General features: G+C 40.8%; 1 protein-coding gene and 1 long non-coding RNA gene across 16 annotated transcripts; one reads left to right on the top strand and one right to left on the bottom strand.

Annotated features, from left to right (window-relative positions):
- Nucleotides 1-36,740: 36,740 nt before the first annotated feature.
- On the bottom strand, nucleotides 36,741-42,502 carry LOC121970338 (geranylgeranyl pyrophosphate synthase, chloroplastic-like). Of its 15 annotated transcripts, none has more exons than XM_042520988.1 (3): nucleotides 42,006-42,502; nucleotides 39,800-39,815; nucleotides 36,741-37,130 (listed from the first exon to the last, which is right to left on the bottom strand). In XM_042520988.1, the coding sequence occupies exons 1-3, from the start codon at nucleotides 42,464-42,466 to the stop codon at nucleotides 36,741-36,743; spliced, it is 867 nt and encodes a 288-aa protein (XP_042376922.1). In that variant the 5' UTR covers nucleotides 42,467-42,502. The 15 variants fall into 15 exon arrangements, with proteins under 15 accessions (XP_042376922.1, XP_042376919.1, XP_042376923.1 ...); XM_042520985.1 differs by lacking the exon at nucleotides 39,800-39,815 and adding an exon at nucleotides 37,453-37,472 and having other exon boundaries at nucleotides 36,741-37,127; nucleotides 41,995-42,502; XM_042520989.1 differs by lacking the exon at nucleotides 39,800-39,815 and adding an exon at nucleotides 37,739-37,746 and having other exon boundaries at nucleotides 36,741-37,127; nucleotides 41,995-42,502.
- LOC121970340 lies at nucleotides 38,503-38,968 on the top strand. Its single transcript, XR_006108904.1, has 3 exons — nucleotides 38,503-38,576; nucleotides 38,646-38,749; nucleotides 38,837-38,968. It is a non-coding gene; the product is annotated as an uncharacterized LOC121970340 (long non-coding RNA).
- Nucleotides 42,503-72,089: the final 29,587 nt, after the last annotated feature.

Below are 72,089 nucleotides of genomic sequence, written 5' to 3' on the forward strand. Positions count from 1 at the left end.
AGTAGTACCACTCAACCTTATTATCATGTTGGACTAAGTTCACCTGCAGGGTTTAACATGACAATCCTTATGAGCTCCTCTTGAGGACATTATCAACCTAGTATCTCTAGGACACATTTTCCTTCTATAATCAACAACACACACTATAAGTGATACCATTTCCCAACTTATCGGGCTTATTGATTTATCGAACTTAATCTCACCCATTGATAAATTAAAGAAATAAATATCAAATATATGTGCTTGTTATTATATTAGGATTAAGAGCACACACTTCCATAATAACCGAGGTCTTTCTTTCTTTATAAAGTCAGTATAAAAGAAACGACCTCAAATGGTCCTACTCAATACACTCTGAGTGTACTAGTGTAATTATATAGTAAAGATAAACTGATACCTAATTACACTACGACCTTCTAATGGTTTGTTCCTTTCCATTTTGGTCGTGAGCTACTGTTTATAATTTATAAGGTACTGATAATATCATCTTCTATATGTGACACCACATACTATATTATCTACAATATAAATTAAGTGAACAACTACAACTAAAAGTAGACAATTTGACCAAATGTGATTCTTTATTCATAATGAAAGTTTACAAAGCTTAGGCTTTCAGTATATACTCCAACAAATCAAACATCTCAACTTGTCGGAATCACACATCTGGTCTTCAATTAATCAAGAATTGAATATCCTAACTGAGTTTAGTCAACTCTGCACACTCGATATATAACAAGGTTATACTACGACAACACCTAACTTAACTCACTTGTCATTCATCAAAACTCAAGTTAAATCTTTAGTGTAAATTGCACCAACAATCTCTTCCTTTTTAATGTAATGGCAACCTGAGTTAGAGTTAGGAAAAGATATGTAAAATGATATGCAATAATAATTGATCCAAGAGAAAATTAATTAGGAAATATTAATTACTGTTTTATTCTCTTGATCATTTTAGGATTAACTTTTTCTTACTTAACCTCTTAACCTTCTCCCTTTGGCATTCATTAAAAAATATACAAGTAACTATACCAAAGTATTGAAACACACAAGTATAAACTTGTCAAAATAAGCCTAAAAACTTATAGGTTTATTGTAAGGAGGAGGTTAGAGTGTAAAGAATATCCACTTAAATAGTGTTCAAATTTGATAACAGATTAAAGCTAACATTTGCAAAACTAAAGTCTAAAAATGTGTAAAGTGTACACCAAGAAATTTTGCAAAGTATTTTTTTTCAAAATATTTGGAGAGTGAGTTACAAATTACTTTTCAAAACAACTTTTAAAATAATTATAAAAAAAATTTTGTTAAAAGAAAGTTCTAAGAATTCGATGTATGTTCAAAAGATCCTTTAACTAAAAATTTTTAACGAGTTTAAAGTATTTTAAACAAGAGTTTTGGAGTTGTTTGCAAAATAATTGAAATAAGAGGTTTTATCTTAGAAATATTTTCAAAATATTTTAAGTTATTATGAGTAAAAGAAAATTTTTAAGTAAAAGAAATACTTGTCAAACACATTTTTGAAAATAAAAGTTTCAAAATAGTTTCAAAAGGTTTTCCCAAGCAAAATAATAATAGAAATATTGGCTTTACAACATAGTTTTAGAAAGGGATAAATAATTATGAATGTATGTTGCAAACTTTGAAAAGAAATTTGAAGGGAATTGTGAAATCATTTTGAAAGTATTTGGAAAAGAAAATAAATAATTTAGAAAATTATTTTAATTATCCTTCCCCTGAATTTGATATATTTTAAAAAAATATTTATCTAAGAATTTGACCACAAATATTTAACCGTTAGTTACTAACTAACTAGCAGACAATAGCAGTGTTCACTAAGTTAGTCAAGTTAAGTAAGTATATCCAGTTAGTATTTGACTAAGATAGATTACTTAACTTGATTACTATAATTTTGATATTTTTCGCCCAGACTTATATTGATATATTGATATAAACATCTGAAGTCCAGGCAATAGGCCTGTGTATCTCACATCATTTTAGGTTTGTGAATACACAATCAAGGCAGACTTATTGTATTTGTGAGATGCTCAATTCCTAGATCTATAGGAACATACTTTCTATGGATTTGATATAGTCTAAGGCCAAAATCAATTTTGAAATACTAAGTAAATGAGAATTTTAGAAAATATAAGTAAAGAAATTTCCCTAGAATTTGTAAATCATTTAAAAAATTATTTTGAAAATAGCAATCCTAGTCTATCGTGCACATTCCCAGTTATCTTCGTAGATTACTGAATTTAGATTCTGGTAGCAGTTTAATGAAAATATCAGCCAAGTTTGACTTGGACTCAGCAAGTAATCGACCATTAACGCTCAACGAGTAATGGTTATTAATCGACCATTAACGCTGTTGTTGATTTGAGTTCTTTTATAAGGAGGCTGCGATCACAGACAGAGGACACACAACAACACAAATAGAAGCTCTCCACCTTCATTCCCCTCCTCCTCTCTCGTGCAACTCCTGCTCACCTTCATTCCCCTCTTCCTTTGTTGTGCAACTCCTGCTCGGCAGAGTGTCCATGATAGCAATCGGGTGCCACTTAGTTCGCCGTGACCACCAGTGCTGGGCGGGGATCACGGTCAACCATTGTATCCTGAGAAACAGACGACCAAGTAAGCCTCGAAGCACAGTAGGAGGTGAGCGAATCTATTTCAAGGAAACTGTGTCAATCGCAGGCCTCGGTCAGCTTGCCCAGTCTCTTTGTCCGCTCGATCAACCACTCGCTCGGCCTGTCTGCTTCGCCCGACCGACCTCTCGCTCGACCTGTCTACTTCACTCGCTCTGCATGTCTGCTAGCCAGACCAGTCTCTCGCTCGGCTTGTCTTCTCGCCTGACCGACCTCTCACCCAGTTTACTCTCTATCTGGCCGAATTTGCTCGGCCTTTCTCCCCGGTCGGCCAATCCACTGATTGCCTGCCCAGCCATTAACTCCATTTGGACTTTGGTGCTCGGACTCAAAGTTCGGTCTGCACTCAACAATTATCATAAACTAGCCCTTGTTGGCAACTTGAGATTATCCGCTCAGGTCATCTCGATTGTAAGTTGAATTTAATTCAATGTAGTTTAAATTCAGCTAATAACCCATAAATCTCCGATAACAGATTGTTTGTTCCAACAATCTTGAAATAGATTCGGTGCTATTGAGATGACCACAGAACATAATGTTGAGGTGCAATAGACTTAACACCTGAAGGCTCCCTCCACCTCGATTGGAATTGTGTCAATCAATCATGGGGACAAACTAGAGAATTTCAGTGCACAGTGTTGGATCGAGAAGCGCTAGAGGGGGGGTGAATAACGCTCGTGACTTTCACTCGTTTCGTATTCGTAAAACTCGAGTAATGATGCAGCGGAAATAAAATAATCACACAGAGAGACACAATGAGTTATTTAGTTCGGAGCCTGTGGCGACTCCTACTCTAAGGCCCGCGATCGTTGATCGCTTTCGGTGGACAATAACTATAGTATCGTAAATTCAGTACAATTTGAGATTACAACTAAGAGTACTTAGAAATAATGATATCAACAACAAAGAATAGTAGAATCGCAGTTCCTGGTTTTCGGGGCGTAGCTACAGCACTTCAGGGTCGTCTCTTGAGCAGCCAACAGTCAAAGGATAGCTTTTTAATTGATGATTCAACCTGCTGCTCGAAGCCTCCTTTTAAAGCCTGTTGGAGGCGCCTCCAAGACCATCCAAGGCGCCTCCAGGCCTCCGAGTCACCCGCGTGGATCACTACTGAACTCGTCGCACCTTATCAGCTTGAAGGCGCCTTCAAGCCACTCTAAGGCGCCTCTAAGCCTTGGTCCAAGGTGCCTCCAGCTCCATCCAAGGCGCCTCCAGCACTGCTTCATGGCCAGCTCACATTCTGCACCTGAGGCGCCTCCAAGCTCCATGGAGGTGCCTCGGACACTGTTCATCTGAGGCTTAAGGTGCTCTTTTGTACCTACAAAGTATGTTAGTCCCAAAAATACCCTGCAAAACAAAGTTAGCACAAAACAATAATATGAATAGAATATTTTGACAGTCTCCGGACTGTCCAGTTCTGACTTCGGATTTCCTACCGGAAACCCTAGGTCAAATCGACGCCTACTGTTCCCTCTTCCGGGGAACGCGTCCTCACTTACTCCCCTCAGGAGAGATTACCTGATGTCAGTATGGTCCTCCAGACCGACTGGACTTTTCGCTTAGGGTTACCACCCCATAGGACCTAAGGTTATCCCCCCCCCCTTAGGATTTTCCTCCACCTAGGGTTACCACCCCCTAGGACCTAAGATTGCCGCCCCTTAGGGTTTTTCTCCACCTAGGGTTACCACCCCTTAGGACCTAAGGTTACCCCCCCCCCTTAGGCTTTTTCCTTCACCTAGGTTTACCACCCCTTACGACCTAGGGTTACCACCCCCTAGGATTTTCACCTTGTCTAACCGCAGCTAGGACTTTTGCCTAAGTATCACTTAGGACTTTCCTGCAAGCTCCATGAACCTTGTTAGATAACACCACAGCTTAACTTTGAATCCTTTGCCATAATCAAAACTCAGGTTTGATCATCTGATGCTCACTGCACCAACACACTGAACTTCAAGAGGTGGCAGCAGAAGATGCTCTTCTACTTGACCACACTCAACCTAGCTTGGTTCTTCACCGAGGACCCTCCCAAACGTGCTAAGGATGCTGATATGCAAATCATCAATGCAGTCGAGACATGGACTCATTCTGAGTTCCTTTACCAAAACTACATCCTCAACTGCCTTGTCGACTCGCTATACGCTGTGTATAACATGAAGAGAACGACTAAGGAGCTGTGGGAGTCCCTGGATAAAAAGTATAAGATGGAGGATGCAGGGATCAAGAAGTTCATAGTGGGATGATTTCTGGACTACAAGATGGTTGACTCCAAGACGGTTATTAGCCAAGTCCAGGAGGTTCAGGTGATCTTGCATAAGATCCACTCAGAAGGGATGGTTCTGAGTGCAATCCAGGGCCTGGATTGCACTAAATCATGTTGACTCTTGTGCGGGCACGACTTGCGCATACCGAATGTCAGACCGGTCGGGGAAAAATTTACCCAAGTGGAACAACCAACATTTCAAGTGATAATGAGTGAAATGGTGGGTGTTTCACTGCTCGGTGAGTAATGGTTATTAATCTATCATTAACGCTGCCTTTGATCTGAGCTCCTTTATAAGGAGGCTGCGATCACAAGCAGAGGACACACAGCAACACAAACAAAAGCTCTTCATCTTCATTCCTCTCCTCCTCTATTGTGTAACTCCTGCTCACCTTCATTCCCCTCCTCCTCTGTTGTGCAACTCCTGCTCGGCAGAGTGCCTGTGATAGCAATCGAGTGTCACTCAGTTCACCGTGACCACCAATGTTGGGTGGGGATCACGGTCAACCATTGTATCCTGGGAAATATACGACCCAAGTAAGCCTTAAAGCACAGCCGGAGGTGGGAGAATCTATTTCAAGGAAACTGTGTCAATCGCAGGACTCGGTCAGCTTGCCCAGTCCCTTCGTTCGCCCGATCGACCTCTTGCTCGGCCTGTCTGCTTCACTCGCTCGGCCTGTCTACGTCGCTTAACCGGCCTCTCGCTCGGCCTGTCTGCTTTGCCTGACCGGCCTCTCGCTCGGCCTGTCTACTTCACTTGCTCTGCCTGTCTGCTAGCCAGATCGGCCTCTCGCTCGTCCTGTCTTCTCGCCTGACCGACCTCTCACCCAGTCTACTCTCTGTCTGGCCAAATTTGCTCGACCTTACTCCCTAGTCGGCCAATCCACTGATTGCCCACCCAACCATTAAGTCTGTTTGGACTTTGTTGCTCGGACTCAAAGTTCAATCTGCACTCAGTAATTAGCATAAACTAGCCCCTGCTGGCAGCTTGAGATTATTCGCTCAGGTCATCTCGATTGTAAGTTGAATTTAATTCAATGTAGTTTAAATTCAGCTAATAACCCATAAATCTCCGGTAATAGATTGTTTGTTCTAACAATCTTGAAATAGATTCGGTTCTATTGAGATGACCACAGAACATAATGTTGAGGTGCAACAAACTCAACACCTGAAGGCTCCCTCTGCCTCGATTAGAATTGTGTCAATCAATTATGGGGAAAAACTAGAGAATTTTAGTGCACTGAACTTCAAGAGGTGGCAGCAGAAGATGCTCTTCTATTTGATCACACTCAACCTGGCTCGTTCTTGATCGAGGACCCTCCCAAGCGTGCTAAGGATGCTGATGCATAAACCAAAACCCTGTCGGCCGGTCTGTTTCGCCCGACCTGCCTGTCCCGACCTGTCTGCTAGATCGGTCTACTTCATCTGACCTGCCTATCTGCTCGGCTGGTCTGTTTTGCCTGACCTGCCTGCCCAGACTTGTCTGCTCGGCCGGTCTGTCTTTCGCTAGACCCGTCTGTCCGCTCGACATCAGATCGCCCGGCCTGCCTCTCATCAGGCATGTCTACCCTCTCGGTCAGCCTGTCTGCCTGCTCGATCAGCCTTTCTGTCCGGTCAGTCTTTCTGATCTGCTGCGCCCGCTCGTGCTACTCAACCGATCAGCACGATCTGTAACACTGTGCAGACTGCCTTCATCACTTGGCAGAAACCACCCCCTGTTGGTAGCCTGAGATTATCAGCTCAGGTCATCTTAACTATTAGTTAAATTTAATTCGAGTATTTAAATTCGACTAATATCCTATATATCTCCGATAACATATTATTTGTGTCCAACAATAGGCCTTAAAAAAAATGGGGTTATAAAATGAATCGAATGTTTATGGTATTTGGTTTGGTAAAATGTATTTATATTCGTTTAATATATATCAAATTAATTAAATGAATAATGTTGTCATTTAACTAAACGAATAAACTATATATATATATATATATATATATATATATATATATATATATATATATATATATATATATATATGTTTAATTAAATATCAATAAAATTTTGATTGACGGGGATAGGATGAGCATCGACTGTAATGGACCTCGCATTATAGTACATGCAACTGGATAAGATGTTGCATAGAAACTTTCCGCTTGGGAATTGGTATCACACAGGGGCAGGGAGTTTGATTTCCACATCGTCAATAAACAAAGAATTAAAACACACACTCGGTTCATGCAACATCTAAACAGTTTCCTGGTGAGGGCTGGGGGTTGCCTGGGCTTGTGTATACATGTAATAAGATAAACTCAGGTAGTTCAGAGATGGTCGATCCGATCTTTTGATTGTACCCTTTATTTAGAAAAAAATTTAAACTATGAATATTTGGATGATAAACATCCACTGTACCATAATCCAAGGACGTATATAGCATTCGCAATGCACATAAAGAGGGAAAAGATCAGTCGACAGATTATTCAAAAATAATCTACCCGATAGGATAATCAAAACTAACATATCCGACAGAGTAATTAGAATTAGAGTAAAAAGGGACAAAATTTAACTTGACCTATGGTACTGGTGAAGTTTTGGATGATAGTAAATTAGGGAAGCTTAGTCTATGCATGCCTAGGAAAATATGACTTTGACCTGGTGCATTTGGCTAAGTGGAACTAATTGAAACTACCCCTTACGGATCCCAACCAGTTAGACCAAGGTTTTGTATTACGTTCAGTGGATAGGACTATTTGAAAAATCTCGAAGGCATGGTTACTCTAATGATGTCCAAGTGACTCACCATAGCCCAGAAGTTTATCCAAAGAATGCTTATTTGTTTAGCCCAAAACTAAATCTGAATCTAACACAAAGTTAAATCAAACCCTAAAATCTAACTTAACTTCATCTCATAAAAATTATAGGTTTCCCTGATTGAAAACATAGATTGGGTGAGATGACTAAAAACTTCAAATCGAATCGAACCAAATCGAATTAAATCAAAATTGAAATAAAATTATATTAAAATTAAAATTAAAATACAATTAAAATTAAAATATAATTTTAAAAATAAAATAAAATAAAATAAAATATAATTAAAATTAAAATTAAATTAATTTAATTTAAATTTAAATTTAAATTTAAATTTAAATTAATTAAAAATATCTTTAACTTTAAAAATCTATTTAACTTAAAAATTTATTTTAAAAATCTTTTAAACTTAAAAATTTATCTTAAAATCTTTTTAACTTAAAATTTATTTAACTTAAAATTTTGTTTTAAAAATCTTTTTAACTTAAAAATTCATTTTAAAAATATTTTTAAACTTAAAAACTTAATAATTTTTTTAAAAAAAAAGTCAAAAACCAAGGGAGGGCGCCCCTGGTATCGCCTTCCGGGGCGCCCGCCCCGACACCCATTCCGGGTTCTTGGAGTGATTCCGGGGGCCCGGACTGCCTATATAAGGGGCGGCAAGAGCGCCCCCTCCCCTTGCACCTCACCCTTCCACTTCTTGCAAAGGTTCTTTCCGAGCCTTAATGCGAGAAGGATTGAAAATTAAAATTTTCCTTTCTTCTTCGGTTATTACACCACTGCTCGTCAACTGAGGTCGTCATTTCTAGTATTCTTATTCACGATACCTTAGTAATTTTTTTCCCCTTCTCAAGTTTCTAAAATGCTTCATTTTTATATTTTATGCTTAGCTTAGTTTTTTTTATATATAATTTAGGAAACATTCTAGATCTGGTGTTGGACCCTCTATTGCTAATACCTGATGGATCGAAAGCGCTAGAGGGGGGGGTGAATAGCGCTCGTGCGCTCGTGGCTATTTCATTTTTCGAAATCGTAAAAACTTGTTCAGAAATAACGCAGCGGAAAGTAAATAAAGTGGACACGAAGGATTTACTTCGTTCGGAGCCTGTGACGACTCCTACTCGAAGGCCCGCGATCCTTGATCGCTTCCGGTGGGCAACAACTATAAATCGTAAAAGCTATTACAAGCTAAGTATAATTTAAGCAGTAAAGAATATTGTACCGACAATAAAAAGACTAAAACTGAAGCTCTGGGTTGTCGTTGCAGCACTTCTGAGTCGAGACGTTAGCAGCTTGTCGCACGGAGAATGCTTAGAAGATTGTTGTTTTGAAAGCTGCACCTCAACTCTCCTTTTATATGAGGTTCCGGGCGCCTAGGACCTTTCCGGGCGCCTGGAGTGTGAAATGGCCAGCCAACCCGGTTGCTCCACGGCGCGAAGTCGCGCAGGGGATAAAAGTTGGTCCCGGGCGCCCGGACCTGTTCCGGGCGCTCGGACCTCCGGGCGCCCGGATCCATCCCGGGCACCCAGACCTGTTCCGGGCGCTCGGACCTCCGGGCGCCCGGATCCATCCCGGGCACCCGGACCTCCTTTTTCCAGGAGCTGCTTCTCCTGCAAAACAAGGTTAGTCTGAGCAATTGCATTCCCTGCAAGACAATGTTAGAATCTGATAATTCATAAGTGAAAAAGAGCTGGTCTTCGGACTGTCCGAGTTTGACTTCGGATTTCCAACCGGAAACCCTAGGTCGACCCGACGCCTATTGTTCCCTCTACGGGGAACGCGTCCTCACTTACTCCACTCAGGAGATTTACCTGATGCCAGTCCGGTCCTCCAAACCGACTGGACTTTTCGCCTAGGGTTACCACCCCCTAGGACTTAGGGTTACCGCCCCCTAGGGTTTTTCTCCACCTAGGGTTACCACCCCCTAGGACCTAAGGTTGCCGCCCCTTAGGGTTTTCCTCCACCTAGGGTTACCGCCCCCTAGGACCTAAGGTTACCACCCCTTAGGGTTTTCCCTCACCTAGGGTTACCGCCCCCTAGGACCTAAGGTTACCACCCCTTAGGGTTTTCCCTCACCTAGGGTTACCGCCCCCTAGGACCTAAGGTTACCACCCCTTAGGGTTTTTCACCTGCCTAACCGCAGCTAGGACTTTCCTGAAACACTCATTCAAACATGTTAGATCACACACTAACTTAACTTTGAATCCTTTGCCATTATCAAAACTAAGGTTCGATCGTCGGATGCTTCCTGCACTAACAATACCGACCTTAGGTTCCCTACTGATGAACTTAGGATTAGGTTTGAGTCTACCATTTATATGCCTATCCAGACTATGTGTTTAGATAGACAGTTTTTCATGCGCTCCTGCATTCCAGCCGTAGAGGTCGTTGACTACTATAGATTGCAGAACCTTGTTTACTGTACCAGTTCAATAAACATTGGTTTATGTGCTAAATTTTACAACAACTTAGTCAGGATAAATGATCTTACATATACTACTAGGATAGTTGGTACTGATATCACGCTATCCCCTACTATCATCTGGACCTTTTTAGGCCTACGACCATCTACGTGAGTTTTTCAGTGCTACCCTCCAAGGGATCTACCATTTGGTGATCCTTACTCGCACATTACTCTTGATACGATTTACTTGTATTTTTTGGGGGGAGAGTGAGTACCCACTGTTACTATGTTTAGGTCAGTATCCCTTCAAGTTCACGACTATGTACTCTATAAGGTTTTAGTCTCCTATATTTTGTCATTGACCACTCGCGACATCGCGATGATACGTCCATTTCATTCTTTTCTCCTATATGCCCTTTTCCATAGATTAGATATAGACATTAGCTTACATATCTTTCAAACTATTATCTACTCAGTTGGAGTCATTACCAGCACACGAGTTCACATGCCGTACTGTCACATTTTGACGGCATATATTGCCTCCCTAAATATTGACGTCGCCAGAGGTGATATCTAAGTCCTGACTGAGTTTGACGTCGTAGGATCTAGGAACTTTTCTCTAGGAGGTATCCAGATAGATGATGAGGGTATCCTATCTTAGCGGGGGGGGGGGGGGGCACAACACTAGCCTGATCCAGATGCCCAGGAGGAGGAGGCAGAGCAGGATGAGTTTATGGTCGCACTATTCGGCGAGGCCGCTCCAGCCCCGACACCACCTCTAGCCCGAGCACCACGTCCCGCTCCTCGCACTCTAGGTGACCGAGTCGCCAGACTTGAGCTATTTATGACGAGTTTACGTCAGGAGGTCTCTGATTTTCATCGAGGTATGCGGCAGGAGGTCACCGACCTACGACGGGAGATGCGGCAGGAGGTCTCCGACTTGCGATGGGACGTGAGACAGGAGATCTCCGACCTTTGACATGACCTATCCAGCTTCCGAGAGGATGATTGGGCCCGTCATACTGAGCTGATAGAGTTGTTACATTTCTTGGGGACTAGACCACCCTCCTCATCATTCCAATAGACTAGATCGTTACTATATGTACTTTATCGTGACTATTGTATTTTGACTTAGATATTGACTTATCCTGTTCTAATTTACTTCGACTTAGTTATATCTCGACTCCGATATTGACTTATCTTGTTCTGATTAATAGACTAGGATTCTTAAAATTGTTTTCAAAAAATGGTTGTTTTTAAATTCTAGGATAAAACTTTCAAAACTTCCCATTTTTAGAATTTCAAAAATTAATTTTAGCCTTAAACTAAATCAATTCCTTAGAAAGCATGTTCCTATAGGGTTAGTACTTGAGCATCTCATCAAACACACTAGGACTACTTTGTTTGTGATTGTTAAAGATGGAAATGTTGGAGGATCGGTGGCCGGCTTGAAGGGGGGTTGGATAGCTAGGCCACCCCCAAATCGATTTCTTCTCTACACAAGGGTTAGTTCACAGCGGAATATACTAAAACTAAGGCAATGAAACAAACAAGAATGCAAACGCTAACAAACTCGATGTAACGTGGTTCGGAGATGATGCTCCTACTCCACGGCGTGTCCTTGAGGTGGACGATCCCTTGATCCTTCGGTGGATCAGTCCCCGGCAATCTCCGGCTAAAGCTTCTCCTTCTCGGTGGAGCAAACCTCTCACAAGGGCACTCTTCCTCTTTACAAGATGGAGCTAGAATTAGGAGGAAGAGAATTGACTTGGGAGCTTTGGGCACAGAATAGGAGTTAAACTACAAGCATCAGTAACCTCCTTAATGCCCCAAAGCTTCCTTAAATAAGAAGAGAGTTGATCAACAATCAACTCAACTCGACACCAGTCGACTGTTGGACCCAGCCAACGGCTCTCTGCGAAAGCCAAATCCCGCCAACGACTATGTACCAATCGATTGGTCTCAAGACCACCGACCGATCCCCGAGTTACAAGCTACGTAATGCTTCTGCATTCCGTGAAGTTGATCACCGATCGTCCCATTACCACCGATCGTCCCAGACATTCACTCCTCCTCATCCTAGTCGCCTTTGAAGTACTCTTCCTCGGCCTTCATCCCTCAGATGCACCCGAGCCCACGGCTCCTCTCCGTGCCATCCTTCACGCTGCCTTGAAGTCCACTTCCCTCGGCTCCACTCCATTGCTCCTCGTCCGGCGGTCCCTCGGATGTCTTCCACACCATCCTTCACCGACTCAAGGATCCGAGCCCTTGGATGAGTTTCTCATACTTGGCCGTACCAAGTTCTCATGTGTTCCACCAAGTCCTGCAAGACTCAAATACATATCAAATACATATGAAAGCCTAACTTAAACTCTTTGACACACACATCAAAACCTATGTCGATTGCACCAACAATCTCCCCCTTTTTGATGTGTGGCAATATGTTTAAGTTAGGCCTAAATAACAACTTTGAAAATTTGAAGCAATATGTAAACATGAAACATAAAACCCAAGCTCCCCCTTAACACATGCTCTCAACCTTAATTTTCAAAGATTTGCACACAAGTAAACCAAATAGGTTACTAACTTAACCTTCCCTTTTTCTCCCCCTTTGACACCATCAAATATATTGTACCAGACACGTGCACATACTATGATATCAATTCCAACCAATTTTGGACCAAAAACTTGATTTCAGAAACCCTCAGAGTGCTGGAAGGCTGGTACCAGTCGACTGGTACCTATCACAGTCGACTGGTACATGCTGAACTCAAATTTCAGCCTTCTGAGGCCAACTTCAGGAATGCATAAAAAAATTCCAGAAAATTCGAAAAATCATGAAATTTTGAGCACATACTTCTTATAATGTTCTTTAACTAGGAAAAATATGATTTCATGAAAAGTCAAAGTATTTTTGAAATTTTTCCCCAATCTCAAAAAGTCTCAAAAACATGCAAGTTTGTATCAAATTAAGGCTCAGTTTTGCAATCACATGATTTAATATAGCTATATCACAGTAAATAAAACATAGAACTGTTTTCAAAACATTTAAAAATATCCAACTATGATCTATGGGCAAGATGTCCATTAATTAAACATTTTCTTTCCCCATAGTTGGCCTATGATCACTAAAAATTTGATACAAATCATAACTCATCAAAATGCCATAAGCATAAGTGAATTATCAGTATCATTCTAATATCTCACATTTATGGTTGAAAAATCATGCAAATCATTGTGAGATAAAGGTAACCTTTACTTAGTCCTCTTGATCATGAATCTCTATCAAGGCTAAGTCCTCCCCCTTAAGGTCTCAAGTCAACCATTTTTCAAAAATTTGAGTTATGATTTCATTGGTTGACTAAACCCAAAATCCCCTAACCCTTAAGGATTGATTTTGGCACCCAATAGAAATTCTTTCTAATTGGGTTAACCAAATATTCCTTGGGGATCCATTTTCTATCTATGATCTTGGTTTTTGATTGCCCCTAGCAAGTAAACAATGATAGGTCTTTTCATTATTTGGTTCATTGTATCCTATCCCATTTTTCTTAAAACTTGCCCTTTGGCTCCCAATGATCATATTTAGGATTTTTGAGCCAATTTCAAATTTCCTAAGGGCGTTGGTAAGGTATTCTACCTTTTCCTTTAATTTCCTATTTTCCTCTTCTAAACATGAGTCATTTGAAAAATTTGAAGAAGAAGCATGCAAATCACTATCCTTAGAACACATGGATTCTAGTTTTTCATTAAGCATGCAAATTTCATTTCTTAAAGATTTGTTTTTCCTTTTTGCCTTAAACAAATCATCATTTGTACTTGAAATAATTTCAATTAAAATATGAGGAGGAAGATTATGTACCTCACTTACCGAGAAGTCCGAATCCGATGATTGACCTCCCCCTTCACTTGAGCTCCCCTCTTCATCTTCACTTGCGCTCCTTCCTTCTTCTTGTTCGGATGAGGTGGAGGCTACATCATCAATTCCCATGAGAGCAAAATTGACTATGTGATGCTCTTCTTCCTCCGATGATGATGAAGGATCATCCCATGTTGCTTTTAGGTTTTGAGTCTTCTTCCCCTTTTCTTTTGTCTTCTCCTTCTTCTTCTTCCCTTCCTTCTTTTTCAAGAGAGGACAATCATCTCTTATGTGTCCTTCTCCTTGGCAATTGTAGCAAATTATCTTCTTTGTCCTACTTTTGCTTCTTGAGCTTTTCCTAGTATGAGATTTGTTAGATGAAAATTTTCTAAAAGCTCTACTCATTTTCCTTACCATATACGCCTCTTGATCACTATCCATTGAGGCGCTTGATTCTTCGGAGTCAGAGGATGGTGGGGATGAACACTTCTTCTTCTTACCCTTTCCCTTGTTTGCCACAAGGGCTACCCCTCTTGATCTATTTGCTTCTCCCTCTAATCCTTCAACCCTTGTTTCGTGAAGCTCCATGGTTGAGAAGAATTCATCTAGAGAGCTCTTCTCTAGATCCTTTGAAATGTAGAATGAATCTACAATGGAGCTCCACGTCGAGGATCTTGGGAAAGCATTGATAGCTTTCATTATGATGTCCCAGTTGGAGAGTTTCTCACCTACACTTGTTAGTCCACTTACGATTTCTTTAAATTTAGCATGAAGTGTAGATACCTTATCTCCCTTCTCAAGCTTTACATTGTTGAGTTGAGTTCGGAGGAGGTCTCTTCTTGCCAATTTAGCCTCCGATGTGCCTTCATGAAGCTCCACTAGCTTCTCCCACAACTCCTTGGCGCTTGAGTAGGTTCCAACTCTTGTTACTTCTTGTTGGGGAAGAACATGTAGTAGATGATGGATGGCTTTTGAATTCGCTAAATGTTCTTCCCTTTGCTTCTTGCTCCACCTTGTTTTCTCAAGTATCTTGTTGTCTTGATCCCTAGGTACTTCGAAACCATTTTCCATGATTAGCATAATATCAAAATCGGTTTCGAAGAATACCTCCATTTTCTTCTTCCACCAAGAGAAGTCTCCTTCGAATTTGGGTGGATGAATGTTTGAGCCGGCCATTTGATGATGTTATTCTTCTTGGCGATTAGTCCGTTGAAGAGCTTCCTCGCTCTGATACCAATTGTTGGAGGATCGGTGACCGGCTTGAAGGGGGGTTGGATAGCTAGGCCACCCCCAAATCGATTTCTTCTCTACACAAGGGTTAGTTCACAGCGGAATATACTAAAACTAAGGCAATGAAACAAACAAGAATGCAAACGCTAACAAACTCGATGTAACGTGGTTCGGAGATGATGCTCCTACTCCACGGCGTGTCCTTGAGGTGGACGATCCCTTGATCCTTCGGTGGATCAGTCCCCGGCAATCTCCAGCTAAAGCTTCTCCTTCTCGGTGGAGCAAACCTCTCACAAGGGCACTCTTCCTCTTTATAAGATGGAGCTAGAATTAGGAGGAAGAGAATTGACTTGGGAGCTTTGGGCACAGAATAGGAGTTAAACTACAAGCATCAGTAACCTCCTTAATGCCCCAAAGCTTCCCTTAAATAAGAGGAGAGAGTTGATCAACAATCAACTCAAACCTCGACACCAGTCGACTGGTTCAAGCACTAGTCGACTGGTGTGCCGTTGGACCCAGCCAACGGCTCTCTGCAGAAAGCCAAATCCTGCCAACGACTATGTACCAATCGATTGGTCTCAAGACCAGTCGACTGATCCCCGTAGCCAACAAGCACAGAATGCTTCTGTGCATTCTGTGAAGTTGGATCAGTCGACTGGTCCCAGTACATTCACTCCTCTCATCCTTTCCGGAGTCGCCTTTGAAGTCCTCTTCCTCGGCCTTCGTCCCTCAGATGCACCCGAGCCCACGGCTCCTCTCCGTGCCATCCTTCACGCTGCCTTGAAGTCCACTTCCCTCGGCTCCACTCCATTGCTCCTCGTCCGGCGGTCCCTCGGATGTCTTCCACACCATCCTTCACCGACTCAAGGATCCGAGCCCTTGGATGAGTTTCTCATACTTGGCCGTACCAAGTTCTCATGTGTTCCACCAAGTCCTGCAAGACTCAAACACATATCAAATACATATGAAAGTCTAACTTAAACTCTTTGACACACACATCAAAACCTAGGTCGATTGCACCAACAGGAAAGAGGTGAGATGCATAGGTAGATTGTCTAGACTTAAGATGCTTATTTCAGTACATCGATATAAGTCTGGCTGTTAAATACAAAAAAAATATCAATCAGGTTAAGTGATTCAACTTAGTCAAACACTAATTGGTTACAAATAACTTAACCTGACTAATCAAGTGAACGCTGCTATCCTATGATAGTTAGTAAGTAACTAATTGGTTAGATAGTTTTTTATATCAGGTTCAGGAGGAGAATTAATTATTTTTCATACTTATTTTGAAAAATATTTCCTTGAAAGTATTTTAAAACCTTTTAAACTAACTAAGTTTTTTTTAAAAAAAAAATTGGATCTTACTTAGTTTTGAAAATTGGTTTTGAAAATCGGAAACTTAGTTTTAAAAATTAGATCTTACTTGGTTTTTGAAAGTTGGATTTGAAAATTAGATTTTACAAACTTAGTTGGGTTTGATTTTGTAAACTTGGCTTTGATAAATTTATTTTTGTAAAGTCAGTATACTTGAAAGTTAGTCATTATGTTTGAAAAGTGCTTTAAATTTACAAGTTTGAAAATAAGGTTAATTTTGCAAAGTTTATATTTAAAAATTACTCTAAAGTTTACAAAATTATCTTTCTAAATTATCTTTCTAAACTTAGCTATTTTGAAAAAGAATTTTTAAAGCAAAATTTTCAAAATTTTTCTATGTTAGACTCCCCAAGTCAATCTAACCTTAATTCAAATTTTCTATTGCACTGTACTTCTTTAATCACTTATTTTTATATATGTTCTACCTTGTTTTTGATGAATGTTAAAGGGAGGGTTAAGTGGTTTAAGTTAGTTAAACAACAAAATACCACAAATAGAACAAGACTAACTTTAAAAAAAAATCTTATAATTGCTTGTTTTACTTACATATTTTTTTCACTAACTTAACCTAGGTTGTCATTGCATCAAAAAGGGGGAGATTGTTGGTGCGGTTAGTACTAATGGTCTAACTCAAGTTTTGATGCATGATAAAGTAGGTTAAGTTAGTTTCATTGTGATCTAACACTGTGACCAAGTGTGCAGAAGAAGCCTATCTAGGTCCACGGGCCGACCGAATAGCTGGCACGAAGTCCAGACAGGTCGACGGGCTAACCAGATGTCTGGCACGAAGTCCAATTAGGTTGACGGGCTGACCTGATAGCTGGCACGAAGTCCAGACGGGTCAAAAGGATGACCGGACGTCTGGTAGGTAAGTTGAGGTTGTTAGGACCTTCGGATAGCGGCTAGAGAGGGGGGTGTGAATAGCCGACCCCAAATTCTCGTTTCTTTCTACAAATCAAGTTAGCGCAGCGGAAAAATAACAACAGAGACGTAAATGGAGAAATCAAACCTCAAGCACGATGATGTAACGAGGTTCGGAGATGATACTCCTACTCCTCGGCGTGTCCGTAAGGTGGACGAATCCTCTCAATCCGTCGGTGGATGAGACCCCGGAAAACCGACTAATAAACACTCCTTCTGGGTGGAGAAACCTCGCCACAATCTCTTGCAACAGCAAGATAGGAGTACAAGAAAGAAAGCAAGAAACAAAAAGCAATACGAATGTAAAAACACTTTGCCTTCTCGTCGACGGGAGTCCGTTGATGAAGCAACAACTTCACGGATGCCCAACAGCAGCTGAACCAGTCGAAGGAAGCTCACTCAAAGCTTCAAGAAGTATGAGCTCAGCAAAGCTCAGTAAGACCAGAAGGAACCAGGAAGAAGGACAAGCATTGTAGAAGCCCTCGACCTCTTTATAACTTGCACCTGCTCACCTGGCGACAGAGTTCTGCGAAGAAGACGGAGATAGCCGTTGTGACTCAACGGCTATGCCTGGACCGATCACCTGATCGGTCCAGGAGAGCCCTGATCGGTCCACAGACCGATCAGGCTAAGCCAGGACCGATCAGACCATATCCTGATCGGTCCAGGAGGGATCTGATCGGTCCCTGGACCGATCAGTCCTTTCTCTCCTTTTCCTCTGTGTTGCATGCTTCATGATCGGTCTCCAGACCAATCAGATAACTCACAGTACCACACTGATTGGTTACTGATCGGTCTGCAGACCGATCAGCCGTATCATTGGATCGGTCATCAGACCGATCCAGGTTTAGAGCTCCCAGCCCTAATCCCTACCTGGTCCTGAGAACGAGCTACCGAGCCCTCTCTGACCTAGTCCGGAGAACGAGCTACCGAGCCCTCTCCGACTTCGTCCGGTCCAGAGAACGAGCTACCGAGCCCTCTCTGACCTAGTCCGGAGAACGAGCTACCGAGCCCTCTCTGACTTCGTCCGGTCCAGAGAACGAGCTACCGAGCCCTCTCTGACCTAGTCCGGAGAAAGATCTACCGAGCCCTCTCCGACTTCGTCCGGTCCAGAGAACGAGCTACCGAGCCCTCTCTGAGTTCGTCTGGTCCAGAGAACGAGCTCCCAAGCCCTCTCTGACCTAGTCCGGAGAACGAGCTGCCGAGCCCTCTCCGACTTCCCATGCCAAGCTTCCATACTTGGACTTCTCCCTTGCCAAGCTCCCTGCTTGGACTTTTCCGTGCCAAGTCTCCATACTTGGACTTTTCCCGTGCCAAGTCTCCATACTTGGACTTTTCCGTGCCAAGTCTCCATACTTGGACTTTTCCGTGCCAAGTCTCCATACTTGGACTTTTCCCGTGCCAAGCTCCCTGCTTGGACTTTTCACCAGATGTCTGGTCAACATTGACCTATCTGGATTTCCCTTGCCTGGCTTCACTCACCAGGACTTTCCAACTGCCTGGCTTCACTCACCAGGACTTTCCCTTGCCTGGCTTCACTCACCAGGACTTTCACCTGGCTTCACTCACCAGGACTTTCCCTTGCCTGGCTTCACTCACCAGGACTTTCACCTGACTTCACTCACCAGGACTTTCCCTTGCCTGGATTCACTCACCAGGACTTTCCCTTGCCTTGCTTCACTCACCAGGACTTTCACCTGGCTTCACTCACCAGGACTTTCCCTTGCCTGGCTTCACTCACCAGGACTTTCACCTGGCTTCACTCACCAGGATTTCCCGAATCAGGTCGACTCACCTCGGGTCAACCAGGTCAACCTTGACCAAAGATTACACCCTCAATCTCCCAAGTTTGTATCAGAATACAACTTTTCTACTCTCGTCAAACATCAGAATAGAACTTTTCTATTCTCGTCAAACATCAAAATACAACTCGAGTCAGGTCAACTCGAGTCAGGTCAACCAGGTCAACCTTGACCTAAGGTTGCACCAACAATCTCCCCCTTTTTAATGTTTGACAAAACCATAAACAAGTTAGGTTAACCCGATAACCTAACTTAGGTTTCCCAATATTCTTCCTTGAACATTCTCCCCAAACTCTAATGTTCTTCCTTGAACATTCTTTGGACATTCTCCCATTCTCCCCCTTTTTGACACACATCAAAAAGAGTGAATCAAGGTCAAGAGTTTATTCCTAATGAAAGTCCCATACCTTTCATTGAAACCCTTAATTTCCCCCTTGATACTAAAGTCAACAATCAACTTAGTGATAATCCCATATCACTCAAGTCTTTAGAGTAAAAAGTCTCCCTAAAAGTCAACTCTCCCTTGACTAATAGGTAAAACTCCCCCTAAAGGTCAACTCCCCCTTGACCATTGCACCAACAATGTCTTGGAGAGTTTCAAACCTTTAGAAATCCAAAACACAAACTGTGTTTTAACTTTCAGCTGAAATTTCAGACAACACAGGCGAAAATCAGCATTTTGGCATGCCCGATCGGTCACCAGACTGATCAGGAGCTCCCTGGATCGGTCCAGTGACCGATCCAGCATCCCCTGGACCGATCAGGCATCCTCCTAATCGGTCACCCATGCTGATTTCTGAATTTCTTCCTCCCGAAATTCAGAAACCCCTACAAAATTATAGAAAATTCCAAAAATTATAAAATTTTGATGATACATTCCTCATAAAATATACTATCATGGAAAAATAGTTTTCTATGAAAATAACTTCCATTTTCAAATCTTGATACAAAGTTTAAAAACTTTGAAATAGTTCAAGTTTACCTCAACTTTGTATCAACTTGCTCAATGATGAATGCTATCACTAGAAAAGCTTCATCAAGGTTTTTCAAATCACTTTTGAAATGATTTTAAACCATTCAATTTAGGATCACAATCTTAGGGCTGAATGTACATGACTTGTACACAAGCTTTCCCTATGATCCTCAATTTCGAATTAGGCTCATCTAGGTACAAGAACTATGCACCTTGATCCTAACTCATAATCCTAATATCTCACACACATCTAAGGTGTATCAAACACATCCAAGTCAATTTTGATGTGAGATATGGGTTTAGGTCATCTTAAGTTAAGTTCTCATGTATTTTCTAAACAACAATTTGATCTCCATATCAAATTGTGTTTTTATCCTTAAATCAAATTAATTGATAAATGCAAGAGATGATGACATGACATAAAATAATATCATAAGTAAAAGCATGTGCCAATGTCATGATGTCATGTCATAAAGTATGAAACTTAACTAAAGCATGATATATAACTAACCTAAGCATTATCATGACATTTCAAATGATAGTAAATTAACTATGATGTCATGACATGGCATATGGCAAACAATATATGGCAATTAATATATAAAGGTATAGAAAATACCTAATTCTAGACTTAGTTGCCATTTTTGATAGTTTTGATTATTTTGCGATAGGTTCTATATTCCTAAGTGTAATAGACCTAAAATCATATACCAAAGATTTTTAGATCACTATGTGCCAATTAGATTGACTCTAGAAAACTCCTCAAATGTGATTGGCACATCCTAATCACCTTAGGAATAATTTTTAATTTCATTTTCAAGGCTTGATTACACCTTGAAAATTCCTAAAGCGCCACCTTTTGTCATGAATAGATTAACTACCTATTCAATTAAGGTTGACACACCCTAACCCATCTAGCGTGATGGAATCACGCTCCTAGGGACCCAAAACCTATTTGAGCTCATTGGGTTCACTAAATATTCACTAGGGATGACTTCCCTAGCAACCCTCCTAATGACCCTCCTAGGCTTTAAAGCCTTGGTCATTTGGGACTCATCAAGATCAACTCTAGGGGTGACTCCCCTTGTGACCTTGGTGATGGTCTTCTTAGCCCTAGGTCTTGTTCCATAATCGAATGGAACATTATGATAAGCGGGCTTGACCACTTGAGAATTAGGTTTGTGACCCAAACCTCTCATGTCCTTGGGCTTTGATTTTTGACCCTTAGACCCTAGAGTTGACTTCTCCAAATTCTTAAGAGTCTTTTCTAAGGTGTCAAGTCTTGACCTCAAGACTTGATTTTCCTTCTCTAATACCTCAAGTTTTAATTTGTCATTTTTCTTTGAGGTATTCCTAGGCATATGTCTAGTTGTTTTGGGATTCCTATCTAGGTTTTCCTTAACCTTAGATGAGTTAATTCTAGGGTTGGCATTTCTAGTATTATCCTTACCTAGACTAACATGTTTGGCACCTAAGCACATGTATCGGTTTCTATGGTTATCATGCTTATCATCATTGGCAATTGCAATAAAGCTACTAGCATGTTTCTTATTAGAATTGCAATAATGTGCCTTAAAGGGTACCTTAGGTTTGCCTTAGCTCCCCCTATAGATGTGCTTGGTCTCTTGTCCTTGTGAGGTTGCCTCCCCCTCGGACATTGGCTCCTATAGTGTCCCCTTTGCTTGCATTGGAAACACACCACGTGCTCCTTGCCCTTGTGTATCGGGACTCCGGCTTTCTTGACCTTTGGCGCCGGTGGAGTCTTCCTAATCCTCTTTGGACATTTACTCTTGTAATGCCCAAATTCCCTACACTCAAAGCATATTATATGTAATTTACTTGAAAGTAAATTGCTTGAGTTACCTAGGGTTGAGGGTGGATATGAGCTTTCTCCTTCATCCCTTCCGGAGGTAGAAGCTTCTTCTTCTTGCTCCAATCTTGAAGAAGAACTCTCCTCCTTTTCTTCCTTAGATGTTGAGTAGCCCTCAACTTCTAATTCCATACCTCTATGATGTGAGCTACTTGGCTCACTTGACTCCTCTTCATGACTTGAATTGGAGCTCTCTTCATGGAACTTAGCCAAGTTGTTCCACAACTCCTTGACATCGTTGTATCTGTTGGTGCGGGTAGCACTAACGGTCTAACCCAGGTTTTGATGAATGACAAATAGGTTAAGTTAGTTGTGTTGTTGTCTGACACTTTGATCAAATGTGCAGGAAAAGTCCAGCTAGGTCGACGGGCTGACCGGATAGCTGGCGAGAAGTCCAAGCGGATCGACGGGCTGACCGGACGCTTGGCGAGAAGTCCAGCTAGGTCGACGGGCTGACCGGATAGCTGGCGAGAAGTCCAAGCGGGTCGACAGGCTGACCGGACGCTAAGCAGAAGTCCGACGGTCGACGCCGACCGACGTCCCGCAGTAAGTGAGGTAAGTCACCGAGGAGGATCCTGTGAGGACGTCGGGAAGGGACATTAGGCGTCGATCCGCTTAGATCCATTTCGGATGTCTAAGTCGAGATCGTGACTAGATTCCGGTCTCGGAAAGACGGAATCTAAGTCATACTCTCTTTATCTATCTGTTGAACTTTAACTGTGCTAACCATTTGTTTTACAGATATATATTTGCCTCGGACTAACCTTGTTTTGCAGGAAAAAGGAGTCTTTCTCGAACAAGGTGGTCCGGGCGCCCGGAGGTCCGGGCGCCGGAAGGGATCCCGGAAGGCGAATTTTATCCAGACACCTCGTCGCTACGTGGAGCATCTTGATTTGAGCAGTTACGTCACACTCCAGGCGCCTGGAAGGGATCCAGGCGCCCGGAACAGCATATAAAAGAAGCCCCAGACAGGAGCTTCAGAATCAACTTCGACTGAGAACTCTTCTGCTGATCTTGCTGCTCGACGTTCAAGTGCGACATCAATGACGCTCCGACAAAAGTGCTCTTCCGATTTTTGTTTAATTTTTTCTTTGTCGGTATTGCCTTATTATTACTAGCATCTCCTGTACTTTTTCTGTAATCATATTTCGATCTGCTAGTGATTGCCCAACGAAAGTGGTCAAGGACCACGGGCCTTCGAGTAGGAGTCGTCACAGGCTCCGAACGAAGTAAAAATATCTGTGTCTACTTTATCTTTTTCCGCTGCGCTTAAACTCTTGTTTTTTCGAATCGATATTCACCCCCCTCTATCGAATCTAACGGTCCTACAAGTGGTATCAGAGCGGGTACCGCTCTGATTTGGTGCAACCACCAATCAGACAGGGGGTGAAGTGTTTTTTTTTAAACTGGTGTTTCGATAACTTAATATTTAACTAATCAATTTAAATTAGTGCAACACGAATCTAGTTTTTTTTTATCTTTTTCTTCCCGCACTACTAATCCAAGACCAAGTCTTGGGATATTTTTTCTTGGTTATTTATCTGTGCACATAATGTCCCAACAAGAATGATTCATCACAGTGCGACCTCCACTCTTCAACGGGGACGACTTCCCTTACTGGAAGAAGCGCATGGAGGTCTACCTCAAGACAGACTTCGACCAGTGGATGAGCATTACGAAACCTTACAAAATTCCAGTGGACAACGCCGGGAATCTAGTGGATCCTGAAGACTGGACAGCAGATCTCAAGAAAAAAGCATCAACAGAAAATAAAGCGATCAACACTTTACAGTGCGGATTGACAAGAGAAGAACTGAACCGAGTCGGTCCACACAAAAACGCTAAAGAACTATGGGACAAGCTGATCGAACTGCACGAGGGAACAAGCGACGCTAAGGTAACAAAACGAGACCTGCTTCTAAATAAAATTTTTAATATAAAAATGCAGGAAGGAGAAACAGCGAATCAACTACACGCGAGGATCAAGGACATCCTCAACGGGCTTCATGCAATAGGCCATCAAATGGAGAACAGAGACTTAATAAGGTACGCTCTAAACGCTTTTCCACGTAATAGTTTGTGGGCATCAATAGTGGATGCCTACAAAATTTCTAAGAATCTCTCTAACTTAAAATTAGACGAGCTGTTTTGTGAATTAGAATTACACGAACAAACTAATGCTGGAGCCGAGAAAGGTGTAGCCTTATTTGCAGGTTCCTCCAAGAAAAGCAAGCCTGAAGTTGAAGAAGAATCTGACCAAGACTCCGAAAACGAAGAACACCTGGTGAACTTGGTAAGAAAAATGTTCACCAGGAAAAAGAGGAGCTTCAAAGAAAAGGATCTTCAAAAGATCAGCTCTCCTCGAACAAAAGAACGTGACTTGCTACGGCTGCAACAAAAAGGGACATTACAAGAACGAATGCCCAAAACTAAAGTTCGACAAACCAAAACCAACAAAAGGAAAGCACTCAAAGCAACGTGGGACTCCTCCTGACGAATCAGAGGAAGAAGAGAACATCGAGCCACCTCGACCGATGGCCCGCGGTCAAACCGAAAATGAGTCAAGATCAAGACAGGTCTGAACCCGAAACAAGCCACGAGTCCGTACTCGTTTCCGAAGGCTCGAATGAGGTATATCTTAATTTAAACAAAAAGTTCTTTAGAATCATTTCTTGTTTAAATAGTAAATTAACCAAAGTAGAAAATGAAAACAAATTACTTCTTGAGGAAAATCAAAACCTCAAGGAACAATTAAAAAATTCAAATCCAACTCAAGATCTAACACTTGAGGAGGAGAATTTATCATTAAAAAATGAAATAAACAATTTAAAGGAGATGTTAGAAAAATTCACAACAAGATCAAAAAATTTAGACTTAATCCTAAATAATCAAAAAGCATGTTATAATAAAACCGGACTAGGATATAAGTCGAATTCAAATAAAACCTTCAAATCATTAATAACCCAATACAAGTCAACCAATCTAGCTTGGGTTCCGAAAGCGTGTCTAACCACGCAAGTAGGACTTAATCAATATTATATACCTAAAGAAAAAATACATTATATAAATAAACCAAACCAAAATCCAAAATACAAACCTAAATCAAATTCAAAATCTAAACAGTTTAAAAAACAACAAAATTATCACCAAGTTAACTATAACTATAAAAAGAATCGACACAAGCCTAAAATCAAAACTTAAATTAATGGCCAATAATTCAGGGGGAGGCTCCAGAATAGCTGGCACCTCCAAAACTAACTTACCCGATAGGGTAACCCAAAATTTACCAACCCGGTAGGGTAATTAGGATTAGTTAATTAGAGACCAAGTTTAACTTGAATCATGGTACTGGTGAAATTTTTGGATGATAGTACGTTAGGGAAACTTGGGCATCGCATGTCTAGAAAGATATGGTTTCGATCTGGTGCATTTGGCCAAGTGGAACTGACCGAAGCTACCCTTAAACGAATCCTAACCAGTTAGACCAAGATTTAGTACTAAGTTCCGTGGATAGGACTATTCGGAAAACCTCGAAAGGTTGGTTACTTCTAATGATGTCCTTGTGACTCACCAAGCTTAGAAGTTTATCCGAAGAATGCCTATTTGTGGAAACCAAAGCTAAGTCTGAATCTAACACAAGTTAAAACAAAACTCTGTAATCAAACTAATTTCATCTCACAAAATCATAGGATTCCCTGATTGATAATATAGATCGGGTGAGATGAATAAGGCTTAAATTTTAATTTTAAAAGTTTTTTTAAATTAATTTCAAAATTTTAATTTTAAACTTAAAAATTAATTTCAAAATTTTAATTTTAAACTTAAAAATAAATTTCAAAAATTTTAATTTTAAACTCAAAAAAATTAACTTCAAAATTTTAATTTTAAACTTAAAAATAAATTTCATAAATTTAATTTTTAATTTAAAAATTAATTTCAAAATTTTAATTTTAAACTTAAAAATAAATTTCAAAAATTTTAATTTTAAACTTAAAAATAAATTTCAAAATTTTAAACTTAAAAATTAATTTCAAAATTTTAATTTTAAACTTAAAAATTATTTTCAAAACTTTAATTCTAAACTTAAAAATTATTTTCAATTTTAAACTTAAAAATTAATTTCAAAATTTTAATTTTAAACTTAAAAATTAATTTCAAAATTTTAATTTTAAAACTTAAAAATTATTTTCAAAATTTTAACTTTAAACTTAAAAATTATTTTCAAAATTCTAAACTTAAAAATTATTTTCAAAATTTTAATTTTAAACTTAAAAATTAATTTCAAAATTTTAATTTTAAACTTAAAAATTATGTTCAAAATTTTAATTTTAAAACTTAAAAATTATTTTCAAAAAAAAAAAAAATTTTCAAAGTTTTAATTTTAAAACTTAACTCCAAAAACTAAAAAAAAAAAAAAATGCAGTCAAAAACCAGGGGCGGGCGCCCCTGGTATTCCCCTCCGGGGCGCCCGGAGGGGATCCGGGCGCCCCGCCCTAAATCAACCCCGGGCGCCCGGAAGGGATCCGGGCGCCCGGAGCTCCCTATAAATAAGGGGCAGCAGGCGCCCCCAATTTTTGCACCACTCACTCTCACTTTTGCCAAGGTTCACTTCGAACTTCAGCGCGAAAGTACTTTTAACTAAAATTTTCTTACGGTGAAGACGCTGTCGCGATTCAACCGAGGTCGTCAGATCTATATTTATCGATGGCTCCTCGGTAAAACCTCTTCCCCTATCTGAAATTTTATTTGAAATTATCTTTGCAAACTCTCTTAGAATATCTTTTAAACAGTAAGAAACGAACAAATACTGGTGCTGGACCCTCCAATGCTAGTACAGACCCTAGGTTTCCCACAGACGAACTTAGGATTAAGTTTGAGTCCACCATTTATAAGGCCATAAGGACTACCTGCATAGATAGATCGTTCTTTCTAAGGTCATGTCCCTCTGCTTTAGAGGTTATAGGCTACTATAACTTAACGAACCTTGTCGAATGTACCAGTCCAATAAACATAAGTCTGTGTGCCGAATTTTGCAATAACCTAGTAAAAGTAGACGATTTCACCTATACCACTAGGGCAGCAGGCACTGATATCGTATTTTCCCCTACGACTATCCGAGAGTTTTTAGAGTTGCGTCCATCTACTTGCTCCTTTTTGTGCTATCCTCCGAGGGATCTACCGTTCGAAGATCCCTACTCACATATTACTCTCGATATGATTTATTCGTATTTTTTCGGGGGAGAGAGAGATCCCACTGTGACACAGTTTAGGTCAGTAGAACTTCGAGTCCTTTGCATTTTACCACTGACTACTCGGGACATCGCTGTGATGCGTCCATTCCATTCGTTCTTACTTTATGCCCTGATTCATAGGTTAGACATTGACATTAGCCTACACATCTTCTCCACCATCATCTATTCAGCTGGATTTGTGACTGACAGTCGAGTCCATATACCATTTGGTCACATTCTGACAGCCTATATGTCCTCGTTGCACATTGATGTCACTAGGGGAGACGTTGCCCATATGACCGAGTTCGATGTTATAGCCGCTCGAAACTTTTCCCTAGCCGGTATCCACATAGATAGAGATGACGGGACTATGTCTTGGCGGAGGGGGGCACAGCACCAGCCCGATCCAGACGCACAGGTGGACGAGTTCATGCTCGCACTATTTCCAGAGGAAGCCGCACCGGCTCCACCACCACCCCCAGCTCGAGCACCACGACACGCTCCCCGCACTCTAGCCGACCGTATGACCGGACTAGAGAGAGCTATGGCGAGTCTCCAGCAGGAGAACTCGATTTTCATGCGGCGAGAGGTTGCCGAGTTACGAGCTGCCGGAGTCACCCGACATACTGAGCTGATGGCACTTCTTCCATCCTTGGGATCTGGACCACCCCCTTCATCATCTCAGTAGCCTTAGTGATGACCTACTTCTGTAGCTACACTACTTGTAAAATATTTTGGATTTATCTAGTGGCATTTCAAACTTACATTGAATATGTTCTATCTTAATAGGCTAGGATCTTTCAAAAATACTTTCAAAAATGATTTTACCAACTTATAGGCTAAACTTGTTTGTTTTCAAACTTTCCATTTTTAGATTTTCAAAAACAGTTTTGGCCTTAGACTAGTTTTGAATCCTTAGAAAGCATGTACCCATAGGACTAGTTTTTGATCATCTCACCAACACTCTAGGTTTACCTTGCTTGTGTTTGACAAACATAGAAAGGGGTGAGATGCATAGGCCAAATGTCTGGACTTAAGATGCTTATTTCAGTGCATCAGCATAAGTCTGGACGTTAAATACAATTCAGATATTAATCAGATTAAAGTTCATCAGTCAAGTCAAACACTGATTGATTATAATTAACTTAATCTGACTAACCAAGTGAAAGCTACTATCTTTTGATAGTTAGTTAGTACCTAATTGGTTAGACAGCTGGTTAAAGTTAAGTATCAAATTCAGGGGGAGAAATAAAACTACTTTAGTTTTCCAAATTGAATTTTAAACTTAATTTTGGAAATCAAAGTTTAAAAACACCTTGTTTAAAAATTGTGAAATTTTTTAACAAAAATTTGAAAGTTTGAAAGGTTTTGAACTTTGAAAATTTGATTTTGAAAAACAAATTTTACAAAAACATTCTAAAAATATGATCTTACTTTTACCAATATCCTTTGAAAACTAAAAGTAAAGATTTAAATTCAATTTAACTTTACTTTGAATATTGTCCTAAATCTAGTTCTTAAAATTTGATATTTTGATTTCAAGATTAAATTTTACGAAAAAATTAGTTTACAAACTAAGCTTCTCAAACTCATTTTCCTTGATTTTGAAAATTGAATCTTTTACAAACTTAGTGTTGAAAAGTAAATTTCAATTAGTTTTAAAAAAAATAGGTTTTTCAAACTTAGTTTTGGAATTTTTGGTTTTGAAAACTTATGTTTGAAAAAGCGTTTCAAAGTTGAAACTTGTTTTGAATATTTAAATCTTGAAATTTAGACCTTATACACTTATGTTTGTAAATTTAAATCTTGAAATTTTTCTAAAAGCTAAAAACTACTGCTTTATACAAGTTTTCAAAACTTTATACTCCCCCAAGTCAACTTGATCTTTTCTTGGATTGAAAAATTGTACTTTTGTCCTTAAATTCTGAACTATGATTGTTTAAGTGTTATTCAGTAACTCTACACTATGATTGTTTACCCTTGTTTTTTTTTATGAATGCCAAAGGGGGAGGAGGGTTAGGTGGTTAAGTTAGCTAAACCAATTTGAAAACACAAACTGATTTTAAAACCACACAAATGCATGTTGTTTCGTACATATGCTTTCACTAACTTAACCAGGTTGTCATTCCATCAAAAAGGGGGAGATTGTTGGTACGGGTAGCACTAACGGTCTAACCCAGGTTTTGATGAATGACAAATAGGTTAAGTTAGTTGTGTTGTTGTCTGACACTTTGATCAAGTGTGCAGGAAAAGTCCAGCTAGGTCGACGGGCTGACCGGATAGCTGGCGAGAAGTCCAAGCGGGTCGACGGGCTGACCGGACGCGAGAAGTCCAACTAGGTCGACGGGCTGACCGGATAGCTGGCGAGAAGTCCAAGCGGTCGACGGTGACCGGACGCTAGGCGAGAAGTCCAGACGGGTCGACGGGTGACTGCGTGGTAAGTGAGGTAAGTCACCGAGGGGAGTGATCCGTGAGGACGCGTCCTAAAGGGACATTAGGCGCCGATCCGCTTAGATCCATTTCGGATGTCTAAGTCGAGATCGTGACTAGATTTCGGTCTGAAAGACGGAATCTAAGTCATACTCTCTTTATCTATCTGAAATTATAAACTGTGCTAACAGATATATATTTGCCTCGGACTAACCTTGTTTTGCAGGAAAAGGAGTCTTTCGAACAGGGTCCGCGCCTGAGGGATCCGGCGCCGGGATCCGGCGCCGAGAGGCGCCAAGGCTAATTTTATCCACACCTCGCCGCCACGTGAGCATCTTGATTTGAGCAAGACACCTGTGCGCCGAAGGGATCCAGCGCCTTTAACAAGATATAAAAGAAGCCCCAGACAGGAGCTTCAGAATCAACTTTGACTGAGAACTCTTCTGCTGATCTTGCTGCTCGACGTTCAAGTGCGACGTCAACGACGCTCCGACAAAAGTGCTCTTCCGATTTTTGTTTAATTTTTTCTTTGTCGGTATTGCTTTATTATTACTAGCATCTCCTGTACTTTTTCTGTAATCATATTTCGATCTGCTAGTGATTGCCCAACGAAAGTGGTCAAGGACCACGGGCCTTCGAGTAGGAGTCGTCACAGGCTCCGAACGAAGTAAAAATATTTGTGTCTACTTTATCTTTTTCCGCTGCGCTTAAACTCTTGTGTTTTCGAATCGATATTCACCCCCCCCCTCTATCGAATCTAACGGTCCTACAGTATCCACCTATCTTACACAAGATATCATTAGGTTATGAAAATTCAAGGATTTTCGTTACCTCGTCGTTGATTGTGGATTGGTGGATTTGTTCCTTCGTCCATTTCTTCTTCTCGAGAGGTTCTCCCTTTTTATCCACCGGAGGAGTAAAACCTACTCGTACACAATTCCAATTCACTAGGTTAGTCATAAGAAAATACTTCATTCTTACCTTCCAATACGCAAAGTCGTAGCACTCATAGAAGGGTGGAATCGTGATGTCTTCTCCGAGTCGATCCATTCTCTAGCTTGTGCTCCCCCGGGTGTTAATCCGACGAAGAGCAACCTTGCTCTGATACCACTTGTTAGGACCTTCGGATAGCGGCTAGAGAGGGGGGTGTGAATAGTCAACCCAATCTCGCTTTACTTTCAAAAGTAGAAATAATAAATAACAAATGACAAATGGAGAAATCAAATAGATAGCACGATGATGTAAAGGTTGCGAGATGATACCCTAAAGTAAGGTTAACTATCCAACATGGTATCAATAGAAAGAAAATAATGAACTCAAAGACAGGGTGCAAAATATCTTAAACAGAAGATAGGAGTACAAGCAAGAAACAAAAGCAATACGAATGTAAAACACTTTGCCTTCTCGTCGACGGAGTCCGTTGATGAAGCAACAACTTCACGGATGCTCAACAGCAGATGAACCAGCCAAGGAAGCTCACTCGAAGCTTCAATAAGTATGAGCTTAGCAAAGCTCAAGAAGACCAAGGAACCAAGAAGGACAAGCAATCGAGAAGCCTCGACCTCTTTATAACCTACACCGCCACCGGCGAGTTCAAGAAGACGGAGATAGCCGCCAGACTCATATGCCTCGGACCGATCACCGACGGTCCAGAGAGCTCGATCGTCCACGCATCGATCAGAAGCCGACCGATCGCATATATCCCGATCGGCCAGAGGATCTGACGGCCCCGGACCGACGGCCCTTTCTCCTTTCTCTCAGAAGTAGCTCGATCGGTCCCGCACCGATCGATAACTCACAAGACACACGATGTTACCGATCGGCCCGCACCGATCACCAGATCATTGATCTGCTACTGCATCGATCCTGTGTTTAGAGCTCCCACCCTAATCCCCACCGGTCCCGAGAACGAGCTACCAAGCCCTCTCCGACCTAGTCCGGAAAACGAGCTACCGAGCCCTCCGACTTCCCGACCCGGAGAACGAGCTACCGAGCCCTATCTGACCTAGTCCGAGAACGAGCTACCGAGCCCTCTCCGACTTCGGCCCCGGTCCAGAACGAGCTACCGAGCCCTCCGACCTAGTCCGAGAACGAGCTACCGAGCCTCTCCAACTTCGTCCGGCCCAGAACGAGCCACCGAGCCCTCTCTCGCCTGGTTCGGCGAACGAGCTCCCAAGCCCTCTCGACCTAGTCCGAGCAGCCGAGCCCTCTCCGACTTCCCATGCCAAGCTTCCATACTTGACTTCTCCTGCCAAGCTCCCTACTTTTCCGTGCCAAGTCTCCATACTTGGACTTTTCCCGTGCCAAGTCTCCATACTTGGACTTTTCCATGCCAAGTCTCCATACTTGGACTTTTCCGTGCCAAGTCTCCATACTTGGACTTTTCCCGTGCCAAGCTCCCTGCTTGGACTTTTCACCAGATGTCTGGTCAACATTGACCTATCTGGATTTCCCTTGCCTGGTTTCACTCACCAGGACTTTCCAACTGCCTGGCTTCACTCACTAGGACTTTCCCTTGCCTGGCTTCACTCACCAGGACTTTCACCTGGCTTCACTCACCAGGACTTTCCCTTGCCTGGCTTCACTCACCAGGACTTTCACCTGGCTTCACTCACCAGGATTTCCCGAATCAGGTCGACTCACCTCGGGTCAACCAGGTCAACCTTGACCAAAGATTGCACCCACAATCTTCCAAGTTTGTATTAGAATACAACTTTTCTACTCTCGTCAAACATCATAAAAGAACTTTTCTATTCTCGTCAAACATCAAAATACAACTCGAGTCATGTCAACTAGAGTCAGGTCAACCAGGTCAACCTTGACCTAAGGTTGCACCAACAGAGGTAAGTCACTGGAGGGTAGTGGCTGTGAGGACGCGTTCTCGGGAAGGGAACTTAGGCGCTAATCCAACTTAGAACCATTTCAGAATTCTAAGTTGAGATCCTGACTAGATTCCGGTCTCGGCGAGACGGAATCTAATTAGTATTTTTTTTAAAAAAAAACTATTCTAATACTTTGTTTTGCAGGGTAGTTTTGCATTGTGCCTCGAACTAATATTTTCTTGCAGGTTGCTGAAAAACAGAGGTCCGGGCGTTCGGAAGGGATCCGGGCACCCGGAATGCAAATTCTATCCCCAACGCACGATGCCATGTGGAGCACTCTGGTTGGACGGGCTACATCACACTCCAGGCGTCCGGAAGGGATTCGGGTGCCCGGAAGGGATCCAGCGCCCGGAAGGGATCCACGCGCCCGGAAGGGATCCACGCGCCCGGAGCCTCCTATATAAAGAGGATGCGCCTTGGAGCAAAGTATCAACTCACGACTACGTCTTTTGATGCTTGTGATCCTGCTCTGTGCTCCTGCGACGATGCTTCTCCAACAACGTGCTAATTTCTTTTTCCTTACTTGTTGTTAATATTTCATTTATTTTAGCATTTCTGTACTTCAAATTTTATAATCATCTTTTCGAACTGCTAGTGGATTGTCCAACGAAAGCACTCGACAAGTGCGGGCCTTCGAGTAGGAGTCAACCAAGGCTCTGAACCAAGTAAAATTGTTCATGTTAGCATTATGATTCTACTTTTCCGCTGCTTACTTAACGATAATTTTTTTTGATCGATATTCACCCTCCCCTATCGACTTCCAAGATCCAACAAAGTCAATATTTGGCTTGAAACAAGCACCAAAGTAGTGACATGAGAAATTTGATAATACCATGAAGGAATTTGGACTCAAGATTAATGAATGTGATAAATGTGTCTACATAAAATCACAGAGAATGACTATGTCATCTTGTGCCTATATGTAGATGACATATTTATTATTGGGAGTAATGATAATATAATCAAATCCATTAAAGATATGTTGAACTCAAGATTTGACATGAAAGACATGGGCCTAGCTGATGTGATTCTAGGAATCAAAATTCTTAGAACAACAGAAGGACTTGTTCTTAGTCAATCCCATTACGTGAACAAGATTCTTGAGAAATTCACCAAGGGTGATACTGCATTGGCACGAACGTCGATAGATACGAGTCAGTATTTATCAAAAAATTAAGGTGAAAGTATCTCACAGATAGAGTACTCTCGAGTGATTGGAAGTATGATGTACTTGATGAGTTGTACATGACAAGACTTGGCCTACGTAGTAAGTAAACTGAGTAAATACACGAGTAATCTCGGTGTTGAGCACTGGAAAGGGATAACAAGAGTACTGAGGTACTTAAGATATACTCATGAATATGGACTGCGCAATATAAGATATCCTGCTATGATCGAAGGATACAATGATGTGAGTTGGATATCTGATATAAAAGACTCCAAATTTACAAGTGGATATGTATTCACTCTTGACGGTGCAACCATTTTTTGGAAATCTTCTAAGTAAATCGTAATAACTAGATCCATGATGGAATATGAGTTTATAGCTCTTGACAAATATGGTGAAGAGGCTGAATGACTACGGCAATTCTTAGAAGATATTCCACGATAGCCGAAACATGTGCCAACAATTTGCATACATTGCGATAGTCAATCAACAATTGGTCGAGTATAGAGCCATCTGTATAATGGTAAGTCTAGACATATATGTCGTAGACATAATACCATTAGACAACTACCCTCAACGGGAGTTATCACTATTGACTATGTGAAGTCAAAGGATAACCTAGCAAATCCGCTAACTAAAGGGTTAAATTGAGAGTTAGTTGCAAGCTCATCACGAGAAATGGGCTTGATGTCGTTGTCAGCGATAAGTGCAGAGGACACCCAACCTATGCTGATTGGAGATCCCAAGAACTAGGTTCAAAGGGATAACTAATCTACACTGACTAGACACACTGTAGGGAATAGCCCAATGAAACAGTGACTATATCAGGATAAGTCGATGGACTTTTAATGATCGAGAAGAGTAGATGACAACTCTTGAGGAATCACCTATGTGAGAAAGAAGTAGGGCCGCTTCGAAGAGAATTGGAGGCACAATTCTTATAGCTTCTTACAGAACCAGGCGTGTTCATGGCCAAGAACGAACATACTCATGAGAACTAAGTTGTATCAGGGAGAGTCTTGGATGAGATTTGTCACCGCTTACATAGACGATAGTATAGTTCAAGGACATCGTGTCTACTATCAGCCAGTAAGCAACCAGATCTTCACAAGGGAAGGTTCAAAGGGTAAATCCTACTTATCCTATACTTGACTCAACTGCTGAATGGTATCACATACCCTAGTCCCTATCTTCATTCATGTGTGGGATTGTTGAATATGTGCGAATGGAGAAGAGGTGGAAGAGGATATAAGCTCCATTGTGAATGAAACTTTAGTCCCATATTGAGAGTTTCATGATATGTTGGTTGGTTTATATTGATTTACATGTATTGAGGATGTGAACAAATGCATTGGGAGAAGCTCTCTCTCACGCGTGGGTGCGCAGGGGGTGGGGGTGCAAATCCAGGGCCCCGATTGTATTGAACCATGTTGACTCGTGTGTGGGCACGACCTGCGCGCGCCGAATGCCGGACCAGTCGGGGTAAAATTTGCCCAAGTGGAATAACTCGGCAGAGTGCCCATGATAGCAATAGCAATCGGGTGCCACTCAGTTCCCGTGGCCACCGGTATTGAGTGGGGATCACGGTCAACCGTTATATCCTGGGAAACAGACGACCCAAGTAAGCCTCGAAGCACCACCAGAGGTGGGTGAATCTGTTTCAAGGAAACTGCGTCAATCGCAGGCCTCGGTCAGCTCGCCCAATCTCTTTGTCCGCTGGTCGGCCTCTCGCTCGGCTTGTTTGCTTCGCCCGACCAGCCTCTCGTTCGGTTTGTTTGCTTCACTCACTCGACATGTCTACTTCACTCACTTGGCCTGTCTGCTTCGCTCGACCAGCCTCTCGCTCGGCCTGTCTGCTCGCCTGACTGACCTCTCGCTTGGCCTGTCTTCTTGCCCGATCGACCTCTCACCCAGTCTGCATTCTGTTTGGCCGAACTTGCTCGACCTTACTGCCCGGTCGGTCAATCTACTGATTGCCTACCTGACCATTAAGTCCGTTCAGAATTTGCTGTTCGAACTCGAAGTTCGGTCGGTACTAAGCAATTAGCAGAAAACAATCTCTGCTATAGTTTGAGATTATTCGCTCAAGTTATCTCGACTATAAGTTGAATTTAATTCAGTATAATTTAAATTCAGCTAATAACCCATAAATTTTCGTCAACAGATTATTTATTCCAACATTAGTCATGTTGAATGTAGATAGAGATTGGACTTGGAGCTCAAAATGAGTAGTGCCATGAATTCATTTACCAATTTAGAGCCCGAGAGGAGTTTGGTGGACTTGCATTATAAGCTTAGGAGGATATTGGTAGCTTAATTAGATCAAGTTAGAGTTGTCCAACCCACAACTAATTATTTCATCTAAAAGTTTTGATGGGTAATTTCAACTAGAAGAGGTTCCATTTTCAACTTAGAGAGGACCCCAATACGATTATAGTAATTCTCGGATCTTTGGAAAGAAAACTCCTTGATGGTCCTATTAAAAAATTTGTTCAAAACTATTGATAGCGATATTAAACTTAGATAGACAACCCAAAAAGATTATAATATTACACATGTATTATGACAGATAAATAATATATATACTAAATAGGTCTATCCATCAATTTTATAATATCAACTTTGAAGAAGTTTGGATAAAAAATTTTGATGAATTTTTTAAAGCTCAAGAACACTACATTATTAATAATAATAATAATAATAATATCATTCACATTAACTGCTATATTATGAACAAGCACAAGAAACCATGACAAAAAAAGAAAAGAAACACACAAATTTATTGATTTTATTAACGGACATTTAACAAAAAAAGGCACAAAATTATCATTTTTAGATTTTAATAATCGAAGGATTTAATCCAATTAGGGCATAATTCAGTTGTGGCGGTGGGCGATGTAGCGGGCGAGGTGGCGCAGCGGCCGCGCTATGTTCCTGTCGAACCCCTGCAGTTCCTCCTCCGCCTTCGCCGCCAGCTCCTCCGCCAGTAATCGCGCCTTCTCCAACCCCATCAGCTTCGGGTACGTCGCCTTCCCTTTCGCCAAGTCCTTCCCGGCCGTCTTCCCCAGCTCCTCCGACGTCCTCGTCACGTCCAGCACGTCGTCCACCACCTGGAACAGCAGCCCCACCGCCCGCCCGTACCTCCTCAGCCTCTCCACCTCTTCCTCCTCCGCACCGCCAATGATTCCTCCGCACGCCACCGCGGCCTCCAGCAGCCTCGCCGTCTTGTGCAGGTGGATGTACTCCAGCACCTCCAGTCCCACCTCCTTGCCCTTGTTGGTTCAGAATCTAAGAGCAGCACCCCGACAATACACACATAAACACTAAAGAAGATAAAAAACAAAACAAAAAGGAACGGAGTAGCTTGAGAAAAATTAATCTTGCCGTGCTGCTGTTTCCATTCACATTTGTGTTGTATATATACACCACAAGTGATAAGATCTTACATCACTTAAACCATAGAAATAATGCCACGTAAGCTATAAACTAGGAAAGGCTAAGTTATCAAAAATATTAAACGAAACGTTATAACTAAAACTTATCATGTCCGATTTATTTGAATTTATCCGGATTATTTGCTCACATTACTCCCCCTAATCTGGACATGACTGTAAATCATAGACGCCAAGTAATTGTCGCATAGCAGCTAACTTTACTCCTGGTAGTGCTTTAGTTAATATATCGGCTCGTTGTTCTCCGGTGTTGACGAACTCAACCACAATCTGTCCTTTCTCAACACATTCTCTGATAAAATGAAACCTTGTATCTATATGCTTACTTCGACCATGAAATACCGGATTCTTCATGAGAGCTATGGCGGATTTGTTGTCGACAAACAAAGTCACCGGTTTTGGCTCTTCACCGGTTAATTCACTGACAAGGCTTCTTAACCACAAAGCTTGACAGGCTGCAGTTGTGGCTGCCATGAATTCTGCCTCACAAGATGAAAGCGCCACTGTCTTCTGCTTCTGTGAGTTCCAGGACACCAGACTTTCATTAAAATAGAAAGTCATTCCACTTGTGCTTTTCCTCCCGTCGAGATCGCCGGCTAAATCGCTGTCTGAGTAGCCGAATATACTAATTTCCTGGGGTCCCTTTGTGTAAGCAAGTCCAAAATAGATTGTACCTTTTAAATACCTGAGGATCTGTTTGACCACCTTATGATGCATGCTTGTAGGCTTTTCCATGTATCTGCTCGCCATGCCGACAGAATATGATAGGTCTGGCCGTGTGTGTAACAGATATCATAGACAGCCAATGACGCGCCTATACTCCGTGGTATCAATTGGAGTCCCTTCCAGGTCTTTATGCAGTTGTGTCTTGGGTTCCATCGGCTGCTTTGTGGCATTACAGTCTGCCATCTGGAATTGAGATAGAATTTTCTTCGCATAGGCTGATTGTCTAAGTAAAATTCGGCTCTTCTGTTGTTCCACTTCAATTCCTAAGTAGTAGGAGAGAAGACCCAAATCACTCATCTCAAATTCTATCATCATTTGTTGTTTGAACTTGTTTATTCCTTCTGTGCTCCTTCCTGTCACGATGAGATCGTCAACATACACTCCAACAAGTATACTAGCTTCTCTTTTACCTCTTGTATATACTGCATGTTCTTGATTGCATTTTTTGAAACCGAGCTCTTTCAGACTCCTGTTCAGCCGCATGTTCCAAGCTCGTGGAGCCTGCCGCAGTCCATAGAGGGCCTTGGATAACCTGTACACCTTGTGTTTCTGATTTTGTATTTCAAATCCTTCTGGTTGAGTGACATATATTTCTTCTTCCAGCTCTCCGTTCAGAAATGCCGACTTCACGTCTAGATGGTGTACCTCCCAGCCTTGATTTGCTGCAAGTGCAAGAATGACTCGAATAGTATCAAGTCTAGCGACAGGTGCAAATACCTCTTCAAAGTCGATGCCTTGTTTTTGCACATAGCCTTTAGCAACTAATCTTGCTTTATGCTTGACCACTTTTCCAGCTGAATCTTTCTTCAGTTTGAACACCCATTTTAGGCCGATAGGTTTGTGGCCTAATGGGAGCTCAGTTAGGGTCCAGGTCTTGTTCATCTCAATAGTCTTCAGTTCTTCCTCCATTGCTTCGTACCAGCAAGTCTCGGTTGCAGCTTCTTGGTAACAGGTCGGCTCTTCTGACATCATCAGCATTACCTCATTCTCCTCTTCATCAATACCAACTATTTCCTCAGTGTTGGCATAGATATCGGCAATGGACCTATAACGAACTGGCCCTTCATGAGACTCGGGTGAGGTAGTTGCTTGGGTGCTCGATGATGGTGTAGACGGACTTGATGCTCTTGTTGAAGATGGGGTAGATAGACTTGATGATGGTGTGACATCTTCCGCCGCTGCCTCAATGTCTGCAGTAACAATCACCTCGTCGGTGTTGAATGCATTCACCACCACAAACTCAGGTAAGTCTTCTTTATCAGCACCTGCGTTCCATGTCCATTCACTATTTTCTTGAAATATTACATCTCTACTTACTTGTAGCTTGTTATGCCTTGGATCAAATAGACGATGAGCTTTGCAGCCTTCTTCGACTCCTAAGTATACCATAGGTGAGCTTCTGTCGTCAAGTTTCTTAAGGTGAGGGGTTGTATTTTTTGCATAGGCAATACAACCAAACACCTTCAAGTGGGTAAGATGTGGCTTTCTCCCCATCCAAGCTTCAAATGGAGTACGTTCTCCTAGCGCTTTAGTTGGGAGACGGTTTAGCAGATAGACAGCATGCCTAACCGCCTCTCCCCAGAACCTTGCCGGCATATGTGTACCCTTGAGGAGAGATCTTGTCATAGCCATCACTGTGCGGTTACGACGCTCCACAACGCCATTCTGTTGGGGTGTGTAGGGAGCCGAAAGGTGCCTCTCAATTCCTTCATTTTCACAGAATCGAGTGAACTCCGTGGATAGAAACTCACCGCCACGGTTTGTCCGAAGTGTCTTGATCTTGTACTCAGTCGTGTTCTCCGTCACGGACTTGAACTTCTTGAATGCTTGGAATGCATCTTTCTTTGCTGTCAAGACAAATACCCACATCCACCTTGTGCAATCATCAACAATCAAAAAGAAATACTTGTTACCAGCAAGTGTACTTGGTGAAATTGGCCCGCAGATATCAGCATGGAGAAGTTCCAACGGCTTCGTCGCTCTAAAGTTTGCTTGGTGCGGGAATGACGATCTTGCATGTTTGGAGATCACACACACCTCGCAAAGCTTGTTCGTCTGGGGCAATAGTGGCACACCAACCGCCAATTTCTTCTCCCCCAACAGCTTCAAGTCATGAAAGTTTACATGTCCGAGCCTTGCATGCCATAACCAGGTGGGGTCTTCTAGGCTTGCTTGGAGGCAGACTTGCTTGAATGTCTTCAAGGTTATCTTGTACAAGCGATTTTGCGTTCGCTTTACCAGCATCAAGAGCTTCCCGCTCCTATCAATCACCTTCATGGTATCTCCTTCCATGTGCACCTCGTTCCCAGCTTCTGTCAACTGACCAAGGCTTATGATATTACTACAAAGTTTCGGAATGTAGTATACCTCGTGGAGGGTCTTCTGATCGCCGTTCTTGCATTCAAACACAACCGTCCCCTTGCCCATGATCTCAATGGTTGATCCATCGCCAAACCTCACCCTCCCGGTGATAGTTTCATCTAGTTCTTGAAACTTCTCGCGATGTCCAGTCATGTGATTGCTGGCACCATTGTCAAGGTACCAAACGTCTTTGTCTTCACCTTTCTTGACGCCCCGGTACACCTCCGGTAGCAACCTCTCTTCACTGAGCAGAATGGTACCCTGCCGCTGAGATTCTTCGTGGAACATGGTCATCATTAGTGTTGGCTCTTCATCCGTGGCGCAAGTGAGGTGAGCCTCATCTCCACGACGCTTGCTGTAGCATTCAGACGCATAATGCCCCATTTTCTCACAATTGAAGCATTTTATGTGTCTCTTGCCACGAGTGCCACTGTTGTTGCCGCTAGTGCCTCCTGCACTATCTTGGTGCTGTGTACCACGACCACGACCGCGCCCTCGCCCACGCCCACGCCCACGACTAGGGCTGCTGGACCCACGCCCCTTTCCTCCTGACGAAATGTCAACGTTGCTCCCCTTCTGTCGCATTTGCCATTCGGCATGAGTTAATAGGAGCTCACCTTCAGTGCCGTTGGTGTTGCTGCGTAGTCGTAGCGTTCGTTCTTCGTACGCCTTTAGTCGCCCTATAGCCTCCTCAAATGGTATAGACTCAAGGTCGTAGAATTGCTCAATACCAGCAACAATAGGAAAGAATTTATCAGGGACAGAATCGAGCAATTTTTTTACCAACGAGGAATCTTCAAGCGTGGTACCAAGGGTGGAGAACTTGCTGCTTAGGGCGCTGAGTTTGCCAGCAAACTCATCAATCGTTTCGGTTTCTTTCATCCGGAGAGCGTCAAACTCGCTCTTCAATGTTTGTACACGTGCCTTCTTCACCCGATCACTACCAAGATACCTCGTCTTGAGGCTGTCCCAGACTTCCTTTGCCGTCTTCTTTGTTGCGATCTGGAGAAGGATGTCTTCGGGGACACACTGCAGGATGTATGCACGTGCCTTTTTGTCCTTCTTTGCATCCACCTGGGCTCCTTCCGCTGGCTCCACCGCCTCCCAGACTCCCTGGGCATCAAGGATCGCCTCTATCTTTATTGCCCACACAGTATAATTGTGAGGACTTAGCATCGGATAGGGAAATGGCACTCCGCCGTTCTCCTTTACTGGGATGCTCGACATTTTATGGAATCGTAGATTCTTGGATGTCTTATACTACCAACGCTCTGATACCAGTTGTTGGTTCAGAATCTAAGAGCAGCACCCCGACAATACACACATAAACACTAAAGAAGATAAAAAACAAAACAAAAAGGAACGGAGTAGCTTGAGAAAAATTAATCTTGCCGTGCTGCTGTTTCCATTCACATTTGTGTTGTATATATACACCACAAGTGATAAGATCTTACATCACTTAAACCATAGAAATAATGCCACGTAAGCTATAAACTAGGAAAGGCTAAGTTATCAAAAATATTAAACGAAACGTTATAACTAAAACTTATCATGTCCGATTTATTTGAATTTATCCGGATTATTTGATCACAGCCCTCGCACTCGATGTCCACGACCTGCCCCGCCAGCAACCCCTCCGCCCCCGTCGCCTTTCCCAGCTCCGCCACCGCCCGGAGGACCCGCATCGGCGGGACCCCCGCCGTGGCCTCCGCCGCGTGCGCGAAGGCGAAGCAGTGCAGAGCATCGCCCGCCAGCACGGCGACGCCCTCTCCGAAGGCCACGTGGTTAGAGGGAAGCCCGCGCCGGAGTTCGTCGTTGTCGATGCAGGGCAGATCGTCGTGGACGAGCGACATGACGTGGAGCATCTCAACGGCGCAGGCGAAGGGCATGGCGGTGGATTCCTCTCCGCCGACCAGCTCGCAGGCGGCGAGAGTCAGCACCGGGCGGACGCGCTTTCCGGGGGCCAGGAGGGAGTAGCGCATGGAGGCGAGGAGCCGCTCCGGGTGTCGGAGCGGCAGCGCGCGGTCGAGAGCATCGTCCACGCGCCGGGCTTTCTCGGCCATGTACCGCTTCAGGTCGAACAGGTCGGCCTCAGCCGCCACCTCAGGGGCAGAGGAGGCGCATCTGACACCCGGCAGGAGGCGGCGCGGGCGAGCGGCGACGCCCCACGACGGAGACGAGCAAGAAATCGTCACCTGAGCAAAAGCCGGGAAGCAAACAAAGGCGTAAGCCATGATCTGATACCGCTCCTCGATCACTTCCGCTATGTTCAGATGGAGGAGCCTGCTAACGAATATATAATATGAAACCCCTTCTTCTCAATTAATAAAATAAAAATAAAACAAAATAAAAAGATAATTCAATTTTTTTCAAAAAAATAAAATGTCTCGTAGCTCGTGATTGGATACAATTGTAAAAAATTAAAGCAGATGGAAAATGAGAGGAATAGTTAATAAAGTATTGTCCATTGCAGAAAAGACGTAAGCCACAGACAATTTCCCAATCTAAACGCTCTCCAGGCCGATCGATGTTCTGTAAGGTAACGCAAAAAAAAACGGCTACATCCAAAACTGAACATTTTCAAGATAGTCATTTACAAAACTGAACATTTTCAAGATAGTCATTTACAAAACTGAACATTTTCAAGATAGTCAACGCAAGAATTTTAAACACAAAATTAAAATAAAAACCGCAACGGACTTCACTTATAAACTCCGTCGTCCACGGTTCTTCCACGGCTGCCTATTCTGAGAAAGAATAAATCAGTTAATCCTCTCTGAAAATCAGAGAGATGACATGTTACATACGATAGATTGATTATTGACTGAGAGAATTTTTTTTTTTTTTTTTTTTTTTTTTTTGAGCAACTTCCATTTGATGCTATACATATAGAGATGAGCTAATAAATTGGTAACGTCTAGAAATCAAGAGGAGTTCTTGGTGAAAATCTTCCGATGCTCAAATTAATACAATTTCGATCGGGTGAATGAAGAATAGTATGAACGTGCATACGAAAGTATATTGTAGATATTCATATAACGTACATTTCCAAAGGAGATGACCTCTTTTATATACCACCTTTTATAACCTCTGTAATCATGATATGATAATATATGTCAGAGGTTGTTAGGTAAAGGAAATGGTACAATCTAGGCAATGTGCAATAATTGTCAGACCAATCTTTCATTTATCCACATGTATACCTCTTTTGTCCTTATAGTTTACGCCATTGCTGAGGTTGTTGAAGAAATATGCTGTCATAAGTGGTCTGCTGAGAAGAGACAATAATCATTGAAGAAGGTTCCAAAAGAATATTCTCTAACATATATAGTAATTATTCTGACAGGTTATTAAAATTTTATGCTCATGCTGTCGGTTAAGTATATCTCGGCCGGTCTCGAAGGTCGATCGTCTTTATGTATGTCCTCACGTTAAACTGTTTAGTTATATTCTGTATAGTCTGATGAGTTATGTATTATGCTGTGTATATCTCGGTCGGCGTATAAGGCCGACCGTCTTTTATATCTGTCCTTGGATTAAGCTATTTAGTCACGTTCTACATAATATTAACAACCCGTTTGAAAAATAATATGATGCTCTGAGCATGTTAGAAGTCCGTTCAAGAAACCGTATAATGAACTATGTATGTTGGAATTCCATTTGGAAATCAATATAGAACTGAGTGCCTTAGGCTCGGCCAACTTTTTATTTGACCGGATATTCATATAGAGAGATTTATGAGGGTAAGGACCTTAAGCCCGTCCGACCTCTTATTTGGCCTAGCATGTATAGGGAGACTTATAAGGCTCACAGAGACTGACCCTTATCCTAGCCGTACATATAGCTGATTGATCGTGAGGTGGGTCAAACATTCCGGAGGGCCCCTAGCGCTGGGCGAACAATCAAACCAGGTAGGGAATGCTCATGTCACCTTGGCTTTGACCATCACATCACCTTGACTTTAATCGTCACGTCATTTTCTGGGTCCGCTTGTTACAACCCGTATCACCCGACCAACCTTTTATCTGACCGGATATTTATATAGAGAAATTTATGAGGCTAAAGGCCTTAAGCCTGTCCGACCTCTTATTTGGCCGGACATATATAGGGAGACTTATAAGGCTCACAGAGACTGACCCTTATCCTAGTCATGCATATAGCTAATCGATTGCGAGGTGGGTCAAACATTCTGGACAACCCCTAGCATTGGGCGAATAATCAAACCAGGTAGGGAATGCTCACATCACCTTTACTTCCACATCACTTTGACTTTGATTGTCACGTCACCTTCTAGGTCCGTTCATTACAATCCGTATCACTAGTCTCCCCTTCAAGTCTAGTCGAAGGAGGTGTAGTCGACTGACTGGACCCAAGTTTAACTCTCATCCGTTCACCTTTCTTTGTTAAGACCGCTTGAAAATTCATGTTTTCCTCTGTGCCTTGGACACAATAATTTTTTTTTTCAAAAACTACCTGTTAGAGGTGCTTTGTTCAGAAGAGAATACCGAGGATGCGCGAAGAGGTGCTTTGATATCAGAATGATTTAGTTGTCACTTCCATCATACATGCCCATTTATAGGTGGATGTCATGTGGCTCCACTCCTAGTCTTCTGAAACGACTTCTAACGCACGCTTCTTCGTATGGCTCAACGACACATCTTTCTCTACAAATCAACGATCCTTGGTGCGTCTACTATTTGATCGAACGATTGCAATTAAATCATACGTTATAAAAACCCTAAATGACACATGCTCTCAACACTTTGTTTTGTTTGTCTTCTCCGATCCCTTCTCCACCGAACTCTCTTCTGCAACTTTCTTCTCTCTTGCGCTCTAAGTGACCTAGTAAGTTGTTAGTTCTTTGAGTTTGCATTCTCTTATGGCTCAAGAATTCTTCGCCCCCTGGTATACTTTTACCCGCTCTGATTTCGATAATTCTGATAGTGCTTACATATGCTCTCGATATGGAATCCCTAGGAGTTATCATATTGTCATTCCTTCCTCGGACGCCCGTCCTCATTACCCTCTTGCTAACCACATTACATTCTTTAAGGACCAGTTAGCAGTAGGTTTACGTTTTCCCCTCCCTCTCTTTATGTTGAAGGTGAGTCAATACTTTAATATTTCTTTGCAACAGTTTGCCCCAAACTCCTTTCGATACATGTGTGGGGTATTCATATTGTTCTACCTATTCGGCATCCCTCCTACCCCCATGCAATCTTTTTCTATTTGCTTATCCCAAAAATTTGAAACTAGGGGTCTTCCTTTTTCAATCATGCCCAAAGTTTGTTTTCTTTGAGGATATGCCCTCTTTGAATAAGGGTTAAAAATCTCACTTTTTCTTCCTAGAGATGCCTGAACCTACTACCTGGTCAGTTGAATGATAATTTTCTTTTCCTCCTCTTTTCGACCTTGGGAAGTTTAATCAGGATCCCATTTTTATTTCCTATTCCACTAAGCTGAGTGACCATCATTTTAAAATTCACAAATGGTTGTGCGAAGGCCTTCTATACTTGTTTGGCTTGAGACCTCTTCAAAAGAAGCTTTCCTGCTCTTTTGGTAATAACTTGGTCATTGCATTACCACTATCTAAGGTATTTTTTATTCCATACAATGGACGCCATTTATGAATCTTTGGTTGATACCGAGATCACCGTAGAGGAAGAGGAGCTCCTTAACAAGGAGCAGGGCAGAATCTAGCAAGGCCACTGCTCCTGGGGAGTTATCTTCAGGCCCTCTCCCGGTGTCTGAGGATTCCCCTATGGAAACTGATGTCCTCCCACAAAAGAGATGCAAAAGGCGTAGGCTTGTCCACGCACATGTCCTTGAAGGATGGGCACCTTCCATTGAAGTGGCATCTATTGAAGAACCCTCCACACACTTAGTTCCCGCCCAGGAAGTTCCCGTTAGGGAAGAGGCGCTCGAGCAATCTTCCAAGTGGGCTTTGTCCTCCCTTCCTTCTATGAAGCCAACGCCGACGACCATACAAGGACAGCAGGTCACCTCTCTGTTGGGCGACTCTTCGGCTCTTGTTTTCCACTGGACTCCCCGTGGGAGGACCTTTCCAATCTCTACCTTTGCTACACCGAAGAGGCCTTACCAATTTTCAACCACCTTTAATTTACCATTTGCCCGAGCTATAATCTCTACACTGGTCGCCCCTTCACTTACTGATCAGATACTAATGAGGGGCCATTTAACAGACGCTTGGGATAATGTAGGAAATTAGCTCTGCAAGCTTACTCCTGTGGAGCTGGAGAACGAGTATTCATATGAGATAACCAAGGTAATATAATTTATTTATTGTTTTCCCTACTACATATTTCCAACATTGTTTGTTTTCCAGCGCTGGGCAATTGGGATGAACCTCGCACAAAAATTGTCCGCCTTGGCTCAGGAAACATAGATAACAATTAAATAACAATTAAACTTAACTTTGAATCCCTTTTATCATTATCAAAACTAAGATTCGATCGTCGGATGCTTCCCGCATCAACAAACATCACCTAGAATATGATGTACTCTAATACTTAATCAATTTGCAAGGTGCTCCACTGTGATGCTAGATTTTAGCTAGACCTTCCTCATGCATGTTAGGTTGATATGGTAGGTATCAGGACGTTGGGCCTGATCATATGCAATCATATAGGCCCACTATATTCGTTGATAAAAAATTTGGTTTGATACCATATCTACCTTCTCCTCGCTTAACCCTTCGTAGTAATTAGAAGTTTGCATAAATCCAATTACCCTAGGACCATAAATATGTTTAGACCAAAATCCACTTAAGGACCTAAACTTGTTTGATTACACCCAATGAATGTGTTATTACTTTCTAGTGTTGTGAGGTAAATTGTGTTATCCATTGCTTATTTAGGGCTCTGAGTGATGGTCCAACGTTACCAAAAATTTATTCTTCAATGAGGGCTTGATATTGGATGATATCAGGCCCACATTGGGCATAATATTATCCCATATTAGGCCCAACATGGGATTGATGTGGGATCATATCAGGTCTTGCATGATCTTTGCATAAAACTTTATTTTTACACCATATATACCATTTCCTAATATTATCCCTTTCTAGTATTTGAAATTATAGAAAATTACAAACCCTAGGTTCATATCAGTCGGATTGTGTCACAACTACTGATAAATTATGAAAATCTAATATGTATAACATATATATCGTTACTTTATCTTTACTAAATTAGTATGTACAACAACACTTGATTATGTAGTTGTAACTTTGTTAAATTAGTTTATAATTTTTTTTATCAAGGACGATCATATTATTAAAGAAATTCTCTCTGAAATATGAAATACGCTTGATGCAAATTCTTGCATGGGATATAGAGCTAATGTAGGAGAATTATCCAGAATAAATATTCTATCATCTTCTGAGTATAGTGGTGTGCAGAACACAAATAGAAATATAAACAGTAATTTAACATTTGATCTAAATGAAGAAGCAAGTATTCTAGAAGATGAGGTTCTGAATCCTTGTACAACACTTAGTGATTACTTTTAGCCTACTTGGAGTGAGGAGGAAGGGCATTATCCCCGAATTGGAGAGGAATTACAATGCAATGCGGATGTACAAGAATTCTTAGCTAATAATATGCAGATTGAACAATATGAAATTCCCCCAGAGTAGTACAGTGACTTAGAGGAGGAGTTCCCAATAGTTGATGATCCATATATTCTAAATTCTCGATTGCTCTAAAGGTCAATTGAAGAGGCAATAGATGAGCATGAATTTTGTGTTGAACAAATTTTTCTATCTCAACAAGAGTTCAAGAATGCACTTGTGAAATATGTCATGGTTAAACATATAAGATATAACTCAGTCGACACCAGGAAAAATAAAGTAAAAGTTGTTTTCTTCAATCAACCATGTGCATGGTGAGTAATTGCCCGAGGGGATGTAGAGTTCACTGTTACGAAATATGTAAAGGAACACCAACGTGACACCATCAAGGAAAGTGCTAATCATCAAGCATGCTCTTCCTCCTTTATAGCGTGTTTTTTAAAGAGCAATTTGTTGCAGATGAACAGTATAAACCAAGTATAATTACATAAGATATAAAAGCAAGGTTTGGAGTGACTATATCATATATAAAAGTATACATAGCTCAGGAGAAAACGATAAAGAAGGTCGTTGGAGATTATGGCCAAGCTTTTAGAGATCTTCCACTATATCTAAGTGAGTTAAGAATCAGTGACCCAGAAACCTATGTGGCACTACAAAGGAATGGTGATAATCAGTTATAGTGCTATTTTTGGGGGTTTGGAGCTTGCCGAAGAGTATTCAAGTCTTATCTTCATAAATTGATCAAAATTAATTCCACACATCTAAGAGGGAAGTATCTGGGTGTGTTGTTGATGCTAATGACAATGTCCTCCCAGTAGCCTTTGGAATCACTAAAGTTGAATGTGGTTCTGCCTGGAGTGGTTTTTGGATCATACGAAGAGATTCTTTATTATTATGCATAGTTAATTAGCATAGTATCAAATAGTCATCGTGGCATTATATCAGCAGTTAGGACAGTCTACCCAACCATCCATCATGCTTTCTGTTGTCACCACATGTCTTGCAATATGGTAACAGATACTGGCAGCAGGTCAGCTTTAGGCTTATTTTAGTTAGTAGTGCGTGCAAACACAACACTCTAATATGATCTCATAATGCAGTCCATGCTTGAAAAACATCCAGATTCCCATAAGTGACTTCAGAATATTGACCCTAAAAGATGATCTAATGCACACTTTAGTGGGAGTAGGTATATAATGCTAACCACCAATTGTGTAGAGAGTTTAAATACTTTGTTTAAGCATACACGTAAACTTCCCATAAACATATTAATTGATAATACCAGAAGAAAGGTAGCTCAATGGTTCTTTAATCGTAGGGAGGAAGTCTCTAAATGGTATACTGCTTTGACACCTCATGTTACCAAAGAAATGGATTCAAGGAGAGAGAAAGCTAGACAATATAAAGTCCACCCCTACTCTCAATCTGAAATGGAAGTAGAGACATGGGATGCTTCATTTATTGTTGATTTAGAAAGAAAATATTGTAATTATGGGGAGTTTCAAATTTCAAGACTGTCTTGCTCACATAATATTGCTATCATCATTCACCAGAACATGAATGCACTCCCATATTGTGAGCATTTTTTTCATTCAAAAAATTGAAATCTGGCATACATGGATCGTTGATATGGGTTAGGTTTAATGGGTCCCTGGTAAAAAGGATGTAGTAGAGTTAAACAAGCATGAATATTAGTCGAAATAATACCTCAAGAAAGATAGGTCAATATCGGTCGGGTTACACCTTAAAAATGATAGGCCAATATCGATCGGGATAACACCTTAAGAATGGTAGGCCAATATCGGTCGGGGTACACCTTAAGAATGATAGGCCAATATCGGTCGGGTTACACCTTAAGAATGATAGGTCAATATCGGTTGGGGTACACCTTAAGAATGATAGGTCAATATCGGTCGGGTTACACCTTAAGAATGATAGGCCAATATCGGTCGGGATAACACCTTAAGAATGATAGGCCAATATCGGTCGGGGTACACCTTAAGAATGATAGGCCAATATCGGTCGGGTTACACCTTAAGAATGATAGGTCAATATCGGTCGGGTTACACCTTAAGAATGATAGGCCAATATCGGTCGGGATAATACCTTAAGAAAGATTGGTCAATTTCGGCCAGGTTTACACGTTTAAGATAGATAAACCAGGATTATTTGAGTTAGCACATCTAGACATAGACTAGTATTAGTTGGGTGTATATGATCGCCCGGATATGAAAAGATGCAAGGCTTTACAGAATTTATAGTATATTACTGGACGATTAGGACCTATGTTGAACAATAGTGATAACCAGCCCGGACATAACTTAGGTTCAATCCTGTCCAATACAAATCATAGTATAATATCGGGTTGTCTATAACATAATAAAAACAGGGTAAGCAGGTAGGGACGATAAATATATCTCCATATAGCTTGTAAGACAGGGCGAGAACAAATATTTCAAGAATATTCATAAATAGCTTAATGAAGATATCTGTAGTATGTGATTGTATAACAGGTTTGCTAATTTGACAGGAAGAATGTTTCTAGACTCTTCTACAGGCGCTAGGCGACAAAGAAGGTACATCTGGGGTATAAAAAAGATTCCTTAAAAGTTATTTCTACAAGTACATGGCTTACATCTGTTGGAACCCCAAGGTTGTTTTGGTGTGATCAACAAGTTAAGTTAGGTCCTATGTGTTTTAACCTTGTGTCTAAGTGTCCAGGAGCTTAGGAGCACAGGTACTCGAGCGGAAGACGCAGCTAGCGAGAAGGACGGCACGCGGTGCGTCCGAGGGATGAAGACTGCGGATGAGTATGCCGGCGGACGAGAAGGAAACACGCGGCGATTCCGAGGGACGAGAAGCCGGAGGGAAGCCCGTTCGAGAAGACCGGAACTTGGGTTCGGGTGAGCCCTTTTCCAGATAGCAGAGATCACCCAAGCGAGCGGATCCGGAGGAGAAGAACCGGACCGAGGCGGGACTGAACCAGAGAAGAGGTCCTGGACGAAAAAGTCAACGTCTATTGACTTTGGGCTCCGAGCGCCCGGACCGTGAAGTTTGACCAGATTGAGTCAATCTCGATCTTGACGTTGGGGGATAAAGTTTTATCCCCCCCAGGGTGCCCGGAACCCTTCCAGGCGCCCCGACTAAGGCTATAAATATAGCCTTGGTCCAGAAGCTTTTTCAACGAACTCTGAATTGTAATTCCAACGCTTATAAGCTTTAGTCTAGAGTTGAGCTTCTATTTTCTGCACTTCAACGCTGTACGAGGCTTCTCCGCCAGAAGGAGTTTTTAAGTGAGCTTAATCTTCCTTGGATTAACAACCACATCGGTTGTAACTAAGTAAACCTTTTGTGCCTCGTCTTTTTAATGCTTTATCTATTTGCTCTGCTTTATTTATGCAAGTGTTAGCTTCAAGAGTTCGAGAAGGGTTGTTTTGTTTTTTATTTTACAGGACTATCCAACAACCCCCTTCTAGCCTACCACAACCGTCCTACAAGTGGTATCAGAGCCGAGACGCCTGATAAGAGCACAAAATCTATCTTAAATGTCACAAATAGGCTTATCAAATTAACAATTTAATATTCCACTGAACCCCTTAATTTCACAATAACGTTGTAGTAACGAGCCCAGGATCGATCCGAGGAACCAACAGTATGATGTAATTTAGGATTGTCTTTTTATTCCTATTTTTGGGGTTTTCGATATAAAAATGGAGTTGGGGGTTTTAAAGCTTTGAATATAAATCTACAAAGGAAAACACAGCAGTAAAGAAATTAATCTAAAGCATAAGAGTGAAACCTAAACAAATGAAATCTACTTGTGTGCCAACAATCAAACCATAATGCATTGTCACCCTACATTATAATTAAATCATCAACACACATCAAACGAAGATTGAAATAAGAAGACTCAAGTAAATCTGATCTAAAACAAGATGTAAACCCTAACTTAGAACTTAAACACTAAACAATTAACTAAGCATCAAACAAGAATTAAACAACTACCAAACATGAATTAAACTTCAACAAAACAAAGAAATGCTAAATTGCAATGATAAGAACACTAATAAAAAACTAATAAAACGAAATAAATCCTAACCAATCCAACTCACAACCAATCCATACAAGTTTCACACTCTTGCCGTCACACAAGAGTGCCAATGTCGAGACCACCCAACTATGGACCTCAATGGAGCATCTCAGTGCTTATCATCTCTAGGAGTGTTCAACAACGCCGACGGACCACCCCCGACGAGCTAAGAACAACCCTAAACACAAGAATGGCCCGAAAATCTGCAAATCTGAGCTCTGGATCTGGGATGGAGTTGCGGATGATGGGATGCTGTCGGATGGAGCTCAGGAACACCGGAGGACCACCGCCGATAGTCGCTGATGTGAATCGGAGTCGCCGATTGGAAGACCACCTCCAAATCGGGTTGGAACAGAGAAGATCCAAGAGCAGATTTCCGCCGGAGAGAACACCTAACGACGGTTCCAAATGATCGGGATGAGCTGCAATGAAGTTCTACAATGAGGTTGAAGCTTGAAAAAATTGATCGGAGAAGGAAAGGGGTCGAAATCCGAAGAAAACACCGCCGGGACGAAGCTACTGTGCAGGGAGAGATCGACGAAGGCACTGTAGCTACTGTAGCTTCTATTTAAATCAGATCTGGATCTGATCGGACGGCTGGGAGCAATTTGGAGCTAAATCAACGGTGAAAGCTTGCCCAAAATCTGATCCAAAGGTACTGATGTTGATCTAGGGTCTGGATCTACCCTCCCGTAGGTCGGATCGATCAGATCATCACTGGATGGCCCGGATCTGCCCAGTCTTCAATGAACGGCCCAGATTGTTTCAGGCTGGATCAATGGCTAGATGAACTCAGATCTGGATCAAAACTTCTGGATCTTCATCAATGGCTCATATCTGCTCCCCATTAGGTTGGATCGGTCAGATCTTCAACGGATGGTCCAGATCTGTCCTATTCTTGATAAACGGTCCAAATCGACCCAAAGCTTGATCTTGTCTTTTGAACTCCGATTCGAGCCCAATTCTGGTCCAAATAGATCCAAATCTAAGATCCTTTGATGCCTACAAAATAAGAATCAAATATTAGCATCAAATAACACCAAAAATAATATAATTTGTAATTAAATCTAAAAATACACATAATGCATGAAATGTGATGTAACCATGATTTTATCTATGAACATAACATCAAAACCATGCATAAATGAATCAAAATAATGCAGTAAAATCATGGTTATCAACGCCTCAGAAGAACTAACCGCCGTCCGAAGCAATAAAACGATGGCCGGAGCTAACGACTACCCACCAGCATTCGAGGGGGAGTTTTCTTCCTGAAAACAAAGAATAGAGGTATACCTAAACTCAGATATTGATATTTTTCTAATAATGAAAATAGGTTATGAAGCACCAAAGAACACGAACGGAGAAAAAAATGACATACGCCTCTAGAACGAGAAGCAACGTGACGAGTCCATGGCAAATGCTCGGGCAGAGTTTCACATTCTAAGCGCAATACCAACTAAAGATTTCGATAGAGTCGGAGAGTATAAAATCATGAAAGAACTTTGGGAAAAGTTCTTAAAGCTCTACGAAGAACCGGTTGAAGCCATCTCTTCAATAGACATCGAGCCGTCATCAGAAGAATCCGAGACCGAAGAAATTACCGAGACAACCCCAACAAACTCAATGGTCGAATTCCATCCCGAAGCCACAGACAGCCCATCCCGGATGAGCAACGATGAAGGGGGAGAGACTTCGGAAGAAAGCAACTCGACAGAGGGAGAATCAACTATCGAAAAGGTAAGTCAGATATGGACTCGAACTTCTGATCAATTGGTTCAATCAATTGAAAAATTGCCTGAAGACTTTTTCGAATCATAAATTGAATCTTCGAAAAAGTTTTTTAGATTAAGAAATCTATTATTAATAGACTCCTGCAAATTATAATTTTTGTTAAAAAATTCCTGCAAACTATAAAATATTTTTTCGAACGAATCTTGCACATTGCCGAAAGAATTTTTTATATCGTCGGAAAAAAATTTCAGATTAAAAAATATTTTGTCAAACGAATGTTGTAAAACAGAAAAATTGCCGAAAGATTTTTTACCTATTATTTTGTTGAAAGAATGTTGCCAAATAAAAGTATTGTCAAAAGAATCTTGCAAACTTGAAACATGTTTGAAAGACCTTTTACCAAATATTTCGTCAGAAGAATTTTCTGCATGTTTAATATTTGTTGCTTTAAATCTGAATAAGTGTGACTTAAGAAATTATGATAAATTAAAATAAAAATTTAAAACTCTTTGATAAAAGCATTAGAATAAAATATATAAATAAATAAATGCATAGAAAATTTCTTAATGTTATCAACTTTTCTTAAATTTTCTTGCATAAAGTTTTGGACTTAGAAAGTTTTTCTTGATGGCGAAAACTTGGAAATATTTTTTTTGAAAATCATTGAAATAGATTTTTATAATTTTTCTAAGTGTCAACCCTCAGATTTCTCTTTCAACCCCATTTTTTTATATGATCAAAGGGGGAGAAGAAGAAGTATAAGTCTAGGGGAGGTAAAAATTGAAAATTGAAAATTTTAATTTTTTCTATCTTTTTACACTGAATTGCAAATCAGTTAGTTTATTTTTTTATCTATGTTAACCCTAGCTTAACTTGGGTTGATCACACCAAAAAGGGGGAGATTGTTGGAACCCCAAGGTTGTTTTAGTGTGATCAACAAGTTAAGTTAGGTCCTGTGTGTTTTAACCTTGTGTCTAAGTGTGCAGGAGCTTAGGAGCACAGGTACTCGAGCGGAAGACGCAGCTAGCGAGAAGGACGGTAGTCCGAGGGACGAGGTGCTGCGGAAGAGTACACCGGCAGACGAGAATGAAGCGTGTGGTGGTTCCGAGGGACGAAAGCTGGAGCAGAAGATTGCTCGGGAAGCAAGAGACACAGCTAGCGAGAAGGACGGCACGCGGTGCGTCCGAGGGATGAAGATTGCGGATGAATACACCAGTGGACGAGAAGGAAACACGCGGCGATTCCGAGCGACAAGAAGCCGGAGGGAAGCCCGTTCGAGAAGACCGGAACTTGGGTTCGGGTGAGCCCTTTTTCGGATGGCAGAGATCACCCAAGCGAGCGGATCCGGAGGAGAAGAACCGGACCGAGGCGGGACTGAACCAGAGAAGAGGTCCCGGATGAAAAAGTCAACATCTGTTGACTTTGGGCTTCGGGGCGCCCGGAGCCCTCCGGGACGCTCGGAGCAGTCCGGGGCGCCCGGAGCCCTCCGGGGCGCCCGGAGCCCTCCGGGACGCTCTGAACCCCTCCGGGCGCCCGGACCGTGAAGTTTGACCAGATTGAGTCAATCTCGATCTGAATCTCGATCTGGACGTTGGGGGATAAAGTTTTATCCCCCCAGGGCGCCCAGAACCCTTCCAGGCACCCCGACCAAGGCTATAAATATAGCCTTAGTCCAGAAGCTTTTTCAACGAACTCTGAATTGTACTTCCTGATAGATCGGATGAGTACGATAGAGGGGGGTGAATATCGTACTCTTTTAAAAACTTTTCTTTTCTTATTTCAAAACAATTCAAGTAAGCAACGGAAAATATAAAGGGACAAGTTCGTTTACTTCGTTCGGAGCCTAGCTCGACTCCTACTCGAAGGCCCGCGATCCTTGATCGCACCGATGTGCAAATCACTATAGCTCTTCTTTCCGGGATCCTCGGAAAGAAGCATATCGTACAAATGAGCAAGATAGTAACAACCCTACTATCTTGCTTAAGTGAATTACAATGCAAGCTTATATAAAAATATACCGACAAGTAAATGCAGTTGAAGCTTTGGTCGGCACTTCCGGATAGTGTGGCTTGCTGAGCTGATGAAGGCTTGTAGCACGGTTTGCTTGCAGAACAGAACTTGAGTCGATCAGAGAAGAGTTGCTGAGCCTCAGACCTCGAGCTCCTTTTATAAGTGCCATTGTTGTTCGGTCGACCGATCCCTCTGTTCGGTCGACCGAACCCTCTCCCTTCCTTCCTGGCTGGAGTTTGACATTGGCTCGATCTTTTGCATTAACTGATCTTTAATGGTTCGGTCGACCGATAACCTTGTTCGGTCAACCGAACGGTGAATTTCCCTTCTCACCGAGATTCACACTTAATGCTCTATTAATTCTTTTATTGGTTCATCGACCGAACCTCATTTTTGGTCGACCGATCATGCTGTGATGCCATATTTGTGATCCTGATCTGCTTTGCCATTTTTGCCCGTTCAGTCGACCGAACCTTTTTTCGGTCGACTGATAAAATGCCTTGATCGGTCGACTGAACCTCCTGTTCAGTCGACCGAACCCTTGGTAATTTGAAGGTTTCTGAGTGCTGGTTGCATGGCCGCTGACAGAGCCTGATTCTGAGTTCTGAGTCAAAAGTTATGACCATTTGAAGTCCAAGGGGTCATATGATTCTGCAACACAAAGTTAGTTCGATATAACAAGAATATTCCTTCAAAACAAAGTTAGTACAGTTATAATAGTAATATGCATGAGTATAACAGTTAGGACTGTCTTGATCTCAACTTGGAAACCTTCCCGGTTTCTTCAATTGGATCAGCGACTTTAGGTTGTTCCCTTCAGGAACCCGACCTCACTGTCGCTCCTCCAGTTTTTTACCTCAACCTACTTGCCAAACGTTAGGTCCTCCAGACCTGTTTGGACTTTACTGTCTGGTCATGACTAGGGCTTTCCTGATTGAGTAAATATCCTGCACACTTAGCCAAATATCAGATCATAACAAGACTTAACTTTAACTTTTGACAACATCAAAACTCAGGTTTGATTCTGGTGCACCTTACACCAACAATCTCTCCCTTTTTGATGTTTGGCAACCAAGGTTCACAGTTAAGTTTAAAATATGTAGAGTTAAGTAAACAAACATTTAACTCTCCCCTTGAGTTCAATAACTCCCCCTAAATTTACTATCTCTCCCCCTTTGACACACATCAAAAATAGGGGTAATATCAACATGTTTGAAATAGTTTAAGAGAAAAACTAAGTGTGAGTTAGAAAACTGATTTGAAAATTTTTGAAATTAAGGTTCTCTCTAAGTATAAGTTAGAAGTTATTCGATTGAAAATAATAGTAATTTATTTTATAAAAATCCATAAAATATCTAAACTTTGAATTATTAAGTTAAAACTATTTGAAAATGTATTTTTTAAAAATTATCTAAGAAAAACTTTGGAAGTTAGAAATTTTTTAAGGGAAAATAGTGAACTACGTTTTTAAATTAGTCTTTAATTTTTTTTTAAAATCTAAGTCAAATTTTGAAGAAGAAACTTTGAAGCAAAAAATATTTTTAATCAAGAACATTTATAACTTTTTTTAGGAAAATAAGTATATAATTTTTGAAATATTTTGGAAAGAGAATTTTGAAATATATTTTAAAATCCATAAGTCTAAAAGAAATAAGTTTTGAAAATATGAATTTTGAAAAATTCTAGGAAAGATTGGTTTTGAAATGATGTTCATGCTCCCCTTAATTAAATAATCTAAAGACCAAGCGAGATAATTTTAATTAAGTTTTTAATAAAGTTTTTTTAAAAAGTTTTAATTAAATTTTACAATAATTTTAATTAAGTTTTTTTTAATAATTTTAAATAAGTTTTTAAATCATTTTAATTAAGTTTAAAATAATTTTAATTAAGTTTTAAAATAATTTTTAATAAATTTTAAAATTATTTTAATTAAGTTTAAGTTGTTAATCAATTTTAGATTAATTAAAGCAACTTAATAATTAATTGATTAAAATTAATTAATGTTGATTTTTAAATAGATTAGATTAAGAGTATTTAAACGTAAATTAATTTACGCATTAAATTAGAGAATTAATTGATTAAGTTGAGAATTAAATTTCGATTATTTTGAATTTTGTGTTAATTAGATTTGTAAAGCTAATTTAATTAACTTCAAATTAATTAATGATTTAATTTTTGTTTTAATTATTTTAAGTTTTTAAAATTAAATTAAGTTTTAACAAAGTTTTATTTTTTTAAAAAAATAATTAAGTTTTAATAAAGTTTTAAAAGAAATTTAATTAAGTTTTTAAGAAATTTAATTAAGTTTTAAATAAATTTAATTAAGTTTTAAAATAATTTTTAATTAAGTTTAAAATAATTTTAATTAATTTTTAAAATAATTTTTAATTAAGTTTTTAATAAAGTTTAAAAATGTTTTAAATAATTAATTAATAAGTTTTAAAATAATTTTTAATAAATTTTAATGAGTTTTAAAATAATTTTTTTATAAATTTTAATAAGTTTTAAAAAGTTTAAAATAATTTTTTAATAAGTTTTAAAATAAGGTTTGATAATTAATTTTGAATTTAAGTTTGATTATTAATTTTGAATTTAAGTTTGAATTAGGTTTGATTATTAATTTTGAATTTAAGTTTGAATTAGATTTGATAATTAATTATGAATTTAAGTTTGAATTAGGTTTGATTATTAATTTTGAATTTAAGTTTAAATTAGGTTTGATAATTAATTTTGAATTTAAGTTTGAATTAAAGTTTGATAATGAATTTAAGTTTGAATTAGGTTTGATTATTAATTTTGAATTTAAGTTTGAATTAGGTTTGATAATTAATTTTGAATTTAAGTTTGAATTAAAGTTTGATTATGAATTTAAGTTTGAATTAGGTTTGATTATTAATTTTGAATTTAAGTTTGAATTAGAGTTGATAATTAATTATGAATTTAAGTTTGAATTAGGTTTGATAATTAATTATGAATTTAAGTTTGAATTGGGTTTGATAATTAATTATTCGAGAAAGATTATTGAACCCATGTTAGATTCAAACTTAGCTTTGGGTTAATCAAGCATGCGTCCTAAGGATAAGCTTTCAGTTCAGTGGCGAGGCATACGACCTACTTGGATATCATTAGACCACTTGCTGAAGGCTTTCCAAACTGTTCCCGCCCAAAAAACTTAATACTAAATTTTGGTCTAACTAGCCCATGTTTGACTGGGGTAGCTTCGGTCAGATCCACTAAGTCTAGTACACCAGGTAGAATTCCATATTCAGCCTAGACATGCCTTCGACAAAACTTCCTTGACGTACTATCATCACAATCCATTCCGATGCTATGTTATAGGGTTTGGTAAACCTTTTTCATCTAATCGTTCTAAGCAGAAATAAACCTAGTCCTAAGTATTAAGTTTGGTTAATCAAGTTGGTTGTATTATTTTTCTACTTGCTCCCCCTGAGTCATAGCTTAGATAAGGTCTATCTAAGTAATAGATTTGACTCTTAGGGACCAAGTATAGATTTGGTTCAATTTGTTTGATTAAAAATTTTGTTTGGACTCATGCTTGGACTTGACTTCTAACTTTTTGACTAATTAAAGACAAATATGATTTGTTTGTTTAGGGTTGTAGCCAAGTCCTGATTTGTTGTACACGGCTCGTTGCGATCCAAGTACCATATTTAGACACTTGGATCCCAGTTCGAACTTTTCCAACATTTCCTTGAGTTGCTCGACTTGTCTTTTCAAGTTGGAATTTTCTTCCTCGAGTTTTTTAACTTGAGTCAAAGTTCCAACTTGAACTTGATTAGTCGAGTTACTCAAGTTAACTTGTTCCTTAAGGTGGTCTATTTCCTTAAGTAACAAGTTATTTTGTTTTTCGGATTTTGTTAATTTTTTAAACAAGCATTTAATTACTTTCAACATTTCAGACTTCGAATTAAAAGTTACCTTATCGTGTCCTTTTGAAACTGATGCAAATCCATGGCTTATCTCAGACTCATCGTCAGACTCTGACTCATACTCATCTTCAGACTCGGATTCGGACTCTTTAGTCTTTGCCATAAATGATATATGACTCAAGTGCTTTGGTTCTGGTTTTGTTCGAGGCTTAGCTTCCTTGTTTGGCCTTGCATACAAAGCTAACCCTTTCTTGGCTTGACTCAAGTTAGTCTGCTCATGTAATGTTAATTCACAAAATAGTTCGTCTAATTTAATAATGGAAAGATCCTTCGCAACTTTATAGGCATCTATAATAGATGCCCATAAGGAGTTTCGAGGGAATGAGTTAAGTGTATACCTGATGATATCACGATTCTCAAGTTGATGGCTGATGATATGCAGTCCATTTAGGATGTCTTTAATCCTCATGTGTAGTTGGCTTGCTGACTCACCATCTTGCATTTTAATATTTAGTAATGAATTTAATAAAAGATCACGCTTTATTACCTTTGTATCATTTGTCCCTTCATGTAGTTTACTTAACTTATTCCACAAATCTTTTGCATTGTCGAAGGGGATGACTCGTTTGAATTCTTCTTTTGATAATCCACATTGTAGAGTGTTGAGTGCCCTTGAATCAATTTGTACTTTCTTCTTTATTTCTTCTGTCCATTCCTCTGGATTGTTGACTGGTGATGTGTAGCCACATCGGATAATAAACTATTGATCAATGTCTGTTTTGAGAAAACTTCCATCCTCTTTTTCCAGTATGAGAAATCGCTTCCATAGAATAGCGGAGGACGCACGGTCGAATATCCCTCGGATTGCACCATTTGTTCTTGCACCAAAAATTGAGAAACAAAAAGAATTTCCAAGACTTTTGTCTTGGGATAAGCAGTGCGAGATAAAGAAAAAAAACTTAAGAATTAAATAAAATACTTTTAAAGCAAAAAAGAAAAAGTTTTTAAAGTTGCTCAAAAAATAGTTAAGTAATTTCAGAGCTACCAGACTCTGATACCAATTGATAGATCGGATGAGTACGATAGAGGAGGGGGGGTGAATATCGTACTCTTTTAAAAACTTTTCTTTTCTTATTTCAAAACAATTCAAGTAAGCAGCGGAAAATATAAAGGGACAAGTTCGTTTATTTCGTTCGGAGCCTAGCTCGACTCCTACTCGAAGGCCCGCGATCCTTGATCGCACCGATGTGCAAATCACTATAGCTCTTCTTTCCGAGATCCTCAGAAAGAAGCAGATCGTACAAATGAGCAAGATAGTAACAACCCTACTATCTTGCTTAAGTGAATTACAATACAAGCTTATATAAAAATATACCGACAAGTAAATGCAGTTGAAGCTTTGGTCGGCACTTCCGGATAGTGTGGCTTGCTGAGCTGATGAAGGCTTGTAGCACGGTTTGCTTGCAGAACAGAACTTGAGTCGATCAGAGAAGAGTTGCTGAGCCTCAGACCTCGAGCTCCTTTTATAAGTGCCATAGTTGTTCGGTCGACCGATCCCTCTGTTCGGTCGACCGATCCCTCTGTTCGGTCGACCGAACCCTCTCCCTTCCTTCCTGGATGGAGTCTGACGTTGGCTCGATCTTTTGCATTAACTGATCTTTAATGGTTCGGTCGACCGATAACCTTGTTCGGTCGACCGAACGATGAATTTTCCTTCTCGCCGAGATTCGCACTTAATGCTCCATTAATTCTTTTATTGGTTCGGTCGACTGAACCTCATTTTCGGTCGACCGATCATGCTGTGATGCCATATTTGCGATCCTGATCTGCTTTGCCATTTTTGCCCATTCGGTCGACTGATAAAATGCCTTGATCGGTCGACTGAACCTCCTGTTCAGTCGACTGAACCCTTGGTAATTTGAAGGTTTCTGAGTGCTGGTCACGTGGTCGTTGACAGAGCCTGATTTTGAGTTCTGAGTCAAAAGTTATGACCATTTGAAGTCCAAGGGGCCATATGATTCTGCAACACAAAGTTAGTTCGATATAACAAGAATATTCCTGCAAAACAAAGTTAATACAGTTATAATAATAATATGAATGAGTATAACAGTTAGGACTGTCTTGATCTCAACTTGGAAACCTTACCGGTTTCTTCAGTTGGATCAGCGACCTTAGGTTGTTCCTTTCAGGAACCCGACCTCACTGTCGCTCCTCCAGTTATTTACCTCAACCTACCTGCCAAACGTTAGGTCCTCCAGACCTGTTTGGACTTTACTGTCTAACCATGACTAGGGCTTTCCTGATTGAGTAAATAGCCTACACACTTAGCCAAATATCAGATCATAACAAGACTTAACTTGAACCTTTGACAACATCAAAACTCAGGTTTGATTCTGGTGCACCTTGCACCAACAATTCCAACGCTTATAAGATTTAGTCTAGAGTTGAGCTTCTGTTTTCTGCACTTCAACGCTGTACGAGGCTTCTCCGCCAGAAGGAGTTTTTAAGTGAGCTTAATCTTCCTTGGATTAACAACCACATCGGTTGTAACCAAGTAAACCTTTTGTGTCTCATCTTTTTAATGTTTTATTTATTTGCTCTGCTTTATTTATGCAAGTGTTAGCTTAAAGAGTTCGAGAAGGGTTGTTTTGTTTTTTATTTTACAGGACTATCCAACAACCCCCTTCTAGCTGGCCGCAACGGTCCTACAACATCATCTAATAACAAACTCTAATAAATCGGGGTCCACTTCATGACGACAGAGGTTATATGAAGTAATATAAAAAGGGGAATTCTCTCCGCTGGCTAGGTATGCTTACGCTCACCACACTCACAACTATCCACTATAAACCCTAATTTCCATCATTGTTCATCTTCTTTCTTCCTTCCACACTAAGAGAGATCACTGACTTGAGCATCGGAGGACCTAGCTAGGGATTTTCACCCCGGTCTTAGGTCACTGACGATAGTGTTGGCTGGTCTCTTGTGCGCAGGAAGTCATCGGAGCTCCAGATCTTGGTATTTTCCACAGGACCCTTCCTTCTATCCTTGGATCTTTGCACAAGGAGGTGTTCTGTGACTTTATTCTTCCGGATCCGCTTTAGTTTTCTCAGATCGGTAGTCCTCAGGTATTCTTCTTCATCCAAAGTAAGTTCTCTCCCCAACTTTCCATTTTGTCAAGCTTCTCAGACAGGATCAAATTTGGCGCCGTCTGTGGGAAACTCACCTGAATCTGAGATTGCAAGATGGAAGATGCTGGAAAAACGAACCTACTCACTATTAGTCGAGGAGATCTGGATTTCCTTATTAACACTCATGTCCAGAAGGCTCTACTACAACAATAACAAGCTCATACTGGAGCTACTCTGCCAGTAGCTCATAATCCGGCCATCTCGACTACGGATCATCGAAAGGAGAGGGAGTTGGAAGAAGGAGATCGTGTGTATATTGCTCTGGCCAATGCTTCTCCGACTAGACGCCCTCACACTTTCCTTCGCTCCCCTTTCGAGTAGGGAGGACGAAGACCTGTATTTCAAGAATCCTCTGGTGAGGCATCGGACAAAGAGAAGCGCAAAGCTAAGATGATGGTAGCTAGTGATAACTCACCGGAAAGAATTATTTCTCCATTTTCTCAAGGTGTACTAGATAATCCACTTCCTAACTGATATCAAAATCTTTAGATTGGTGAATACACTGGAACTACAGATCCAGAGGATCATTTATTAAAATTTGAGAACGTAGCATTATTACAATAATTTTCTGATAGAGTAAAGTGTCGGATGTTCCTTACAACACTCGGAGGAGCTGCTCAACGCTGGTTCAAAAGATTGCCTGAAAACTCTATCCGAAGGTTTAAGGATTTCAAGAAGGTTTTCTTGCATCATTTTTTCAGCAACAAGAGGCCAAGTATCGCTCGAAGATTAGATACGATTTAAACAACGTGGTGATTACCAGACAAACATTTTTATTCTGCTCAAGCGGCCGTCAATTGGGAGCTTTAAGGAGTGACCGATAAGGTTTCCTTAAGGAATCTCGAAGACGTTAAACCATTACAAGGTTAGTGAAAGCATTTTTAGTTCCACTCAAATCATAGTCGATCGAGAAATCTCTTGAAGTAACCCGGAAGGGTCTTCTTGTGAGGAACCGAAGACTTTAAACTAGCATAAACATAGTCGATCAGGAAATCTCCTGAAGTAACTCGGACGGGTCTTCTTGAGAGGAACCGGAGACTTTAAACCAACACAAATATAGTCGATCGGGAAATCTCCTGAAGTAACCCGGACGGGTCTTCTTGAGAGGAAGCGGAGACTTTAAACCAGCATAAACATAGTTGATCGAGAAATCTCTTGAATAAACCTGAATGGTTCTTCTTGAGAGGAACCGGAAACTTTAAACTAGCATGAACATAGTCGATCGGGAAATCTCTTAAATAAACCCGGACAGGTCTTCTTGAGAAGAACCGGAGACTTTAAACTAGCATAAACATAGTCGATCGGGAAATCTCTTGAATAAACTCGGACGGGTCTTCTTGAGAGAAACCGGAGACTTTAAACTACCATGAACATAGTCGATCGAGAAATCTCTTGAAGTAACCCGGACGGGTCTTCTTGAGAGGAACCGGAGACTTTAAACTAGCATAAACATAGTCGATCGGGAAATCTCCTGAAGTAACTCGAACGAGTCTTCTTGAGAGGAATCAGAGACTTTAAACCAGCACAAACATAGCCGATCGGGAAATCTCCTGAAGTAACCCAGACGGGTCTTCTTGAGAGGAACCGGAGACTTTAAACCAGCATAAACATAATCGATCGGGAAATCTCTTGAATAAACCCGGACGGGTCTTCTTGAGAGGAACCGGAGACTTTAAACTAGCATGAACATAGTCGATCGAGAAATCTCATGAAGTAACCCGGACGGGTCTTCTTGAGAGGAACCGGAGACTTTAAACTAGCATAAACATAGTCGATCGGGAAATCTCCTGAAGTAACCCGGACAGGTCTTCTTGAGAGGAACCAAAGACTTTAAACCAGGACAAACATAGTCGATCGGGAAATCTCCTGAAGTAACCCGGACGGGTCTTCTTGAGAGGAACCGGAGACTTTAAACCAGCATAAACATAGTCGATCAGGAAATCTCTTGAATAAACCCGGACAGATCTTCTTGAGAGGAACCGGAGACTTTAAACTAGCATGAACATAGTCGATCGGGAAATCTCTTGAATAAACCCGAACGGGTCTTCTTGAGAAGAACCGGAGACTTTAAACTAGCATGAACATAGTCGATCGAGAAATCTCTTGAAGTAACCCGGACGGGTCTTCTTGAGAGGAACCGGAGACTTTAAACTATCATAAACATTGTCGATCGGGAAATCTCCTGAAGTACCCCAGATGGGTCTTCTTGAGAGGAACCGGAGACTTTAAACCAGCACAAACATAGTCGATCGGGAAATCTCCTGAAGTAACCCGGACGGGTCTTCTTGAGAGGAACCGGAGACTTTAAACCAGCATAAACATAGTCGATCGGGAAATCTCTTGAATAAACTCGGACGGGTCTTCTTGAGAGGAACCAGAGACTTTAAACTAGCATGAACATAGTCGATCGGGAAATCTCTTGAAGTAACCCGGACGGGTCTTCTTGAGAAGAACCGGAGACTTTAAACTAGCATAAACATAGTCGATCAGGGAATCTCTTGAAGTAGCCCAGACGGGTCTTCTTGAGAGGAATCGAAGACTTTAAACTAGCATAAACACAGTCGATCGAGAAATCTCTTGAAGTAACCCGGACGGGCCTTCCTGGAAGGAACCGAAGACTTTAAACTATCATTAGCAAAGACATGCAGGATTAAGTACCTGATCAAAATATGATAGAGCACAGGACTCTATTGACTCAAATTAATCGGGATTACACGCCCGACCGAAAACTCAAAAGTTGATGAAATTCTTCATATTAAATCGATCGGGATTACACGTCCGATCGAAAACTCAAAGGTTGATGAAATTCTTCATATTAAATCGTTTAGGATTATATGCCTAGCCTAGACGCAAAGTCATCTGGATTTCTTTATAAAGATCACTCGGTATTACACTCCTGACAAGGATTCAAAGTTCAAAGGGAATTCTTTATATATATATATATATAATTCTTCAAAATTACATTCCCCATCAGAAGTCACAATCATATGAAGTGCTCTATTTAAAATCGCTCGGGATTGTACGCCCGACCAAGAATACATAAATCCTATGGAGTTTTCATATAAAGTTGCTCGGGATTACACATCCCTCAGAAGCACGGAGGTCTTTGGAATTCTTTATATACAGTCATGCCTGAATAAAAATCAAGGAGTTTATGAAAAGTCTTATTGTTCATAGTCATATGATCAATTAAGATATCACAATTGGAAAAGCTTTTAAGCAAGATAACACTTATTCTCAGGAAGCAGCAGCCAGATAATAAAGGTCGGAAATACAGGTAAGTACAAATTTTTACAAAAATTGCAAATACTTAATTGCAAGTCTTTTATAAATACACCATCATGCTCACTTAAAGTTGCTTGTCAAATTTTTGGACAATTCTTTGTTAAGTTTGCGACGGTTTATGAATAGAAAAGGAGGTTCGCGAGATAGATAACCACCTTCCCTTAATTGTTGAATAACCCCGGTCACGCAATGATTTAAAGTTCCAATGATACGGCGGACATATTCGTTAGTAAATTCCGGGGACCTCAGATAAGTTAAGCGCCTATCTTCCCATCGGTCTTCATCATGCTCCTTATAACTTTGAAATTCAATTTGTAGTTTAGCAGCTTGGTCTTTGAAAGTGTTTCTTTCTAATTTAATATGCTCTAGTTCCTTTCGGAGTAAGGATATCTCTGCATCTTAAGCCTTTCTATGTTCTTGCTCTTGCAGAAGAGCAAACTCACTTGAGGTTGAATCTTGAGCCTACTCAAAAAGAAAGATATTGTGAAGCCTCTCCACTTTCTCTAAAACAGTGTTCTTATGAGAAACATCCGAAATAACTTTGTCTTTCAAAGTAGTTTCCACCTGGAGACGGGAGTTTAACCGATCCACTTGTAACTCCAGGTTTTCCTTTCAAGCTCTTTGTTTTCCAATAACTGCTGCTTATGCTGCAGTTCCTTCTTTATAGCCTCCAATTGTTGAGTCTGTAAAACTATCCTCTCTCGTGATTGAGTAAGATCAATATGAGAAGGAGGAAGAGTGGTTTTCAGTGCCTCTACTTGAGCCCTTAATTTGTTATTATCCCTTTCCAAAGTAATAAGCAACTGCTCTAGATGAAAACTTGAGGCAAAGAACTAAACAAAATAATAACGTAATTAGAGGGAATAATAAAAAGTTAATAACATATAGTTAAAAATGCTTACAACAGTAGCTTGACGGTTGTGACTGTCAACGCAATTTGAAATACTCGTGCCCTTTAATAGCTCTTGGTTATGTAGCCAAGATTCGGCTAATGGGCCCTGAAGCTGTATAGAGACGAAAATAGGAGGATCCTAGGTTTGTCCCAATTGAGAGGGCAGACCAAAAGCTTGCCTAAAAAGAGAAGTAGGGGCAAAAGGTGAAGGAGGCCGGGTAGAAGAGGAAGGAAGAGAAAGGAAGGAAGTAGTAGAACTGGGAACAACAGGGGAGGAGCCAGATGGGATGGAAGAGGGCAAAGCAAGGAAAGTTGAGTTAGTTGATGAGGCACGGATAACTGATGGCCCTAGACTCGAAGAAGATCTTCTGCAGGGTGTTCTTTTAGCTCGTGGTCCAGAGGCCAGGGAAGATAAGGACAAAGGAAGAGGTTGAGAGGATGCAGAAGCAGTGGTAGCCACCTGGGAGGTAGAAGCAACTGAAACAATAACAGAAGAGGAAGGAATAAGTAGACCCGGTCTTATCATATTAAGAGAAAGGTTGGAGATAAGGTGGGTAGGAAGCATTGGTGCTTTACCTCTCTTATAAGAAATAACTGAAGGAACAATGGGGATCTGCACGAAAGTACCGAAGGTATCACGAAAGGGAACCTCTGAAGTAAGTCTGGGCTTCTTGAGTATGGCAACAAAAGGTTGTTCCTCTTCCTCTTCTAGGGAAGCAATAGCTTCCGCTGCTTGTTCTTCCTTAGATAACAAACCCAGAGTAGAGGTAGTAGGATTAGCTCGATGAGCCTGTAGCTATTTTTCTCCAAGTTTATTCAAAAAAGGCTTGGTCACAGTGGTATTCTTGTACATAAAAGCAGGTAGAAGAGCATCGGCTGAAATATAAAAATTAAGCGTTTTTATAGAAAATAATTAACAAATGGCTAATAAACATAGTCGAGAATGTCTAAACATACCAAAGGAGACCTCCAAGGGGGTTTCGATAGGGCTTATTCCAAAGGGAAACATTAGACCCTCCACTATCAAGGTCGGTAAGCAAAATTTAGCCCCCTTTAGCTTGGATAAGGTGAAAGAGACAGAGGGATCAGTGAGGAGGTTGTCAGTGTTGGGAGCCGGGGGGAGATTGTGTATCCAGGCAATAGGAAAAGGGGGAGGAGAAGGGAGACGCATAAAGAAAAATTTGTGACGTCATTTCTCTTGAGGAGGAATCCCACTAAACAAAATAGCTTTAGGGCAAAACCGAAACTTAAAATAACACCAATGTCTACTTGTTGAGGAATGAAGAAGTAATGGAAAAGGCGAGGGGATAAAGAGAAATCTAGTAGTTTGGATACCCCAACAAAACCCACAAAGATAGAAACAGATCGAGGAATGAGCTGATTAAGGGGAATATCAAAATAGACATTAACATCAGCGAAAAAGGGATGAAGGGTGAATCGAAAACCTTGTAAAACTTGAGCCTAGAAGATCGATATACTTCCTAAAGGAGGAAGATGCGGACCATTCTGAGAAGTAGGGCGAACCATATAGGAAGGAAAACCATAGTTCGCTTGTAATTCCACTTCTTCTGAATCAATAAGGTTAGAAGTACATGAAAGAAACCACGCTGGGGAAGGAGTGGTCATGGCTGAATAGCAGAAGGAAGGCGAACAAAGGAAGAAGAAGGAATAGTCGAGGAGCAGAAGAGAGCGTCTTAAACCTTTGCTTTTCTTCTGTGCCCTATACCAAAACCCCTTAAAAAGATAGGGGAAACTTGGAAAGAGAAGAAACCCGAAGATCAATAATAATTTGTGAAAAACTTAGGTACAAAAAAAAGGGGATCAAATTCAAAAAAGAAGGTTGAATCCCAAGGAAAGGAAGGTAAGCTTAGCAATCATCCTCGAAAAACACGACAAGTTTTTCTCTCTCTCTCCATTTGATTCTTAAAAAATCAAAGAGGTACGAAGAAAATCGGTCGGGTATAACGACGATCAAGTAGCTCAAGACTATTTGTTTGACTAAACAATAATCCCGTACAAGTATACCAGATCGGACGAAATCTGGTTAAATATAAAATACCGAACGGTATTTGTAAACATAAGGGTAAATCGACCGGTTATAATAAACCGATTTAGATTGATGATGCTATAGTAGATCAATCGAGATTGATGATGCTATAGTAAATCAGTCGAGATTGGTGATGCTATAGTAAATCGATCGGTTATAATAGACCGGTAGAGATTGAGAATATTATAATAAATCGATCGGGATTGATGATGCTATAGTAGATCGATCGAGATTGATGATGCTATAGTAGATCGATCGAGATTGATGATGCTATAGTAAATCGGTCAAGATTGATGATGTTATAATATACTGGTAAAAATTAGGTCCTTGTGTACATAGTAATAGATTGGTAAATATGATAAGGATAAGGAGAAGAAACGCCAAGGTAAGGAAAAAGGGGACAAAGTCGACAAGAAGATGAAGGGTTTAGGGTTGAGCGAACATATGGTCACCGTTAGATCAGGATACCTTTTATCAATATACACCATTGATTATAGAAAAGTGCAAACGCTGGTGTTACAAAAAAGAGAAAAGACACGCGTCATATAACGATAAATGGGCATTTATGATGGACGCGACAAATCAAATCATGTAGAGGTTGGTGACTCCTTATCGTGTGCCTCCAACATTCTTTTACCATTGAAAAGTCAATCATAATCAAGGAAATTCTGGAAAAGGTGCACAGTTTACTAAGTGCCATAAAGAAGAATAGGAGAGGAATAATAAAATAATATAGAGTCTGGGAAGGAGGCTGACATGTCTTTAGACTACACTTAAAGAGGAGGTTAGTAGTGACATAATTTAGGTTTAAAAGTCTTTTGGCTTGTCCAAGAAAGGGAAATATTGATCGAGCATTACAGATCGAGCAATCATAGAAACATCTAGTCCTGTGTGGTCCATGATGTGATATTAATGGGCAAAGCCCGATCGAGCATGTAACAAAGAAGGATGGATTGAGTTTGATAGATCCTGGGTCGTAGACAGAAAATAAAAAAATAATAAGAGTCAGTCATGTGTGAAGCAATGTTTGAATTAATATAACTATAATAGATAGGCTAATATCAGTCGGGATAACATGTCTACCATAGACAGGTTAGTATCAACTAGGTCCACACGTTACAAGAGATAAGCCAATGTCGGCTGAGTTAGTATGTTTATAAAAGATAGGTTAGTATCAGCCAAGGTCAAAAGGGTTTGATTGAGTATAACATATTGATTGCATTTGAGGCATTTAGCCTTGTATAGCTCGAAGTATATCATCAGTTAAATAAAAAATAAATGAGTGTTGCATATACTCAATAGGCAAAGCCTGGTCGAGCACGTAATATTGCCCAAGCTATGTAACTCAACTGAATATAAACTCATGTCTAGTCAGTCGGCTGACACCTCCTTTGACTAGACTTGAAGGGAAGCCCGCTAAAACATGAGCCCAATAGAAGTTATAAACATGAGCTCTCAAACTTCTTAGGAAACTTCAACCTAGCTAAAGGTAAACCTGACCAAGTCGGAGAAGTGGAAATATTTTGCCTGGTAGGAGGGTAGGATGAAAAATCTATCATCCAACGGAATTACCCTCCCCCCTCCCCATTTTGAAGAGCCAGTGCGTTCTTTTACGCCCTGGAGAAAGTAGGAAAAAGAGTGGTCTCATAGACAAAGGAGGTGCAAACTTGTTCAAGCCCCCTCAGACATATCACGGAACAATCCACTTCCTGCTTGAACATTTTGAGCTCTGCTTCCAGAGTGTCCACCTTAGCCTGCAGACGACCTGGGCCTTGCTACCATCGTGACGCCAACGGGCTAGTTACGTGAACCTCCCTAGTTAACGTGAACACCTCTGATGTCTATTGAGTCTGCAAAGCAGTCATTTCTTTGGCTTGAAGTTCTAGATCTCGATGAACTTTGTTCCTCAAGGCTGTTTCCGATCGCCCTTGAAACTGGGTGACCGACAGAAATACCTCCAGCTCTCGTGCCAGAGAGTTAACTAGATCCAAAGCTTGGGCAGTTTCATCTATAGATTTCACCTTGTCCAACAAGAATTATCCCCAGAAAGGGGGGTCTAAAGCCATACTCTCGGTAAGGGGAGGCGAACAAGGTGGAAAAGAACTGAGACAAGTGAAGAAGGAAGGGAGGATCACAGCCCTATTTAAAGAGTCAAAAGACTCACAGGATCACTATACTTGGGTTCACGAGATTGTTGTACCAGGAGTCACGAGGACTACTATAGAGAAGATCACGAGTCTACTGCAGTGGCCATGGCAGAGTCATGACTAAAGATAGTCAAAGAAATAAAAATAGACTTGGTTCTAGTCAGTCGGCTACACCTCCTTCGACTAGACTTGGAGGGAAGGCTAGTTATATGAGTTAGGTTTAATGGGTCCCTGGTAAAAAGGAGATAGTAGAGTTAAGCAAGCATGAATATTAGTCGGAATAATATCTCAAGAAAGATAGGCCAATATCGGTCGAGTTACACCTTAAGAATGATAGGCCAATATCGGTCGGGATAACACCTTAAGAATGGTAGGCCAATATCAGTCGGGGTACACCTTAAGAATAATAGGCCAATATCGGTCGAGTTACACCTTAAGAATGATAGGCCAATATCAGTCAGGATAACACCTTAAGAATGATAGGCCAATATCGGTCGGGGTACACCTTAAGAATGATAGGCCAATATTGGTCAGGTTACACCTTAAGAATGATAGGACAATACCAGTCGGGTTACACCTTAAGAATGATAGGCCAATATCGGTCGGGTTACACCTTAAGAATGATAGACCAATATCGGTCGGGATAATACCTTAAGAAAGATTGGTCAATGTCGGCCAGGTTTACACGTTTAAGATAGATAAACCAGGATTGTTTGAGTTAGCACATCTGGACATAGAGTAGTATTAGTTGAGTGTATATGATCGGCCAGATAAAAGATGTAAGGCTTTACAGAATTTATAGTATA

The sequence above is a fragment of the Zingiber officinale genome, chromosome 4A (genome assembly GCF_018446385.1).
Source record: "Zingiber officinale cultivar Zhangliang chromosome 4A, Zo_v1.1, whole genome shotgun sequence".
NCBI lineage: Eukaryota > Viridiplantae > Streptophyta > Magnoliopsida > Zingiberales > Zingiberaceae > Zingiber > Zingiber officinale.

Coding starts and splice junctions, on each gene's coding strand:
- LOC121970338 (XM_042520985.1), bottom strand. CDS start 42,466: ATGGCCGAGAAAGCCCGGCGCGTGGACGATGCTCTCGACCGCGCGCTG. Junction 37,473..41,994: donor GGACATCGAGTGCGAGGGCT/GTGATCAAATAA, acceptor TATGATTTACAG/TCATGTCCAGATTAGGGGGA. Junction 37,128..37,452: donor TCATGTCCAGATTAGGGGGA/GTAATGTGAGCA, acceptor AAGGGCAAGGAG/GTGGGACTGGAGGTGCTGGA.